At 44.4% G+C, this 59,453-nt stretch overlaps 1 protein-coding gene and 1 non-coding gene across 2 annotated transcripts; one reads left to right on the forward strand and one right to left on the reverse strand.

Moving 5' to 3' along the window:
• Window positions 1-808: 808 nt before the first annotated feature.
• On the reverse strand, window positions 809-50,296 carry LOC124551275 (poly [ADP-ribose] polymerase tankyrase-1-like). The gene is made up of 4 exons (XM_047126276.1): window positions 50,202-50,296; window positions 38,279-38,410; window positions 29,974-30,105; window positions 809-1,461 (listed from the first exon to the last, which is right to left on the reverse strand). Exons 1-4 carry the CDS (start codon window positions 50,270-50,272, stop codon window positions 882-884), a joined length of 915 nt encoding a protein of 304 aa, XP_046982232.1. The 5' UTR covers window positions 50,273-50,296; the 3' UTR covers window positions 809-881.
• A 589-nt stretch (window positions 50,297-50,885) lies between these two features.
• Trnas-cga lies at window positions 50,886-50,960 on the forward strand. Its single transcript has one exon. It is a non-coding gene; the product is annotated as a tRNA-Ser (tRNA).
• Window positions 50,961-59,453: the final 8,493 nt, after the last annotated feature.

Here is a 59,453-nt window from a genome sequence, read left to right on the forward strand (position 1 = left end):
AATGTCAAATAATTTAAGAGAGTTCATGATTTTAAAGCAGGCCAATATCCTCGTAAGGCCTTTAATTCTGAAGTTCAATATTCTAGAAATTTATTATTTAAAAATAAGCTTTACTTAAGATGATTTACTATAATGATGGTAAGAAATAGCCACAAATAGCCGGCCGGAGTGGCCGTGCCGTTCTAGGCGCTACAGTCTGAAGCCGAGCGACCGCTACGGTCGCGGGTTGGAATCCTGCCTCGGGCATGGATGTGTGTGATGTCCTTAGGTTAGTTAGGTTTAATTAGTTCTAAGTTCTAGCCGACTGATGACCTCAGAAGTTAAGTCGCAGAGTGCTCAGAGCCATTTGAACCATTTTTGAACCAGCCCCAAATATACTATTAATAGAATGAGATTTTCATTCTGCAGCGGAGTGTGCGCTGATATGAAACTTCCTGGCAGATTAAACTGTGTGCCCGACCGAGACTCGAACTCGGGACCTTTGCCTTTCGCGGGCAACTGCTCTACCATCTGAGCTACCGAAGCACGACTCACGCCCGGTCGGTAGCTCAGATGGTGGAGCACTTGCCCGCGAAAGGCAAAGGTACCGAGTTCGAGTCTCGGTTGGGCACACAGTTTTAATCTGCCAGGAAGTTTCATACTGTTAATAGTTGTCTAAAATTGACAGAAAATATTCAGAAACAAACTAAGATTCTTCACATTGGCCCTTTTAGAACCAAGAAATAGAAATCTCCTACGTCCCTTTTGTTGCCATCTTGTTACACACATGTACTATGTAAATGTGGGTGCAAATATTGAGAACAGGCTAATATTTTTGTATAATTTATTTTTAAAAAACGCAGCTGTTTATACACAACAGTCATTTTTCTGGAGTGCCAGCTTCAACTAAGCATGTTTATCAGCTGCCGGTCGTTCCATTTCCTGGCATTATCCTGAGGGGTGCGCCCAGAGCTGTTCCTGGCCCCCTTGTCGGCGCCTGCCTCCAACAGTGCAGCTGCTGCATCTGCGTGCCCATTGTACGCTGCCCAGTGCAGCGGAGTCGTCGCATTCGCATCCGTGGCGTTGGGGTCGGCACAGGACGCCACCAGAAAGCGCACGGCAGCCGTGTGTCCAGTCATTGCAGCCAGGAACAGGGGCGTGTTCTGCCAGATGTCCCTCGCCTCCAGGTCAGCCCCTGCGGAAAGCAAAGCCTTCGCCACCTCCACCTGCCCCTGTCGTGCTGCCCAGAACAGGGCGGTCCATTTCCACTGCCCCCTGGCCTCGACGTCTGCCCCTGCAGCCAGTAGACACTTGGCCATCTCCACCTGTCCGTTTCTTGCCACCCAGTGCAGGGCGGTCCAACCGTCGCTGTCCGTCGCCCCCACGTCCGCACCTGCAGCCAGCACGGCTCGCATTTCTGACATTCGTGACTGCTGAGCTGCTTCCAGCAGCCTCCTGCCCTTCTCTCTTCCCGAAAGTCTCCTGCACGAAACAAAGACATTCTCACACGTTACCATACACACATCTGATCACGGAATCACATCTACACTATTGGCCATTAAAAGTGCTACACCACGAAGATGACGTGCTACAGACGCGAAATTTAACCGACAGGAAGAAGCTGCTGTGATATACAAATGATTAGCTTTTCAGAGCATTTACACAAGGTTGGCACCGGTGGCGACACCTACAACGTGAGGGAAGTTTCCAACCGATTTCTCATACACAAACAACAGTTGACCACCATTTCCTGGTGACACGTTGTTGTGATGCCTCGTGTAAGGAGGATAAATGCGTACCATCACGTTTCCGACTTTGATAAAGGTCGGATTGTAGCATACCGCGATTGCGGTTTATCGTATCGCGACATTGCTGCTCGCGTTGGTCCAGATCCAATGTCTGTTAGCAGAATATGGAATCGGTGGGTTCAAGAGGGTAATACGGAATGCCGTGCTGGATCCCAACGGCCTCGTATCACTAGCACTCGAGATGACAGCCATCTTATCCGCATGGCGGTAACGGATCGTGCAGCCACGTCTCGATCCCCGAGTCAACAGATGGGCCGTTTGCAAGACAATAACCATCTGCACGAACAGTTCGACGACGTTTGCAGCAGCATGGACTATCAGCTAGGAGACCGTGGCTGCGGTTACCCTTGACGCTGCATCACAGACAGGAGCGCCTGCGATGATGTACTCGACGACGAACCTGGGTGCACGATTGGCAAAACGTCATTTTTTCGGATGAATCCAGGTTCTGTTTACAGCATCATGATGGTCGCATCCGTGTTTGGCGACATCGTGGTGAGCGCACATTGGAAGGATGTATTCGTCATCGCCATACTGGCGTATCACCCGGCGTGATGGTATGGGGTGCCACTGGTTACACATCTCGATCACCTCTTGTTGGCATTGACGGCACTTTGAACAGTGGACGTTACATTTCAGATGTGTTACGACCCGTGGCTCTACCCTTCATTCGATCCCTGCGAAACCCTACATTTCAGCAGGATAATGCACGACCGCATGTTGCAGGTTCTGTACGGGCCTTTCTGGATACAGAAAATGTTCGATTGCTGCCCTGGCCAGCACATTCTTCACATCTCTCACCAATTGAAAACGTCTGGTCAATGTTGGCTGAGCAACTGGCTTGTGACAATATACTAGTCACTAATCTTGATGAACTGTGGTATCGTGCTGAAGCTGCATGGGCAGCTGTAGCTGTACACACCATCCAAGCTCTGTTTGACTCAATGCCCAGGCGTATCAAGGCCGTTATTACGGCAAGAGGTGGTTGTTCTGGGTACTGATTTCTTAGGGTCTATGCACGCAAATTGCGTGAAAATGTAATCACATGTCAGTACTAGTATATTTTTCCGATGAATACCCGTTTATCATCTGCATTTCTTCTTGGTGTAGCAATTTTAATGGCCAGTAGTGTAAAAGCACACATGTGCAAACCGAACTAGGTGTCGCAGAGGTTAGCACGCTTCACTCGCATTTGGGAGGACGGCGGTTCAAACACTGACCCGGCCAATCTGATTTAGGTCTTCCGTGATTTCCCTAAGTAGCTTAAGGCAAATGCACGGACGGTTCCTTCGAAAGGGCATGGCCGACTTCCTTCCCCATCCTTCCCTAATCCGTAGAGATTGATGACCTCGATGTTTAGTCCCCTCCCCCGAATCAACCAATCAACCAACACATCTGCAGTGACAAACGATGAATCTACAATTCTCTCCCTTCAGTGATGCAGAGCACTTGGACTTCCTCTGTATATTAAGGTACAAATGTATCTCGCTCACAAAATCTTCATCCACTCTGCACTGAAAAGTCCTACATTCCATCTAATTCAGTTGTCCCACTTTTGTCATGCTGATTGCTGCCACTATGTTCCTTTGCTCTCTGGATGTCACTGTTAAGCAGTCGTTGGCCTCCAGTGAAAGAGCACGCAGCCAATACTGCCTGTAGTAATCCCTTCCGACACTTGGAAATGTGACGAAGCTAATCACATCTCCAGGTTTTTACAAAAACTATTCTGCCGTGGTAGAAAAAAATTCAGCTCCTTTATTCGCAAATATCTTGACACACCATCATCAGGGATACAAGATACCATTTAGCCAAAATGATTCACATTTAGCAACAATACTAACTCTCCTCTACTATCCCTCCGCAAACACACATGTTGCCACATGCACACATGCACTTTGCACAGATAAAAGCGTCTGCACAATAATAGGACACACACACAGACAGACTTGCAGCCTTAATTCTTGTGATGGCAATGCCTCTCAAGGTAACAGCAAAACATGTAGGTCATAAGAGTAAATGCACATTCCATGCATTTGTCTAATTTACGATATGAAAATTTGCTCGAAGTGAATCTGAGCTTCCTGAACACCTCGGAGACCTCTCACGCCGCTGTAGATACTAAAAAAAGATGGACGTCATGTCATAAGTATCTGAAGCCCCCTGTACAACGACCGTAACAGCTGAGTGTTGCTTTTCCTCAGATGTAAAATGTAACAAATTCTTTATAAGTGAATGGAGTTAACAGCAAATTTATTTTGTTACTCTGCCGAGTGAAGTGTTGCACATGAGAAACCCACCCTCTGTCAACCAATCAAATGGCCACTTTTTACTGGTATAAAATATAATGCCCAAATGAAAGTGCTGTTGCCGCTGTTTGAAGTGAAAATCGTACACTGCATACACTCAAAATGGATCATAGTGTTCTCACAGCTGTTCGTTTCTCGATTCTTCATCTTTCCTATTCACTAACGAAGCAATAAATGTAAACTCAGGATGCCTCTACAGTGGCCAACGACGAAAGGTTGCACAGTGCTTTAAAAGGTGGAGACCATGCACTTCAGCCTGCTTCTGATGTGAATTACTGTCGACACTGACCCACAGTCTGACACAGAATACTAGTAATGGTGCCACATAGCTTTAAAACACACAGAGCACTGGCAGAGGTCAAAGCCAGAACGCCGACATTCCTCCAGCCCTGCAAACATTTCCAAAGGAACTTTGCTCGTAATCAGAGAAACACGCGCACTGCAGTATCACATTTATCCGCCGATACCGGGTTAGCGACTTTATTGTACAGCGTGTGGCCCGTGCGGCAATGTAAATAACGGATGTACGAGTACAGGTCGTAGACGCGAGGTTGACGACATATGTCGGTTTGGGACTGGCCCTGGTGGTGCCAAATGGTGAACCGACCGCTCCCGATATAACGGGAAATCCGGGTTTGAGTCCCTGTCCGATGATTCCATTCTACAGCTGATGGTTGTCCATATTCGCCACTGCGAATACATGTAAAGCGTTTCATAAGGACTGTAGTCGCTGTTCCTTTGCGTCGTAATCAGAGTAACATGGGCACTGCAGTATCATACACTACTGGCCATTAAAATTGCTACACCAAGAAGAAATGCAGATGATAAACGGGCATTGATTGGACAAATATATTATACTAGAACTGACATGTGATTACATTTTCACGCAGTTTGGGTGCATAGATCCTGAGAAATCGGTACCCAGAACAGCCACCTCTGGCCGTAATAACGGCCCTTGACACGCCTGGGCATTGAGTCAAACAGAGCTTGGACAGAGAGCTTGGACAGCGTGTACAAGTACATCTGTCCGTGCAGCTTCAACACGATACCACAGTTCATCAAGAGTAGTGACTGGCGTATTGTGACGAGCCAGTTGCTCGGCCACCATTGACCAAACGTTTTCGATGGGTGAGAGATGTGGAGAATGTGCTGGCCAGGGCAGCAAGCGAACATTTTCTGTATCGCCCCCCTGAACCCACCGATTCCATATTCTACTAACAGTCATTGGATCTCGACCAAAGCGAGCAGCAATGTCGCGATACGATAAACAGCAATGGCGATAGGCTACAATCCGACCTTTATCAAAGTCGGAAACGTGATGGTACGCATTTCTCCACCTAACACGAGGCATCACAACAACGTGTCACCAAGCAATGTCGGTCAACTGTTGTTTGTGTATGAGAAATCGGATGGAAACTTTCCTGATGTCAGCACGTTGTAGGTATCGCTACCGGCGCCAGCCTTGTGTAAATGCTCTGAAAACCTAATCGTTTGCATATCGCAGCATCTTCTTCCTATCCGTTAAATTTCGCGTCTGTAGCACGTCATCTTCGTGGTGTAGCAATTTTAATGGCCAGTAGTGTATGTACCGTATAAAAATGAAAATTCTTAGATTGAGAGGTTGCTTAGCACTTTCTGTAAAAATTTTCGCAGATACCACGTGGATATCAACTTCTTTAGTAACAATGATTCAGTCCAAAATATTACATTGTAATGACCAGTATGCTTGTACCCTCGTGCGCAGAAAAGAGAGCAACGGTGACCCAGCCGTTACCGTGTTCATTCGTGTCCTTGTTAGCGAGAGTGAAGTTCAAAGCCCCACCGCAAAACACCGATGGACCATGCAAGATGACTTGGGTGTCTACGAAATCCTTGGTAGTAATAGAAATGTTGTCTATTGCTTTAAAAACTGTAAGACGCGAACGCCTGTCACCTCTGGTAATGTACGGTTTGTTACACTTTTCCACTGTCGATGCGGAGCCGAGAAGCATGCAGGTCAGTCCTGCAGTGCTACGCGAACAGAAATTTCCCGCATTGATTAGAGATGTGATATTCATAGGGCATGTACACTAGTATGTACTGCAGAAATGATTAGCATTTCAGTCGCCTCAGTTCAGCACATGTCCTGCTGCCTGGTAGCCACAGGGTCCGCCATGGGCCCTGATAACTTGTCCCATGCGTGATGGCATCGAGGCATATAAGGCGCGAATGGCGTCCTGTGGTATAGCCATCCACGCTTCATTCACCTGGTTCCAAAGTTCATCTATGGTGGTCGACACTGGGTGATGGCGGTGCGCCCGTCGCTTCACCACATCCCACACGTTTTCGATTGGCGACAAGACTGCTGATCTGGCGGGTCAGAGCAAAAGGCTGACATCCTGCGGCACCAGGAAGGCACACGTTCATGCAGCAAAATGTGGTCGTGCGTTATCTCGATGGAAAATGGTGTCTGGGGTAGTGTGTACAAAGAGTACAGCTACGGGTCGCAGAATGTCATTCACGAAGGTCATATAACGGCTCTTCTCCTTGATGATTTGGCTTGATTTGTACTTGGACTCGGCTAAAGCTCGGCTACAGTCGGTACAGTGTTGAGATCGTTATCAAGTTACGATGACGACGGTACACAAACGAAATGTCGACGTGCGTGAGATATTTACTTCACCAATAATAGTAATTAATCGTTCGTAATCGATGTTTAACTGATTAATGACGAAATATTAATGATAAAACCAATGCAGTCACATCCACAACAAATTCCCTACAAGCTGGTCGCAATTTCAAGTATCTAAGAAATCGTAACTGTGGGCTTGTTATTTGAGTCAAAGATTCTACACAAGTGCCGAGCGCTACAGTCAAATATTATCGCCGCGCGTAATTATTACTCTGGAGTTTCTTGTCAAGAATTTGATAGAATTTTAAATCACAAATGCACGACTTGGCACGAGAGGATGTTTTATTGCACAATATCAGTCACTTCCTAACCGAGCCTTGACAAGAAAACTTTCCCAGGTGTTGGGGGGATTTAAATTATATGCTTCGGACCTATCACTGAAGTTCCATAAACCACTGGCTATTATGAATGAAAATTGTCTATCAGTGTTCGTTGCCTAAATCACTGTCTAAGTAATGTTTAGTTCAATTATCTAGTTAAAAGTTCACTTTATTGTAGTGGATAAAAGTCCTCCGTTCGAATTATAATGCCGTGATATTTGAAGTCAGAAGATCGTATTACTGCGTCATAATAGATCGCAATTATTCAATTTCAAAAACATTCTAAGCGCGCCTGCATGTACGAGCATTCAGATGGTGACCTGCTTCGGCTAACTCTCGTAACGTAGTGACAATGCATTGAATTATACTTAGTCATTACTCACGATTCCCAAAGAGCACTCACACGGAGCATTCTTTGGGATCGTTGGTTCTACTTTGCGAATGTTAATTTATGCTAATTTTGCGATTTATTATGATTTTGATTTTAATTTTACTGAAATTTAATCTTTCTTTCGTAGATTGCTAAATTGTCAAGTCTTTGATTCCTGATTTAATTACTTGTTATTGTCCTAATCATAGTGATAAATGGATCTTCGTTCGCTTATTCACTTTTCTGGGAATTTGGGACTTGGGGGGAGATCTTTGGGGTATTGGGAGCTAATTTTTGATTTTTTATTTCTCGTCCGAGGAAGTGGCATTACAGTCACAGTGTGCTGGACACACACAAACTGTGATTTATGGCTGTACCCAACACCACCCCCACACCATAAGGCCTCGAGTCGGCCGTGTATGTCTCGTGCCAATGCAGTCACTGTGATGCCGCTCCCCCTCTCTGGAGCGAACCGAAATGCGGCCATTACTTTCAGACAAACAGAAACTAGATTCGTCAGAAAACACTATCGGATGCCATTCTTGTCGCCAGCGACGTCGGTCCATGCATCATTCACGTCTAGAACCTTTCTGCACATTCGTCAAAGACAGGCAGAAAAGTGGACGACGGGCACGTAACTCATGCTGTAATAAACGGTGACGGTCACCTCTGGTAGTGTACGATTTGTTACACTTTTCCACTGTTGATGCGGAGCCGAGAAGGATGCAGGTCTGTCCTGCATTGCCACACGAACAGAAATTTCCCGCATTGATGCATCACGTTCTCTCACGACAACAATGCGCCTTCTTTCGAACTCACTGATTTGACGGTACGGATCGCTCATACGTCTGCGAGTCGTCCTGCACGTCTGATCATGTTACACTGATCCCTTACGTTTATTTTACAGCGACAACGAGAGCGGCAGGCATACTTTACCGGTAGGTGGTGTTGCGACGCGATATCGATGTTGGCCTTGAACCTGCTGGCCGACATGGTTCAAATGCTAATCGTGTCTGCAGAACATAGTAACGTACATATCCTGTGAATATGAACGTCCTACTTGTAGTCGCTCAAGATGTTCTGTTTTCTCTGAAAGTGAGTGTACATATTCCAGGTGGCTCTGATATATTTGGTTTAATGTATGTAGGAACACTAATACGAGATGTGTGTATCTTAGGATTTAATCAGAAAAAGTACCAAGAACACGACATAAAAAATTGATGATACTCTGGGAACAATTTTTTTTTCATTTATAAAGTATGGCTCACATTTTCCTCTCTATGTTATTGTAGAATATTATACAGTCGTTGCTGTCATAATTACAGGCATCAAACGCTAAGATATCATTCAGTTGTGTTGAGTTGTACCGAGAAGCGGTACCTTACACAAGCAGTAATATAAGTGAACTCATTTTAATGCGTTGAAAACTGACGAATAAGTCTTTGGCGATGGAACCAGTGAATGTGCACTGAAATGAAATGATGCCAGTGCAAACGTTGCACCTGCAGCTTAATACGTAGGCTGGAACACACTGCCAACACTGCTGTGGATACACTATGCAATGGAATCTACTATTGTCGCTGATAGCACACGTTGTTGACATACCTACCTTACCTCCGAGTAAATGGACGCGCCCGACCCACGTCACCGGCGTGCGCACGGAGTTGAATGTGCTACAGTTCGTACTGCGCGACAGTGTCATCAAGGGGTGCGGGGAATCGGCATTGCCGTTCAGAACAGTGGCACGTTGGGTAAAAGCCTTCAACGAAGGTCGGCAAACTGTGGCAGACATGCATCGGACAGATAGTCCTAGCGTCTCAGAAGAAGAAGTGCATGCTGTAGCCGCGTTAGTGAGCAGTGATCGACGCCGTACGATTCGTGAGCTCGCCCATGAAGCCGGATTAGCGCATACGACGGTGCTTCGGGTGCTGAAGGAACGCCTGGGCATGCGAAAAGTTGCATCACGATGGGTTCCGCATGAATTGACGGAAATGAAGAAATGGATGCGTTTCGACGCTGCTCAGACGCACTTGGAGCGCTATGAGAGCGAAGGAGAGGCTTTCTTACACCGTATGTTAACACTAGATGAGACATGGGCCACATCGCACGAGCCAAAACTGAAACGCCAATCCAACGAATGGCGTCATTATGGATCGCCGCGAAAGTCGAAAGTGCGTCAGAGCCCCAGTATGGCGAAAGTTATGGTGATTCATGTGTACAACTGTGATGGTGTTATCCTAATGCATTATGTTCGTCCACGGCAGACCGTCAATGCACAGTATTACTGTTCGTTCTTGAAGCATCACATGCGACCAGCTTTGCAAAAGCCGTATGTTAACACTAGATGAGACATGGGCCACATCGCACGAGCCAAAACTGAAACGCCAATCCAACGAATGGCGTCATTATGGATCGCCGCGAAAGTCGAAAGTGCGTCAGAGCCCCAGTATGGCGAAAGTTATGGTGATTCATGTGTACAACTGTGATGGTGTTATCCTAATGCATTATGTTCGTCCACGGCAGACCGTCAATGCACAGTATTACTGTTCGTTCTTGAAGCATCACATGCGACCAGCTTTGCAAAAGATGCTGCGACGCTTTCTGCGCAACCCACCCATCATTTTGTACGGCAATGCGCGGTGCATACGGCGCAAGCTGTGGCTGCTCTGTTCGGTCGATGGGACTGGGAAGTACTGTACCATCCACCATACTCCCCGGACGTAAGTCCTTGTGACTTTGATTTGATTCCGAAGATGAAGGAACCACTTCGTAGCGTTCGCTTCAGAACTGTTCCAGAGATTCGACGGGCTCCATTCGCACCATCAACAGAACAGGCTCTGCTAATGGTATACTACGCCTTCCACATAACTGGGGACAGGTTCTGCACAACGCTGTTGACTAGTTTGATGGACAGTAACAAGTGCAAACATATAACTCTTTTGTATCAGTTGTGAATAATGAGTTGCCACTGTGTAAGTTCCAACCCTCGTATGATAGATATTTTTTTTTCTTTATTGAATCTCGATTCCCCCCGAAGGGGGCGGGCAGGCAGCAGCTTAGTATGCCGCTCTTCAGCCGACAGACTTTGTTTTAAAACAGTAGAAGATAATATATAATAGAAAACAGGCGACAAAATCGGAGACAAAGGGTAACATGGCGAAAAACAAAATCGTGGAACTTAAAACAGAGAACAAAGGGATGATGATGCTAATAAAATACATATGAAGCAGACAGGTAAAATAATAGACAGACAATTAAAAAACACGGCGACTGTCTGGTTTCTGTTCGCAAAAGACATAAAATTCACACCCAGCGACAGCATGGTTTCTGTTCGCAACATGGGAAAAGACGAAACAACACTGAACAATCACTGGAACACTGCACTGAAATGTGACACACCACAGTTGAGAGCAGGTGGGGGAAAACTGGTCAGATGATGGGAAAATAAAAAAGGGGGGTAGGTGAGGGAAAGCAAAGGGGGGAGGAGGGAAAGGAGCCAATGGAGGATGAGGACCCATAAGAGGGGTGGGGGTGCTGGGCAGACACAACAGGGAATAGGGAAGGCAGAGGACGGGAATACAACAGGACTCTGGAGGGAGAAGGGAGTTAGGGAAAAGTTTTTTTTTTTTTTTAGGTCATCAGTCTACTGACTGGTTTGATGCGGCCCGCCACGGATTCCTTTCCCGTGCTAACCTCTTCATCTCAGAGTAGCACTTGCAACCTACGTCCTCAATTATTTGCTTGACATATTCCAAACTCTGTCTTCCTCTACAGTTTTTGCCCTCTACAGCTCCCTCTAGTACCATGGAAGTCATTCCCTCCTGTCTTTGCAGATGTCCTATCATCCTGTTCCTTCTCCTTATCAGTGTTTTCCACATATTTCTTTCCTCTCCGATTCTGCGTAGAACCTCCTCATTCCCTACCTTATCAGTCCACCTAATTTTCAACATTCGTCTATATCACCACATCTCAAATGCTTCGATTCTCTTCTGTTCCGGTTTCCCCACAGTCCATGTTTCACTACCATACAATGCTGTACTCCAGACGTACATCCTCAGAAATTTCTTCCTCAAATTATGGCCGGTATTTGATATTAGTAGACTTCTCTTGGCCAGAAATGCCTTTTTTGCCATAGCGAGTCTGCTATTCATGTCCTCCTTGCTCCGTCCATCATTGGTTATCTTACTGCCCAGGTAGCAGAATTCCTCAACTTCATTGACTTCGTGACTATCAATCCTGATGTTAAGTTTCTCGCTGTTCTCATTTCTACTACTTCTCATTACCTTCGTCTTTCTACGGTTTACTCTCAAACCATACTGTGTACTCATTAGACTGTTCATTCCGTTCAGCAAATCATTTAATTCTTCTTCACTTTCACTCAGGATAGCAATGTCATCAGCGAATCGTATCATTGATATCCTTTCACCTTGTATTTTAATTCCACTCCTGAACCTTTCTTTTATTTCCATCATCGCTTCCTCGATGTACAGATTGAAGAGTAGGGGCGAAAGGCTACAGCCTTGTCTTACACCCTTCTTAATTCGAGCACTTCGTTCTTGATCGTCCACTCTTATTATTCCCTTTTGGTTGTTGTACACATGGTATATGACCCGTCTCTCCCTATAGCTTACCCCAACTTTTTTCAGAATATCGAACAGCTTGCACCATTTTATAGTGTCGAACGCTTTTTCCAGGTCGACAAATCCTATGAAAGTGTATTGATTTTTCTTTAGCCTTGCTTCCATTATTAGCTGTAACGTCAGAATTGCCTCTCTCGTCCCTTTACTTTTCCTAAAGCCAAACTGATCGTCACCTAGCGCATTCTCATTTTTCTTTTCCATTCTTCTGTATATTATTCTTATAAGCAGCTTCGATGCATGAGCTGTTAAGCTGATTGTGCGATAATTCTCGCACTTGTCAGCTCTTGCCGTCTTCGGAATTGTGTGGATGATGTTTTTCCGAAAGTCAGATGGTATATCGCCAGACTCATATATTCTACACACCAACGTGAATAGTCGTTTTGTTGCCACTTCCCCCAATGATTTTAGAAATTCAGATGGAACGTTATTTGTCCCTTCTGCCTTATTTGACCGTAAGTCCTCCAAAGCTCTTTTAAATTCCGATTCTAGTACTGGATCCCCTATCTTTTCTAAATCGACTCCTGTTTCTTTTTCTATCACATCAGACAAATCTTCACCCTCATAGAGGCTTTCGATGTATTCTTTCTGTGGTGTCATCGCCAGACACCACACTCGCTAGGTGGTAGCTTTAAATCGGCCGCGGTACATTAGTACATGTAGGACACGCGCGTCGCCACTGTCAGTGATAGCAGACCGAGCGCCACCACACGGCAGGTCTCGAGAGACGGACTACCACTCGCCCCAGTTGTACGGACGACTTAGCTAGCGATGCACACTGACGAAGCCTCGCTTATTTGCAGAGCAGATAGTTAGAATAGCCTTCAGCTAAGTCCATGGCTACGACCTAGCAAGGCGCCATTAGCATTACGTTGCATGAATCTACAGAGTCTCACTTGTATCGTCAAGAGCGATGTACAGCAATGATGGATTAAAGTTAAGTATTCCAGAAGCTACGTACTTTTCTTTATAGCAATCATCACGTATCCTGTTTCAGACCTCTCTAGCCTGCGTGAGTTTAAGCGCGTGCCTTTTGGTTACCCGTCACTGTGGACTGGATGTCTTGTCAGTCCACAACACTTTCCACCTATCTGCTCTCTCCTCTGCATTGAACAGTGGAATTCCCGTTGCACTCTTAATGTTACCACCGTTGCTTTTAATGTCACCAAAGGTTGTTTTGACTTTCCTGTATGCTGAGTCTGTCCTTCCGACAATCATATCTTTTTCGATGTCTTCACATTTTTCCTGCAGCCATTTCGTCTTAGCTTCCCTGCACTTCCTATTTATTTCATTCCTCAGCGACCTGTATTTCTGTATTCCTGATTTTCCCGGAACATGTTTGTACTTCCTCCTTTCATCAGTCAACTGAAGTATTTCTTCTGTTACCCATGGTTTCTTCGCAGCTACCTTCTTTGTACCTATGTTTTCCTTCCCAACTTCTGTGATGGCCCTTTTTAGAGATGTCCATTCCTCTTCAACTGTACTGCCTACTGCACTATTCCATATTGCTGTATCTATAGCGTTAGAGAACTTCAAACGTATCTCGTCATTCCTTAGTACTTCTGTATCCCATGACTATTACATTTTCGTCCCCCTTTACATACTGCATTACCCTTTCAATATCCTTATACACTTTCTCTATCTGTTCATCTTCAGCTTGCGACGTCGGCATGTATACCTGAACTATCGTTGTCGGTGGTGGTCTGCTGGGAGAAGTTAGGTGGGAAGAAAACACAGGATGGATGGGGGGAAGAGGGGGGGTGAGGATCAGAGTTGATAGGAGGGATAAATGGAGGGAGAGGGCATCATCCGGGATGGGGAGTTGATGGAAGCCACCTTGGGAAAGGAGATGAAGGGTGTAGAGATGGAGGGTAGGGGGGACACAACAGTGAAGGCGTGGCACGGGGTGGGGACGGGAGAGGAGAGGAGCAACCAGGGGGTGAGGGGGATCAAGGTGGCGGGAGGTATAGAGTATGCGGATATGTTCGAGGAATAGGAGCAGATGGGGTAAAGGAATGAGGTCATAGAGGATCCGCATGGGGGACAGGAGGCATATACGGAAGGCAAGGCGGAGTGCATGACGCTCAAGGATCTGGAGGGACGTATAGAATTTGGGGGGGGGGGGGGGGTATGATAGATCTGAGATGATGGTTTTAAATTTGTGTCAGAAGAGGACTACAATCGAAATTTTTTGTTAGCGTGAGCTGTTATCGAAACCGTTTATTTGATCTCCAGCTTTGAGAAACAGTTGAAAGGTGTTCTTTATCCCTGACCTGTAAGTGTCTTTAACCTCACTATCCCTTAAAATAATGACAGTGTCAGAATGATCGGTTGAATTCAGTTGCAGCACTTTCCCCTTCATCCAGCTCCATACGTCGTCCTCTGTAGTGCACGGCATTACAAGCACTGCAGAGGCACACTCTTTGTCGGCCCTGGAGCGGGCGCGCCGTTACCCGTATGACTGACGGGCGAGCGACGAACTTTGTACTCAAGAGTAGCGGTCTCTATGTTCCCGAAGTAACCCTGTATGAGCTCAATAACAGTACACTTTTCGTTTAATTATACAACGGAAAATGTAAAACATTCTCGGTATTCTTGCCGCGTCAGTTCTGGATAAAATCTCGAGCTTTCGACGATTACCTCCATCGTCATCGTCGGGGGGCGACTGTCTTCGCCGCTGCTGTGGTAGCCTCTTTATAGCCCGTGGACGGCTTCTGATTAGTCGGCGATTACGTACTGCTGTCGCAGACGCTGTGTGGGCCGGTGGCGCCACCGCTTCCTTTGGAACGAAAATCGTGGAAGGAACGTCTCTGATGCTTCTCCGCATCAAGCGCTCGTTTCCATGCACAGCTCAGATGGTATCCGCTGACGAGGTTAAAGTTATTTTGGCTCATTCTTATTTCTACAGCCTCCTTAATAACAGAATCCCAGTACAATGGAGGTATGGGACAGAATTTTTGTTTCATCGAACAAAATTTTATGTTTGTTCGTGAGGCTGTGCTCTGCAATTGCTGATTTCTCCAGTTCTCTATTTTTAATATGGCGTTGGTGTTCTGCACAGCGGTCAGAAACGATACGAATCGTCTGACCTATATAACTAATTCCACACTCACAGGGTATATTATAAACTCCAGGGACCCTGAGGCCGATATTGTCCGTAACAGGGCCCATCATCTTAATTTTCTTAGAAGGACGAAAAATAGGTCTTGTATCTCGTCTACGCAGGAGTCTTCTTATTTTGTTGGAAATCGCGCCACAAAAAGGAAGAACCGCAATCGGTGTTTCATCCTTTGAGCGTGCAGCATTTTCACGTTTCCCTTTTTTGGAGAACGCTGCCTTTATATCGCGTGTACCATAGCCATTCTTTCGGAACACGCACTTCAAATGGTTAATCTCGGACCTTAAGTGGTCCTCGTCAGAAACAGTTTTTGCTCTATATACCAACGTGTTCAAAACGGCTCTCTTCTGAGCTGGATGATGGAAACTCTGTGCATTCAGGTATAAACCGGTATGCGTCGGCTTACGGTACAGAGAGTGGCCAAGACGCCCGTCCGCCTGTCGTTGTACTAAAACTTCTAAGAAAGGCAGTCCCCTTCCTTCTCCATCTCGACAGTGAACTGGATGTTCGAATGTATCCTGTTCGTGTGTTCCATGAATCGTTCGAGAGCTCTGCGCCGTGTGGCCAGATCATAAATGTGTCGTCAACGTAACGATAAAATAAGGATGGACGGAGGGAGCCGAATTTAATGCACGTTCTTCAAAATTCTCCATAAAAATGTTAGCCAGTGATGGAGACAACAGAGAGGCCATCGCCATACCGTCCGTCATTTCATAAAATTTGTTACCATACAAGAAGTAGGTGGCCGTCATCACGTGCCGGAACAACTTTATAGTTACAGGAGATTTTAGTCAACCTGGATGTGGTAGCGCTGTTCACAAAAGTTCCTGTGGAGGACACTTTGAAAATGCTGGCGGATCTTTTTCCTCCTGATGAAACAAAAATTCTGTCCCATACCTCCACGTACTGTGATACTGTTATAAAGGAGGCTGTTGAAATAAGAATGAGCCAAAATAACATTAACCGCGATAGCGGATACCATCTGAGCTGTGCATGGAAACGAGCGCTTGATGCAGAGAAGCAGCAGAGACGTTCCTTCCAAGGTTTACGTTCCAACGGAAGCGGTGGCGCCACCGGCGCACACTGTGACATCGTCTGCGACAGCAGTACGTAATCGCCGACCAATGATAAGCCGACCAATCAGAAGCCGTCCACGGCCTATAAATAAGGCTACCATAGCAGCAGTGCATGTTTTTTGCATCTCCATTTTTTGCCCGCCGTTTTTTGTATTGTCTGTATCACCTCTCTGTCATTTCTTGTTCCACTTAAGGTTGAAGAGCAGCGTAATATGCTGCTGACAGCCCGCCTGTATAGGTGATTAAAATTACAGTAAAGGAAAAAAAAAAAACAGCAGTGAAGACAGTCAGTTCCTGACGATGACGCTGGAGGTAATCGTCGAGAGCTCGATATTTTATCCAGAACTGACGCGGCAAAAATACCGAGAATGTTTTATACGTAAGTACCGCCGCGAAAAACTTCGTTCCCATTGTTGTTGTTGTTGTTGTCTTCAGTCCTGAGATTGGTTTGATGCAGCTCTCCAAGCTACTCTATTCTGTGCAAGCTTCTTCCAGTAGTTACTGCAACCTATATGCCTTTGAATCTGCTTAGTGTATTCATCTCTTGGTCTCCCTCTACGATTTTTACCCTCCACGTTGCCATCAAATGCTAAATTTTTGATCCCTTGATGTCTCAGAACGTGCCCTACCAATCGGTCCCTTCTTCTTGTCAAGTTGTGCCACAAACTCCTCTTCTCCCCAATTCTATTCAATACCTCCTCATTACTTATGTGATCTACCCATCTAATATTCAGCATTCTTCTGTAGCACCACATTTCGAAAGCTTCTATTCTCTTCATGTGCAAACTATTTATCGTCCATGTTTCACTTCCATACATGGCTACACTCCATACAAATACTTTCAGAAACGACTGCGTGACACTTAAATCTATACTCGATGTTAACCAATTTCTCTTCTTCAGAAACGCTTTCCTTGCCATTGCCAGTTTACATTTTATATTTTCTCTACTTCGACCATCATCAGTTATTTTGCTCCCCAAATAGCAAAACTCCTTTACTACTATAAGCGTCTCATTTCTTAATCTAATTCCCTCAGCATCACCCGAGTTAACTCGACTACATTCCATTATCCTCGTTTTGCTTTTGTTGATGTTCATCTTATATCCTCGTTTCAAGACTCTGCCCATTCCGTTCAACTGCTCTTCCAAGTCCTTTGCTGTCTCTGACAGAATTACGATGTCATCGGCGAACCTCAAAGTCTTTTTTTTTTCTTCCCCATGGATTTTAATACCTACTCCTAATTTTTCTTTTGTTTCCTTTACTGATTGCTCAATATACAGATATCGTTCCCATATACAACGGTAAATTAAACTTACGTTACGTGAGCTGAATCGCTGTTTAATTCAACAATAAAAAATGAACTTACATTATGTCACTGTGTTGTCGCGGTCAATCTTCCCCAACTCTTTTCTTCAGCAGACAGTGCACAACGCCACTCTGTCATTGCAAAACAAAACCACATAGGGTCTCTATATTGATGCAGTATGAGTAGTCACATTTTCTTTTGATTGCACAGTTACCACTAATTTTCTTGCGCATTTTCGAGAGCTCCTTGACGCTTCCCACACGTATGCATTGTTTTCACGTTCCTTTTGGAAACAAAGCTGCGGCATGAGTGCCACCTGATGGTGATGGAGGTGTTTTCCGCTCGTCCGTGTGACACACTCCGCCTTCTTTTCTCGGTGGCACTCTCCTCAATTCTTTCAACCCACGGTTCTTTCTATTTCTCGAGGAAAATTGGTGCGTCAAAAAATGGTTCAAATGGCTCTGGGCACTATGGGTCTTAACATCTGTGGTCATCAGTCCCCTAGAACTACTTAAACCTAACTAACCTAAGGACATCACACACATCCATGCCTGAGGCAGGATTCGAACCTGAGACCGTAGCGGTCACGCGGTTCCAGACAAAAGCGCCTAGAACCGCACGGCCACACCGGCCGGCCATTGGTGCGTCAGTACGAAGTGAAAGAATCTTAGCTCTTTGCACTAGCTGAAGGTTTATAATGGAAAATCCTTCTCTTCTTTCTTGGATTTACCTCTTTCGCATGAAAAATTATTTGATTATTGATTCCTGCTATATCCATTAGAGCTGTAACAATGTAATTGAAAGCTATCCCTGGTTAACCTGTAGCTTCGTCAAAAGTTTCAGAATCTTGCAAAGCTAAAAACAATAAAACTGCCTTTTTTTTCGGTAATCGGAAACTGATATTATATCATTCCGGAAAAACAGACGGGAATGGAAATCCCTAGATTTCTTAGGCAAAAATTGTTGTGGCATCTTACGCTCATTTTTTGTCAGTGTACCGATACATGTTAGCCGCTTTTTCAACAAGGAGATGGCTAAAGGGGCAGCTGATGTACCAGTTTACCATCGTATGGTTTCTGAAGCCCCCAGAGTGAGTAATAAGCCTGCCTACATCAGAGGCAGAAATGGAAGCATCTTTTGGCCATGTAGGTCGTTTCCCACAAGAGACTTCAGTATCACTTGTGAGGAATGCTTCAGCATCTGCTGTAACAAAAACTGAGCCGTGGTAAAATTTGCTGTTTTGAAGAGCGCGCCGCAGCATGTAATGTGAAGCAGTCGCCCTCCGTTTCTGGCGGTGGCGGCGCTGTGGCAGTCGCAGCTTTGGTGTCTCCCTCTGGTGAGAAAGGGGAAAGGTTGCCTATTCACGTGCATTTAAGGGGCGCTATGAGCTCGGCAGTGTCCATCTTGACCGGTTCACCGCTTGGTGCAACCAGTGGTTGCTCAAGGTCAATCCTTCCAAAACCCAGGCGATCATTGTAGGCAAAACCACCCCTTCCTTCCGCCTCCTTGATTTCTATCTCACCGTCTATGGCCGTCCCATCGCCCTCACTCCCACCCTTAAGTACCTTGGCGTCACCCTCGACCGTCGCCTCTCCTGGACTCCCCATCTCCAGACAATCGAAGCCAAGGCACGTTCCTGCCTCCGTCTCCTCAAGCTCCTTTCCGGCCGCACGTGGGGTCTGGACCCCTCCACCATCCTCCACACCTATAAATCCCTCATCCGCCCTATCCTTTGTTATGCCCATCCAGCATGGATCTCCGCTCCCCCTACCTTTTATAAATCCCTCCAAATCCTGGAACGCCATGCTCTCTGCCTCGCCTATCGCATCCGTCTCCCCTCCCCCACACGGATCCTGTATGATCTCATCCCCTTCCCCCACCTCCTCCTTTTCCTTGAAAGGATACGGATCCTGTACACCTCCCGTAAACTTGATCCTCCTCACCCGCTCGTCTCCCCGATCCTCTCCCACCCCCGCCCGCTCCCGCGCCTGTATTCCCACGTCCCACCCGGTCTCCATCTCTCCACCCTCCTTACCCTCTCCCAAGGTGGCTTCCTCCAGCTCCCTCTCCCTGATGATGCGCTCCTCCCCTCTATCTACCCCTCCTACCAACTTTGATCCTCCTGCCCTCCTCCTGTACTTACTCCTCTGGGGACCCTCCCTCCCTTCTCTCCCTTTTCCCTCCCTCCTCCTTTTCTCCCCCCTCGTCCCCCGGGCCTCCCCTCCCCTGACCCTCTCCTCCTGTCCCCGTCTCCTAAGCCATGGCATCCTCTTTTCCTCCCCTCTCCCCCTCCTCACCCCTGTTCCCCTCTTGGCAGGTCCCCGGACTCGCACACGCTCAGTGGACATTCGCGCGCCGGAGATCACCGCCATCAGTGTATCGTGTGTGCCGTCATGTTTAGTGTTCAGTTTCGCCGTCACGCTCCATTGTTCACCAGTGCCATCGTCTTCTTCAGTGTTTGTGCGTCGGGTCTACAGTTCGTAGTGTGGGTTGTCATCAAGTGTGAACGGCTTCTTGTGCTTTTATATTCTTGTGTCTCCTGTTTTTTCCCGCCGTTTTTCTAAGTGATGTTTTTTCTTTGTTTATCGCCTTGTACTCTCTTCGGCGTATTGTGCTGCTGCCAGCCTACCTGATTGTTCAGGTGTCAAAATAACAATAAAGTAAAAAAAAAACTCGGCAGTGTGTCAGTCTCGGTGAGTCTGGTCAGTTGGTCAGCCGGGTCAGTGTGGGGCAGTCAGTATCCGCCTGTCGTCCGTAGTGCTAGTATCTGTTAGGCCGCCAGTCTGCTCGAGTTTGTTCAGGCAATGGGCATTGGCGTTTGGATCGATCGGTTGGTCGGTCGCGCACTGAGGCACAAGATGACTTGTCCGTCTTGAGCGTCGTCGCATGTGAGGTCGCCACGTCAGTCCGGTGGACCGCGCCGTATAGCGAGGGATAGTGGCTTCGCGGCCGACACGAGAGCAACAGGAGTCAACCCACGACATCGGACTGGCTGGGGCGAGCTGCGACGCCGTGAGACGGGAGATCGACGCGCCTTCCTGCGTCCGTTGAAGCGGCTGGCAGCGGACGGTTCGGGAGAGCGTTTTGGTCAGTCTCTCGTTCTCAGCTTGTTCGTCTGTCTCTCGTCCGAATTTGTTAGGCAGTTAGTGTCTGTCTGTCTGTCGGTCGGTCTGCCGTTCGTTAATAGCTGCCTCTCTCATGACTGGCTGTTAACGATTTTATAGAATTAAGGTGTAAAGGACGAGTTCCTGAAATATGATTTTATCTTGCCTATCATCTTGCGTGGCGGCATATGTATAATGTAGAGCATGTTATACATTTTATGTAATTCTGAATTTCATGGCTTTTATTTAAATAGACATTTTTATATAGTTGCCACCCTTCCACCGTCAGAGTAATTTTAAAAACAAATTGCACTTGCAATGGCAAATAATTTATTTGTACCATTTCCATCCCTCTTACGGGGTGCATAGTTAATGTGTTTATGTGAGTTGTTAAAATTTTTAGTTTAAAGTAATCTGGTGTGTCGCAGATTTGCATCAGTGTAGTCTTTCAGAGGTTGTTGTGAGCGGTCGTGACTACGGCCGTGTTGAAAGGGAGCGGTAAGATTCTCAGCCCGAAGGCTCATACTGTCAATATTACACTTTCTGCCTCTTAATAAAATGGTAACTTGATATTTCGAGGGTCCTTTTCTGCTTATAAATTTTAAATCTGTTTTTGAAAAGGCTTTTATGAATAAAATTCCCATTTGTTAAAGGTAATTTCATTTTCATCAGTTACTACTTCCACTCTCACCTAGTGTGATTAAATGTGTTAATGTTCTTGATGAATCGCTAGTAAATAAAGTAAATTCTTTAAGAAAAGATTTTGAAAGTAAATTCACGGTTCAGAAACCTGTACCCCGTTCCACACTAGATTGTCCGGGATGTTGTTGTTGTTGTGGTCTTCAGTCCTGAGACTGGTTTGATGCAGGTCTCCATGCTACTCTATCCTGTGCAAGCTTCTTCATCTCCCAGTACCTACTGCAGCCTACACCCTTCTGGATCTGCTTAGTGTATTCATCTCTTGGCCTCCCTCTACGATTTTTACCCTCCACGCTGCTCTCCAGTACTAAATTAGTGATCCCTTGATGCCTCAGAACATGTCCTACCAACCGATCCCTTCTTCTAGTCAAGTTGTGCCACAAACTCCTCTTCTCCCCAATTCTATTCACTACCTCCTCATTAGTTATGTGATCTACCCATCTAATCTTCAGCATTCTTCTGTAGCAACCCATTTCGAAAGCTTCTATTCTCTTCTTGTCTAAACTATTTATCGTTCACGTTTCACTTCCATACATGGCCACACTCCATACAAATACTTTCAGAAACGACTTCCTGACACTTAAATCAATACTCGACGTTAACACATTTATCTTCTTCAGAAACGCTTTCCTTGCCATTGCCAGTCTACATTTTATATCCTCTCTACTTCGACCATCATCAGTTATTTTGCTCCCCAAATAGCAAAACCCCTTTACTACTTTAAGTGTCTCATTTCCTAATCTTATTCCCTCAGCATCACCCGACTTAATTCGACTACATTCCATTATCCTCTTTGCTTTTGTTGATGTTCATCTTATATCCTCCTTTCAAAACACTGTCCATTCCATCCCACTGCTCTTCCAAGTCCTTTGCTGTCTCTGACAGAATTGCAATGTCATCGGCGAACCTCAAAGTTTTTATTTCTTCTCCATGGATTTTAATTCCTATTAAGAATTTTTCATTTTTTTCCTTTACTGCTTGCTCAATATACAGATTGAGTAACATCGGGGAGAGGCTACAACCCTGTCTCACTCCCTTCCCAACCATGCTTCCCTTTCATGCCCCTCGACTCTTATAACTGCCATCTGGTTTCTGCACAAATTGTAAATAGCCTTTCGCTCCCTGTATTTTACCCCTGCCACCTTCAGAATTTGAAAGAGAGTTTTCCAGTCTACATTGTCAAAAGCTTTCTCTATGTCTACTAATGCTAGAAACGCGGGTTTGCCTTTCTTAACCTTTCTTCTAAGATAAGTCGTAGGGTAGTTTTTCCATTGTCTGTAAAGAATTCGCGTTAGCAATTTGCAGCTGTGAGTTATTAAACTGATAGTTCGGTAATTTTCACATGTGTCAACACCTGCTTTCTTTGGGATTCGAATTATTACATTCTTCTTGAAGTCTGAGGGAATTTCGCGTGTCTCATACATCTTGCTCACCAGATGGTAGAGTTTTGTCAGGACTGGCTCTCCTAAGGCTGTCAGTAGTTCTAATGGAATGTTGTCTACTCCCGGGGCCTTGTTTCGACTTAGGTCTTTCAGTGCTCTGTCAAACTCTTCACGCAGTATCATATCTCCCATTTCATCTTCATCTACATCGTCTTCCATTTCCATAATATTGTCCTCAGGAACATCGACCCTGTATAGACCCTCTATATACTCCTTCCATCTTTCTGCTTTCCGTTCTTTGCTTAGAAGTGGGTTTCCATCTGAGCTCTTGATATTCATGCAAGTGGTTCTCTTTTCTCCGAAGGTCTCTTTAATTTTCCTGTAGGCAGTATCTATGTTACCGCTCGTGAGAAGCATCTACATCCTTACATTTGTCCTCTAGTCATGCCTGCTTAGCCATTTTGCACTTCCTGTCGATCTCATTTTTGAGACGTTTGTATTCCTTTTTGCCTGCTTCATTTACTGCATTTTTGTATTTTCTCCTTTCATCAATTAAATTCAGTGTCTCTTCTGTTACCGAAGGATTTCTACTAGCCCTCGTCTGTTTACCTACTTGATCCTCTGCTGCCTTCACTATTTCATTCCTCAAAGCTACCCATTCTTCTTCTACTGTATTTCTTTCCCCTATTGCTGTCCGGGATATGCTGAACAAAAGAACGATTACCCCTGAAACCTCGCTTATTTAGGTATATTAGCCGTGACTTCTCGCGATGCTCTCGGCAGGATAGTTACGTGCTTTGCGGGGTCCTGGTTGGCTAGCGCCCTCTATGTAGGACGGCCACGTCCCACGAAGTGAAGAGACTCGGTTGGCGGCAGTGACAGAGGGCAGACAAGGCACGGAGCACCGCGAGTAGTCAGTCGGCTCTCGGTGTACTGCGAGGACGCACGGGGCTGACATTCCGGCGGCCAGTGGAACTGGAGTGCGGAAGCAGTCACCCGTCAACAGAGTCACGAGTCGTGTCCATCTGGAATCCTGAGGAGAGCGCGGGAACTTACCCTGGCGTGCATGTTTACGGTGAGCACCTGGACTAGCTCTAAGTGGCGAGTCATTTTATGGTGGAACATTTGGATGTCATTGCTCCGTGTAGCCATTCTGATTTTCGCTAGTCATTCATTAAACCACAAAGTCGTATTTTCGTTACTGAAATACTGTAAGTTTGTCAGTTACTCTTCTTTCTTGTCTTGCGCTCTTGTTGTCAAAACAAGTAGAGTTTAAAAGGAACAGAAATCTTCTGTAGCACAACACAGCTCTCGTAATCTCCATACCTGTGCCATCTGCTGTCCACAGTTCTATGCCATCAGTGTAGTTTTCTTTCATAGACCTGAAGAGATACAGCTCTCTCAGCAATGTTATTATTTCGCATCTTGTAGTTCCTTTAGCATCTGTTCCACTCGAATATCGTACACTTTCTTTCTGAAACTGAATATACACTGATGACCCAAAACAAGTTATTTTTCCGTCTTTGGACCGAAGTACTACACTGATTCTGCGTATCAGGGATCCGCCACTTTGTTCGTAGGTTTTTGGACGTATGTGGCATTAGCTGTCTGCGCGCAGGTCATGAAATTCGCATAGATAACCAGCCGCTGATTTTCGTACGCGGTGATGTCGCCTGATACGATCCAGATTGTTTCCGTGGCATTTACATCAGGCGAATTTGCCCACCGAGGCATCAACGTGGCTTCACTATACTGCTCCTCAAACCACTGCAGCGCTATTCTGGCTCCGAGACACTGAAAGATGACATCGCCGTCGCGGGAGACAGCAAGCACGAAGGAATGCAGGTGGTTCCCAGCTGTCGGCGCACCTTCGATTACTACCACAGGTCCCATGCAAGTTCAGGAGAACGTCTCCCGTAGCATAATACTGCTCCCAACAGCCTGCGCCCGTAGCGCGCTGCACGTTTCGAGCCGCCGTTCACCTCGAAGACGGCGTTAATGGAGACGACCAGGGACCTCGTGTAGGAAAACTGTGATTCACCCGAAGAGCCGACTCGTTGCGATTGATCGACGGTCGAATTCCTAAGATTCTGTACCCACTGCTATCGTAATTGTCGATGTAGCTGGGTCAAAATTTGAACACGTAGGGGTGGTCTCCTGCAGAGCTCCATGTCCAACAATGTACGATGAAGGGTGTGCTCCGAAGCACTTGAGCATACACCTGCATTGTGCTCTTTCGGCACACATGCACCAGATCGCTAACTACGTTACTTTACAGAGCAGACAAGCCTCCGAACCCCACGTTCTGGGGACGGTCGTGGACATCCAACCATTTAGCGCCTAGTGGTACTTTAACCATCCATCTACCTCTTCCCGTAGATGCTCACAATAGTAGAATGTGAACATTCGACCAGCTTCACTGTTTCCGAGATACTCGTTCACAGGCTCTGTGTAATAATACACTACTCGCCATTAAAATATATTATACTAGAACTGACAAGTGATTACATTTTCACGCAATTTGGGTGCATAGATCCTGAGAAATCAGTACCCAGAACAACCACCTCTAGCCGTAATAACGGCCTTGATACGCCTGGGCATTGAGTCAAACAGAGCTTGGATGGCGTGTACAGCTGCCCATGCAGCTTCAACCCGATACCACAGAAGTGACTGGCGTATTGTGACAAGCCATTTGCTCGGCCACCATTGCCCAGACGTTTTCAATTGGTGAGACATCTGGAGGATATGCTGGCCAGGGCAACAGTCGAACATTTTATATATCCAGAAAGGCCCGTACAGGACCTACAACATGCGGTCGTGCATTATCCTGCTGAAATGTAGGGTTTCGCAGGGATCAAATGAGGGTCGTAACACATAAGAAATGTAACGTCCACTGTTCAAAGCGCCGTCAATACGAACAAGAGGCGATCGAGACGTGTAACCAATGGCACCCCATAAAATCACGCCGGATGATACGCCAGTATGGCGACGACGAATACACGCTTCCAATGTGCTTTCACCACAATGTCGCCAAACACGGATGCGACCATAATGATGCTGTAAACAGATCCTGGATTCATCCGAAAAAATGACGTTTTGCCATTCGTGCAGCCAGATTCGTCGTTGAGTACACGATCGCAGGCGCTCCTGTCTTTGATGCAGCGTCAAGGGTAACCGCAGCCATGGTCTCCGAGCTGATAATGCTGCTGCAAACGTCGTCGAACTAATCGTGCAGATGGTTGTTGTCTTGCAAACGTCCCCATCTGTTGACTCAGGGATCGAGACGTGGCTGCACGATCCGTTACAGCCATGCGGATAAGACGCCCGTCATCTCGACTGCTAGTGATACGAGGCCGTTGGTATCCAGCACGGCGTTCCGTATTACCCTCCTGAACCTACCGATTTCATATTCTGCTAACAGTCATTGTATCTCGATCAACGGGAGCAGCAATGTCGCGATACGATAAACCGTAATCGCGATAGGCTACAATCCGACGTTTATCAAAGTCGGAAACGTCATGGTACGCATTTCTCTTCCTTACATGAGGCATCGCAACAACGTTTCACCAGGCAACACCGGTGAACTGCTGTTTTTTGTATGAGAAATCGTTTGGAAACTTCGCTCATGTCAGCAGGTTGTAGGTGTCGCCACCGGCGCCAGCCTTGTGTGAACGCTCTGATAAGGTAATCATTTGCATATCACAGCATCTTCTTCCTGTCGTTAAATTTCGCGTCTGTAGCACGTCATCTTCATGGTGTAGCAATTTTAATGGCCAGTAGTGTAATCTGCTCTTTGTCAAAGTCGCTTGTCTCAATGGAATTTCCCATTTGCAACTCCTATCGTCGTTAGCGTATTTCCACTTCCACGTGTCCTCTGCTTACATACTTTTGCTACCGCATCACGAGCCCGCAACCCCACCAGGCGGTATCCAATGTCACAGTGGACCGACAAGAACCTTTAGCTGTACTTAAGTCGTACTATGATCTTTCGTCGGTGTCTGCAGCTTCTATCGAGAACCGGGCTGTAGAAGGATGCAAGAAAGACTGCGAAATAATACAAACTACGAAAAAATGGGAAATAAGAATACGAATAAGTAAATTTTACCAGTGATAGGATGTTGTGTGAGGTCGTTTCCTGACACTACTGACACCACTTGACCCAAGAAACGGCCAGCGAGACCTGCGTGCCGAGAGAGCACACAGGGACTACAGCCAGTTCTGCCCTGGAACCGAGATGACGGTAGCCCCAAACGCCACGCATTCCGGACACCGAGTTGTGATGTGGACGTGTGACAAACAACCCAGAGCCTGCACGGGTGGCGCCACTAGGCCAACCAGATGACTCAACACAAAAAGCAGGTGACGTCTATGTCCGTGCACATCGGGAGAGACTGCTTTCATGCCAAACACACTGGCGCCATCCAACGTGTCATTTCTGTCCAGCCACTTGTGACTCGTTTCCCACAACAACAAAGACTGAATTTATATATCCTAGAATACAAAAAATTGATTATCCTGCACTAGAAGCAGATATATAACACCAAACAATTATGTTTCAGTGACCTTCCATCCTTGGCCAGTTTTTCAACCTCCACGAGTTTCAGCCACTGTGAAGCAATGGCTGCCTGTAGCAAGTCTTTTTCCTTTATGTTGGTACTTTAATGACCCATGAGGACAAGGGTCAGGCAACGGATAAACACGGTCTGTTAAGACCTGATGTTGTTTACAAACGTTGCATACTATAAAACAAAAGAGGGGAGGCAATTGCCCGCATCTCGTGGTCGTGCGGTAGCGTTCTCGCTTCCGACGCCCGGGTTCCCGGGTTCGATTCCCGGCGGGGTCAGGGATTTTCTCTGCCTCGTGATGGCTGGGTGTTGTAGGCTGTCCTTAGGTTAGTTAGGTTTAAGTAGTTCTAAGTTCTAGGGGACTGATGACCATAGATGTTAAGTCCCATAGTGCTCAGAGCCATTTGAACCATTTGGGAGGCAATTTGCCACGCGGGATTAGCCGAGCGGACTAGGGCGCTGCAGTCGTGGACTGTGCGGCTGGTCCCGGTGGAGGTTCGAGTCCTCCCTCGGGCATGGGTGTGTGTGTTTGTCCTTAGGATACTTAAGCTTAGGTAGTGTGTAGGCTTAGGGACTGATGACCTTAGCAGACCTTAGCAGTTAAGTACCATAAGATTTCATACACATTTGAACATTTTTGAAGGAAATTTACACACACACATTAGGAAGATAATAAACTCTCTCAAGAATAAAAGCTCACATGCAGTTGATGGCATTTCCAGCAGGATAATAAAAGCTTGTTCCCAAGAAATAAGTGGGATTCTTAGCCACATATGTAATAGCTCTCTGAAGCAGTGTATTTCCCCAGATAGACTGACGTATGCCATTGTTAAACCACTGCATAAAAAGACGATACGTCTGATGTCAACAACTACAGCCCAATCTCTCTCCTGACTCCCCTATCCAAAATTCTTGAAAAAGTAATGCATGGTAGAGTAGCTTCACACCTTTGTAAAAATAAAGTTTTAACAACAAGTCAGTTTGGTTTCCCGAAGGGTTTTTCAACGGAAAATGCTATAGATACTTTCACTGATGAAATATTAAATGCTCTGAGTAACCGGAAGTCACCCATTGGAATTATTTGTGATCTATAAAGGGCTTTCGATTGTGTAAATCATGGAATACTTCTAGATAAGCTTAAGTACTGTGGTATGAATGGGGCAGTGCTCAAATGGTTAAAATCATACCTAACTGGAAGAGTGCAGAAAGTTGAAATAAACAGTTCACATAATATGCAAAAAACTGGTGAATTCTCAAACTGGGGAACAATCAAGAATGGGGTGCCGCAAGGTTCGGTCTTATGTCCTTTGCTGTTCTTAATATGTATTAATGACTTGCCATTCTATATTCACGATGATGCAAAGCTGATACTTTTTGCCAATGATACAAGTATAGCTACCACACCTGACAGACAAGAATTAACTGGTCAAATTGTAAATGATGTTTTTCAGAAAATCATTAAGTGGTTCTCTGCAAATGGGCTCTCATTAAACTTTGACAAAACACAGTATATACAGTTCCACGCAGTAAATGGAATGACACCATTAATAAATATAGACTTTGATCAGAAATCGGCAGCTAAGATAGAATATTCAAAATTTCTAGGTGTATGCATTGCTGAGGGGTTGAACTGGAAAAAAACACACTGAGGATCTGCTGAAACGTTTGAGGTCAGCTACTAATGCTATTAGGGTCATTGCAAATTTTGGCGATATACATCTGAGTAAATTAGCTTACCACGCCTATTTTCATTCTGTGCTTTCGTATGGCATTATATTCTGGGGTAACTTATCACTGAGTAAAAGAGTGTTCATTGCACAAAAGCGTGTAACCAGAATAATTGCTGGAGCTCATCCAAGACCATCCTGCAGACACTTATTTAAAGAGCTAGAAATCTTCAATGTAGCCTCACAATATATATATTCACTTATGAAATTTGTTATTAAAAATCCGAACGAATTCAAAAGTAATAGCAGTGTACATGGCTACAACACCAGGAGAAAGGATGATCTTCACTACTCAAGGTTAAATCTAACTTTGGCTCAGAAGGGGGTAAATTATGCTGCCACAAAAGTCTTTGGTCACTTACCTAACAGCATAAAAAGTCTGACAGATAGCCATATAGCATTTAAAAGGAAATTAAAAGAATTTCTTAATGGCAACTCCTTCTACTCATTAGATGAATTTTTGGATATACTAAGTGGGTAATTTCCCAAACCCCACAAAAAAAGGAAAATATTGAGTGTCATGTAATATTTTGTCTAATTTAAAATCTTGTGTAGACACCTTTTATTAACCTCACACGTTCCACATCATTACGAAGTGTCGTATTCATGATCTATGGAACAAGTACTAATGTAATCTAATCTAATCTAATGGTGAATTCAGAAATATACATGATTATTTAAAGCTTGACATTTAATCTTCAAGCTGAATGCTACTGACTCTGTGAACGCAAAGAAGTATGTAGAGATCGACTGAAACAAGTACTTTACTGTTAAGAGTCTCCCCTCTGCCTTATTGGAAAATGTAATAAAATGGTGTGTGATTTATTGTCTGTAACTACTGGCTGACGCCCCCGTAATTCATACTGTGAATATGAAAAACGTGGACACGTTGCGACGGAACTCACCTCATGCGAGAGACTTCAGCGTCAGCAGGTGGTGGAGTGGGGCAGGCTGGTGGTGCAGCTGCCACGGGAGTACAGCTTTGCTCGCTGGAGGTGCCGGCCGCCGTCGCCCTGCTGTCTTCAGTGGCTGGAGTGCTGGACCGAGGGAGACACCGTGTTAGTGAGGAGGCCAGGGGGCACCTCACTACAGGCACTACTGCGAAGGGATTGTCATTCTTAACAATGGAACACACGCTGCCGGCGACTGTACTGTGACCACAAAGGTGAATCCCTTACCATCGAGCTAATCAGTTCACACACCTCTTCTCCTCAGATTCTCACAACAATCCGTTGCATACCAAAAATACATGTTGTATAAAACAATATGCAAATGAGAGGTACATACAAGGGCCAACAGTTATCGTGGAGCGATATAACTACTGTACAGCACAATTTGAATGCATAAAAACAACAATAAAACAGAAACTAGAACTGGAACAAACTTTAAATAAACTGATTGGGCACTGTAGTCACTGAATGATGTTCCCAGCTCGTGTGTCACGGTCCGGCTGTAAAGCCACAGGTGCAAAACGAGGAGAGCAGCGTTTGAACTAGTGGGGAGGACGTTCAGAGAAGCAAGGGGTACAAAATTTGCGATATTATGAAGCCATTCCAGTAAACCATTTAATTGCTGTAAGAATTAATATCACAGAAATTGAAACATTTCCCAGTGCCTGTATTTGATTCATATTAGCCAACGAGTACCCTCAATGAACAGGCCAATGTTGAATATCATTTGACTGCAAAGTTTAAATGTCTGAGTAAGATCAGTAAAGAAAACAGAGACAACGCATATATACATTTACGCTTTGCAATGGGTATAGAGAGCAGATATTGTCGTCATTGGTACCATAACGTCTACCCACTCCTGTGTGCTAGTTATGTTTCCTCTGTGTCTAACAGTATTCCCAAAAATAAGTCACATAATGTACTACCTGATGTTTTCGCATGTCCACAACTGCAGCACCATTAAGTGGACTACACTTGCCAGTATAGACTCAGCATTTGCATCCACATGTCCACACTTCAGCACCTGACTTGCTGCTCTTGACACATCTACTTGGACTTGCTAACCAACCTAAAACCATATTACTCCTAATATTTGTTATTATTAGACTTCAAATGAATTAAATATGGCATAATATTGTGCACTCACTGACTTCAGTCATCAATATAAATATATGCAGTCGTACATCTACACTCTGTGTTATATACATACAACACTGTCCATTAATATGACCACCTGTCAAAACACTGAATAGGGTAAATAACCGCATGGGCAACTGCGAGATATGCAGGAAGAGAACCAATGACGTTCTGATAGGCTCCAAGAGGCATGTGCTGTCATGCCATGGTCATCTGTGCTGGGTTTCTCATTTGAAAATCCGTGGTACAGACTGTTTGATCAAAGTGGTCCCGTACATTCTCGTTTGGTTTGAAATCCGCTAGTTTCGTGGCGTGGGGATTACAGGCCACCCACCCTGATGCTCTTCACACCATGTACATGTATTGCGAGCTGTGTGACAGGTTGCATTATCCTACTGGTAGATGCAGTGATGACGAGGAAAAAAAAACTGCTTGTAGGGATGGACATGGTCTCCTAGGACAGACGCATACTTGTGCCGATCCTTTGTGCCTTCCAGAATGACGAGTTCAGCCAATGAGTGCAACGGAAACATTCTCCGAAATGGCCACCTGTCGCCATTCAGTGTACACCTAGTTCTGGTGCTCCCATGCAATTTCCATCCTTCGTCACTGAAGAAAAGCAGGACCATATGTACCAACATTCACTGAATGGTCGTTAAATAAACACTGTTGATATCCCCTTAGTTCATCTGGGCAGTCAACTGCTCAATGGCTGCATATCTGTCAGCTCATACACGTCTCTGCAGCCATCATTCACCACTCTTATCCATGGCACGCAATGCACAACAGTTGTCTTGGCACCGGTTTTGGGTGGCGCCAATATGCCACGCAGGTTGTGCTTTAACCAGGACGGTGAAATGTTTATTTTCCGTTGTAAATAAATTTCAGTCCCAAAACTGAAATAATTTATGTAAACCTACGTCAGAAACGTCGTATTTTTGTATGAATTCCGCGTATTGTCTTATAATGTGAAATTGCAATTAATTCTTAAATGGGAGAGAGCATACAGATGTCAAAACTAGCGAAAGAGAGCAATTGTATCTTATAATTCATAATAATGCAGCAAATGCAGCGCAAGCGGCGTCAACAACCAAATTTGATGCGACCGGTCGCACCGGAAAGGAGTGCAGTGAAGTCTCTTGAACATTTTCCCCCGCAAGAGACTTCTAGAGAAGTAAGAGACTGAGGAAGAGTGACAGTGGAGTTGCCTTCAGTTGTCTATTTGTATATAAACACGAGCGGAGTCTGGATCGGTCTCTCTCGATATCTCTCTCTCTCCTGAGGCCCGCTCTCTTCCGGTGTCTCCGCTCTTGTCGATCGCTCTAAATGATCGCTCTCTCGAATGGTTTTGTGGTAGGCAGCTGTTCTTGAAAGATATTTTCAAGGTGTGTAAAGTACTTATCTATGTAAAGGTATAGTCAGCATTTGAACAAATGTTTCATTTCAACAAGATTAACCTTGCTGCCAACTTGTCTATGTCTCAGTTAGGAGAACTGCGAGACTGTGGTACATATCGTTTGCTATCATATCATTCTTTTTACTTGGCTGCTTCTTTTAATTAATGGCACTCCAGTTAATTTCCTCTCATCAAAATGTATTTTTCCATTACCAGTAAAGAGTACCACTTAGAATAGAGAAAACTTTGCTTTTTGGAAATAATAACTCGACAGCACTCATGTTGTTGTTGTTGTTGTGGTCTTCAGTCCTTAGACTGGTTTGATGCAGCTCTCCATGCTACTCTATCGTGTGCAAGCTTCTTCATCTCCCAGTACCTACTGCAGCCTACATCCTTCTGAATCTGCTTAGTGTATTCATCTCTTGGTCTCCCTCTACGGTCTTTACACTCCATGCTGCCCTCCAGTACAAAATTGGTGAACCCTTGATGCCTCAGAACATGTCCTACCAACTGATTGCTTCTTCTAGTCAAGTTGTGCCACAAACTCCTCTTCTTCCCAATTCTACTCAATACCTCCTCATTAGTTATGTGATCTACCCATCTAATTGATTGGCGACTCCATGGAGTATTCTGAGCACCACAATTGGAAGGAGAAAGAGCATTGGTCGTATTTTTTGTTTATTATCCGGGTGATGCTGAGGGAATTAGATTAGGAAATGAGGCACTTAAAGTAGTAAAGGAGTTTTGCTATTTGGGGAGCAAAATAACTGATGATGGTCGAAGTAGAGAGGATATAAAATGTAGGCTGGCAATGGCAAGGAAAGCGTTTCTGAAGAAGAGAAATTTGTTAACATCCAGTATTGATTTAAGTGTCAGGAAGTCATTTCTGAAAGTATTCGTATGGAGTGTAGCCATGTATGGAAGTGAAACATGGACGATAAATAGTTTGGACAAGAAGAGAATAGAAGCTTTCGAAATGTGGTGCTACAGAAGAATGCTGAAGATTAGATGGGTAGATCACATAACTAATGAGGAAGTATTGAATAGGATTGGGGAGAAGAGAAGTTTGTGGCACAACTTGACCAGAAGAAGGGATCGGTTGGTAGGACATGTTCTGAGGCATCAAGGGCTCACCAATTTAGTATTGGAGGGCAGTGTGGAGGGTAAAAATCGTAGAGGGAGACAAGAGATGAATACACTAAGCAGATTCAGAAGGATGTAGCCTGCAGTAGGTACTGGGAGATGAAAAAGCTTGCACAGGATAGGGTAGCATGGCGAGCTGCATCAAACCAGTCTCAGGACTGAAGACCACAACAACAACAACATCCGCAAAATCGATTTTCGGTCACTTAGTGACCATCCTCAGTGCTGTAATATACAATTAAAATTGGTAGCACTGGTATCAACAAGCTTAGAGCGATCACATCTAATCTTCAGCATTCTTCTGTAGCGCCACATTTCGAAAGCTTCTATTCTCTTCTTGTCCAAACTATTTATCGTCCACGTTTCACTTCCATACATGGCCACACTCCATACAAATACTTTCAGAAACGACTTCCTGACACTTAAATCAATACTCGACGTTAACACATTTATCTTCTTCAGAAACGCTTTCCTTGCCATTGCCAGTCTACATTTTATATCCTCTCTACTTCGACCATCATCAGTTATTTTGCTCCCCAAATAGCAAACCTCCTTTACTACTTTAAGTGTCTCATTTTCTAATCTAATTCCCTCAGCAGCACCCGACTTAATTCGACTACATTCCATTATCCACGTTTTGCTTTTGTTGATATTCATCTATTATCCTCCTTTCAAGACACTGTCCATTCCGTTCAACTGCTCTTCCAAGTCCTTTTACTGTCTCTGACAGAACTACAATGTCATCGGCGAACGTCAAAATTTTTATTTCATCTCCATGGATTTTAATTCCTACTCCGAATTTTTCTTTTGTTTGCTTTACTGCTTGCTCAATATACAGATTGAACAGCATCGGGTAGAGGCCACAACAGTGTCTCACTCCCTTCCCAACCACTGCTTCCCTTTCATGTCCATCGACTCTTATAACTGCCATCTGCTTTCTGTACAAATTGTAAATAGCCTTTCGCTCCCTAGATTTTACCCCTGACACCTTCAGAATTTGAAAGAGAGTATTCCAGTCAACATTGTTAAAAACTTTCTCTATGTCTACAAATTCTAGAACCGTATGTTTGCCTTTTCTTAATCTTTCTTCTAAGATAAGTCGTAGGGTCATTATTGCCTCACGTGTTCCAACGTTTCTACGGAATCCAAACTGATCTTCCCCGAGGTCGGCTTCTACCAGTTTTTCCATTCGTCTGTAAAGAATTCGCGTTAGTATTTTGCAGCTGTGACTTATTAAACTGATAGTTCGGTAGTTTTCACATCTGTCAACATCTGCTTTCTTTGGGATTGGAATTATTATATTCTTCTTCAAGTCTGAGGGAATTTCGCCTGTCTCATACATCTTGCTCACCATATGGTAGAGTTTTGTCAGGACTGGCTCTCCCAAGGCTGTCAGTAGTTCTAATGGAATGTTGTCTACTCCCGGGGCTTTGTTTCGACTCAGGTCTTTCAGTGCTCTGTCAAACTCTTCACGCAGTATCATATCTCAAATTTCATTTTGATCTACTTACTCTACCATTTCCATAATATTGTCCTCAGGAACATCGCCCCTGTATAGACCCTCTATATACTCCTTCCACCTTTCTGCTTTCCCTTCTTTGCTTAGAACTGGGTTTCCATCTGAGCTCTTGATATTCATGAAAGTGGTTCTCTTTTCTCCGAAGGTCTCTTTAATTTTCCTGTAGGCAGTATTTATCTTACCCCTAGTGAGATAAGACTCTATATCCTTACATTTGTCCTCTAGCCATTCCTGCTTAGCCATTTTGCACTTCCTGTCGATCTCATTTTAGAGACGTTTGTATTCCTTTTTGCCTGCTTCATTTAGTGCATTTTTGTATTTTCTCCTTTAATCCTGTCCGGGATATGCTGAACAAAAGAACAAATACTCCTGAAACCTCGCTACGTTTGTTATATGAGCCGTGACTTCTCGCGATGCTCTCGGCAGGTTAGTTACGCGCTTTGCAGCGTCCTGGTTGGCTAGCGCCCTCTGTGAAGGACGGCCACTGCATAAAAAAGGGGATACGTCCGATGTCAACAACTACCGCCCAATCTCTCTTCTGACTGCCTTATCCAAAATTCTTGAAAAAGTAATGTATTGTAGAGTAGCTTCACACCTTTGTAAAATAAAGTTTTAACAACATGTCAGTTTGGTTTCCAGACGGGTTGTTCAACGGAAAATGCTATAGATACTTTCACAAATGAAATATTAAATGCTCTGAGTAACCGGAAGTCACCCATTGGGATTTTTTGTGATCTGTCAAAGGCTTTTGCTTGTGTAAATCATGGAATACTTCTAGATAAGCCCAAGTACTATGGTATGAATGGGGCAGTGCTCAAGTGTTTTAAATCATACCTAACTGGAAGAGTGCAGAAAGTTGAAATAAACAGTTCACATAATATGCAAAAAACTGGTGATTTCTCAAACTGGGGAACAATCAAGAATGGGGTGCTGCAAGGTTCGGTCTTGGGTCCTCTGCTGTTCTTAATATACAGGGTGTCCCAGCTATCTTGTCCACCCAAAATGTCTCTGGAACAATAACAGCTATTGGAAAACGACTTTCACCGGTATCAATGTAGGGCTGGGGCCCATGAATGTACATATTTGGAAACATTCTAAAACGAAAGCATATGTATTTTTCAACACAAACTTACGTTTTTTTAGTGGACCTCCTGTATTTTTTCTTCAGCGATCCATAGCATGACAAAGCACATACACAATGGCGTTGATTGCTTCGCAATATTCCCATTACATCCCGAGATATTGAGAAGCTAAGTTGGCGCTTGAAACACCCGACATGACACTGCTAGCGCACGTCCTGAGGTTCAGGCGTGAACCCCATGCTGCCCGTAATCGCGATGTGATTGACATGTGTAATCACACCTCCATACTTATCAAGAGGTCCGAAACGAATAATACGGTCTGCTGCGATTACGGGCAGAATGGGGTTCACGCCTGAGCCTCAGGACGTGGGCTAGCAGCGCATGTCGGGTGTTTCAAGTATCCGCGTCTCAATATCTCGGGATGTAATGGGAATATTGCGATGCAATCAACGCCATTGTGTATGTGTTTTGTCATGCTATGGATTGCTGAAAAAACTAGGAGGTCCATTTAAAAAAACAAAGGTTTGTGTTGAAAAACACATATGCTTTCGTTTTAGAATGTTTCCAAATATGTACATTCATTGGCCCCAGCCCTACATTGATACCGGTGAAAGTCGTTTTCCAATAGCTGTTACTGTTCCAGAGATATTTTGGGTGGACAAGACAGCTGGGACACTCTGTATATTAATGACTTGCCATTCTATATTCACGAAGATGCAAAACTGGTACTTTTTGCCGATGATACAAGTATAGCTATTACACCCGACAGACAAATATTAACTGGTGAAATTGTAAATGATGTTTTTCAGAAAATCATTAAGTGGTTCTCTGCAAATGGGCTCTCATTAAACTTTGACAAAACACAGTATATACAGTTTCATGCAGTAAATGGAATGACCCCATTAATAAATATAGACTTCGATCAGAAATTGGCAGCTAAGGTAGAATATTCTAGGTGTATGCATTGATGAGGGGTTGAACTGGAAAAAAACACACTGAGGATCTGCTGAAACGTTTGAGTTCAGCTACTTATGCTATTAGGGTCATTGCAAATTTTGGCGATATACATCTGAGTAAATTAGCTTACCACGCCTATTTTCATTCTGTGCTTTCGTATAGCATCATGTACTGGGGTAACTTATCACTGAGTAAAAGAGTGTTCAGTGCAAAAAAGCGTGTAATCAGAATAATTGCTGGAGCTCATCCAAGATCATCCTGAAGACACTTATTTAAAGAGCTAGAAATCTTCACTGTAACCTCACAATATGTATATATTCACTTATGAAATTTGTTATTAACGATCCGAATGAATTCAAAAGTAATAGCAGTGTACATGGCTTCAACACTAGGAGAAAGGATGATCTTCACTACTCAAGGTTAAATCTAACTTTGGCTCAGAAGGGGGTAAATTATGCTGCCACAAAAGTCTTTGGTCACTTACTTAATAGCATAAAAAGTCTGACAGATAGCCATATAGCATTTAAAAGGAAATTAAAAGAATTTCTTAATGGCAACTCCTTCTACTCATTAGATGAATTTTTGGATATACTAAGTGGGTAATTTCCCAAACCCCACAAAAAAGGAAAATATTGAGTGTCATGTAATATTTTGTCTAATTTAAAATCTTGTGTAGACACCTTTTATTAACCTCACACGTTCCACATCATTACGAAGTGTCGTATTCATGATCTATGGAACAAGTACTAATGTAATCTAATCTAATCTAATGGTGAATTCAGAAATATACATGATTATTTAAAGCTTGACATTTAATCTTCAAGCTGAATGCTACTGACTCTGTGAACGCAAAGAAGTATGTAGAGATCGACTGAAACAAGTACTTTACTGTTAAGAGTCTCCCCTCTGCCTTATTGGAAAATGTAATAAAATGGTGTGTGATTTATTGTCTGTAACTACTGGCTGACGCCCCCGTAATTCATACTGTGAATATGAAAAACGTGGACACGTTGCGACGGAACTCACCTCATGCGAGAGACTTCAGCGTCAGCAGGTGGTGGAGTGGGGCAGGCTGGTGGTGCAGCTGCCACGGGAGTACAGCTTTGCTCGCTGGAGGTGCCGGCCGCCGTCGCCCTGCTGTCTTCAGTGGCTGGAGTGCTGGACCGAGGGAGACACCGTGTTAGTGAGGAGGCCAGGGGGCACCTCACTACAGGCACTACTGCTAAGGGATTGTCATTCTTAACAATGGAACACACGCTGCCGGCGACTGTACTGTGACCACAAAGGTGAATCCCTTACCATCGAGCTAATCAGTTCATACACCTCTTCTCCTCAGATTCTCACAACAATCCGTTGCATACCAAAAATACATGTTGTATAAAACAATATGCAAATGAGAGGTACATACAAGGGCCAACAGTTATCGTGGAGCGATATAACTACTGTACAGCACAATTTGAATGCATAAAAACAACAATAAAACAGAAACTAGAACTGGAACAAACTTTAAATAAACTGATTGGGCACTGTAGTCACTGAATGATGTTCCCAGCTCGTGTGTCACGGTCGGGCTGTAAAGCCACAGGTGCAAAACGAGGAGAGCATCGTTTGAACTAGTGGGGAGGACGTTCAGAGAAGCAAGGGGTACAAAATTTGCGATATTATGAAGCCATTCCAGTAAACCATTTAATTGCTGTAAGAATTAATATCACAGAAATTGAAACATTTCCCAGTGCCTGTATTTGATTCATATTAGCCAACGAGTACCCTCAATGAACAGGCCAATGTTGAATATCATTTGACTGCAAAGTTTAAGTGTCTGAGTAAGATCAGTAAAGAAAACAGAGACAACGCATATATACATTTACGCTTTGCAATGGGTATAGAGAGCAGATATTGTCGTCATTGGTACCATAACGTCTACCCACTCCTGTGTGCTAGTTATGTTTCCTCTGTGTCTAACAGTATTCCCAAAAATAAGTCACATAATGTACTACCTGATGTTTTCGCATGTCCACAACTGCAGCACCATTAAGTGGACTACACTTGCCAGTATAGACTCAACATTTGCATCCACATGTCCACACTTCAGCACCTGACTTGCTGCTCTTGACACATCTACTTGGACGTGCTAACCAACCTAATACCATATTGCTCCTAATATTTGTTATTATTAGACTGCAAATGATTTAAATATGGCATAATATTGTGCATTCACTGACTTCAGTTATCAATATAAATATATGCAGTCGTACATCTACACTCAGATGGTTTCCGTGGCATTTACATCAGGCGAATTTGCCCACCGAGGCATCAACGTGGTTTCACTATACTGTTCCTCAAACCACTGCAGCGCTAATCTGGCTCCGAGACACGGACGATTATACTACTGAAAGATGAAGTCGCCGTCGCGGGAGACAGCAAGCACGAAGGGATGCAGGTGGTTCGCAGCTGTCGGCGCACCCTCGAGTACTACCACAGTTTCCATGCAAGTTCAGGAGAACGTCTCCCGTAGCATAATTTTTTTTTTTTTTGGTCGTCAGTCTACTGACTGGCTTGATACGGCCCGCCACGAATTCCTTTCCTGCGCTAACCTCTTCATCTCAGAGTAGCACTTGCAACCTACGTCCTCAATTATTTGCTTGACGTATTCCAATCTCTCTCTTCCTCTACAGTTTTTGCCCTCTACAGCTCCCTCTACTACCATGGAAGTCATTCCCTCATGTCTTAGCAGACGTCCTATCATCCTGTCCCTTCTCCTTATCAGTGTTTTCCACATATTCCTTTCCTCTCCGATTCTGCGTAGAGCCTCCTTATTCCTTACCTTATCAGTCCACCTAATTTTCAACATTCGTCTATAGCACCACATCTCAAATGCTTCGATTCTCTTCTGTTCCGGTTTTCCCATAGTCCATGTTTCACTACCATGCAATGCTATACTCAAGATGTACATCCTCAGAAATTTCTTCCTCAAATTAAGGCCGGTATTTGATATTAGTAGACTTCTCTTGGCCACAAATGCCTTTTTTGCCATAACGAGTCTGCTTTTGATGTTCTCCTTGTTCCGTCCGTCATTGGTTATTTTACTGCGTAGGTAGCAGAAATCCTTAACTTCATTGACTTCGTGACCATCAATCCTGATGTTAAGTTTCTCGCTGTTTTCATTTCTACTACTTCGCATTACCTTCGTCTTTCTCCGATTTACTCTCAAGCCATACTGTGTACTCATTAGACTGTTCATTCCGTTCAGCAGATCATTTAATTCTTCTTCACTTTCACTCAGGATAGCAATGTCATCAGCGAATCGTATCATTGATATCCTTTCACGTTGTATTTTAATTGCACTCCTGAACCTTTCTTTTATTTCCATCATTGCTTCCTCGATGTACAGATTGAAGAGTAGGGGCGAAAGGCTGCAGCCTTGTCTTACACCCTTCTTAATACGAGCACTTCGTTCTCGATCGTCCACTCTTATTATTCCCTCTTGGTTGTTGTACATATTGTATATGACCCGTCTCTCCCTATAGCTTACCCCTACTTTTTTCAGAATCTCGAACAGCTTGCACCATTTTATATTGTCGAACGCTTTTTCCAGGTCGACAAATCCTATGAAAGTGTCTTGATTTTTCTTTAGCCTTGCTTCCATTATTAGCCGTAACGTCAGAATTGCCTCTCTCGTCCCTTTACTTTTCCTAAAGCCAAACTGATCGTCACCTAGCGCATTCTCAATTTTCTTGTCCATTCTTCTGTATATTATTCTTGTAAGCAGCTTCGATGCATGAGCTGTTAAGCTGATTGTGCGATAATTCTCGCACTTATCAGCTCTTGCCGTCTTCGGAATTGTGTGGATGATGCTTTTCCGAAAGTCAGATGGTATGTCGCCAGACTCATATATTCTACACACCAACGTGAATAGTTGTTTTGTTGCCACTTCCCCCAATGATTTTAGAAATTCTGATGGAATGTTATCTATCCCTTCTGCCTTATTTGACCTTAAGCTCTTTTAAATTCCGATTCAAATACTGGATCCCCTATCTCTTCTAAATCGAGTTCTGTTTCTTCTTCTATCACATCAGACAAATCTTCAGCCTCATAGAGTCTTTCAATGTATTCTTTCCACCTATCTTCTCTCTCCTCTGCATTTAACAGTGGAATTACCGTTGCACTCTTAATGTTACCACCGCTGCTTTTAATGTCACCAAAGGTTGTTTTGACTTTCCTGTATGCTGAGTCTGTCCTTCCGACAGTCATATCTTTTTCGATGTCTTCACATTTTTCCTGCAGCCATTTCGTCTTAGCTTCCCTGCACTTCTTATTTATTTCATTCCTCAGCGACTTGTATTTCTGTATTCCTGATTTTCCTGGAACATGTTTGTACTTCCTCCTTTCATCAATCAACTGAAGTATTTCTCCTGTTACCCATGGTTTCTTCGCAGCTACCTTCTTTGTACCCATGTTTTCCTTCCCAATTTCTGTGATGGCCCTTTTTAGAGATGTCCATTCCTCTTCAACTGTACCTCCTACTGCGCTATTCCTTATTGCTGTATCTATAGCGTTAGAGAACTTCAAACGTATCTCGTCACTCCTTAGTACTTCCGTATCCCACTTCTTTGCGTATTGATTCTTCCTGACTAATGTCTTGAACTTCAGCCTACTCTTCATCACTACTTTATTGTGATCTGAGTCTTTATCTGCTCCTGGGTACGCCTTACAATCCAGTATCTGATTTCGGAATCTCTGTCTGACCATGATGTAATCTAATTGAAATCTTCCCGTATCTCCCGGCCTTTTCCAAGTATACCTCCTCCTCTTGTGATTCTTGAACAGGGTATTCGCTATTACTAGCTGAAACTTGTTACAGAACTGAATTAGTCTTTATCCTCTTTCATTCCTCGTCCCAAGCCAATATTCTCCTGTAACCTTTTCTTCTACTCCTTCCCCTACAACTGCATTCCAGTCGCCCATGACTATTAGAAAAAGTGGTTCAAATGGCTCTGAGCACTATGGGACTTAACATCGGAGGTCATCAGTCCCCTAGAACTTAGAACTACTTAAACCTAACTAACCTAAGGACATCACACACATCCATGCCCGAGGCAGGATTCGAACCTGCGACCGTAGAGGTCGTGCGGTTCCAGACTGTAGCGCCTTTAACCGCTCGGCCACTCCAGCCGGCTGACTATTAGATTTTCGTCCCCCTTTACATACTGCATTACCCTTTCAATATACTCATACACTTTCTCTATCTGTTCATCTTCAGCTTGCGACGTCGGCATGTATACCTGAACTATCGTCGTCGGAGTTGATCTGCTGTTGATTCTGATTAGAACAACCCGGTCACTGAACTGTTCACAGTAACACACCCTCTGCCCTACCTTCCTAATCATAACGAATCCTAAACCTGTTATACAATTTTCTGCTGCTGTTGATATTACCCGATACTCATCTGACCAGAAATCCTTGTCTTCCTTCCACTTCACATCACTGACACCTACTATATCTAGATTGAGCCTTTGCATTTCCCTTTCCAGATTTTCTAGTTTCCCTACCACTTTCAAGCTTCTGACATTCCACGCCCCGACTCGTAGAACGTTATCTTTTCGTTGATTATTCAATCTTTTTCTCATGGTAACCTCCCCCTTGGCAGTCCCCTCCCGGAGATCCGAATGGGGGACTTTTGCCAATGGAGAGATCATTATGACACTTCTTCAATTACAGGCCACACGTCCTGCGGATACACGTTACGTGTCCTTAATGCAGTGGTTTCCATTGCCTTCTGCATCCTCATGTCGTTGATCATTGCTGATTCTTCCGTCTTTAGGGGCAATTTCCCACCCCTAGGACAAGAGAGTTCCCTGAACCTCTATCCGCTCCTCCGCCCTCTTTGACAAGGCCGTTGGCAGAATGAGGCTGACTTCATATGCCGGAAGTCTTCGGCCGCCAGTGCTGATTATTTATCAACATTTAGCCAGTGGCGGGGATCGAACCCGGGACCGAAGACGTTTTTATTATGAATCAAAGACGCTACTCCTAGACCAGGTAATACTGCTGCCAATAGCCTGCGCCCGTAGCGCGCTGCACGTTTCTTCCGCCGTTCACCTCGAAGACGGCGTTAATGGAGACGACCAGGGACCCAGTGTAAGAAAACTGTGATTCACCCGAAGAGCCGACTCGTTTCGATTGATTGACGGTCGAATTCCTAAGATTGTGTGCCCACTGCTATCGTAATTGACTATGTAGCTGGGTCAAAATTTGAACATGTAGGGGTGGTCTCCTGCAGAGCTGCATGTCCAACAATGTATCATGAATGGTGTACTCCGAAGCACATCAGCATACGCCTGCATTGTGCTCTTTCGGCACAGATGCCACAGATCGCTATCTACGTTACTTTACAGAGCAGACAGGCCTCCGAGCCCCACGTTCTGGGGCGTGACTGCGTAATGTGAAGAGCCAGTTGCTCGGCCACCATTGCCCAGACGGTTTCAATTGGTGAGACATCTGGAGAATGTGCTGGCCAGAGCAGCAGTCGAACATTTTCTATATCCAGAAAGGCCCGTACAGGACCTGCAGCATGCGGTCGTGCATTATCCTGCTGAAATGTAGGGTTTCGCAGGGATCAAATGAGGAATAGAGCCACGGGTCGTAACACATCTGAAGTGTAACGTCCACTGTTCAAAGCGCCGTCAATACGAACAAGAGGCGATCGAGACGTGTAACCAATGGCACCCCATACCATCACGCCGGATGATATGCCAGTACGGCGATGACGAATACACGCTTCCAATGTGCGTTCACCACAATGTCGCCAAACACGGATGTGACCATCATGATGCTGTAAACAGAACCTGGATTCATCCGAAAAAATGACGTTTTGCCATTCGTGCACCCAGATTCGTCGTTGAGTACACCATCGCAAACGCTCCTGTCTGTGATGCAGTGTCAAGGGTAACCGCAGCCATGGTCTCCGAGCTGATAATGCTGCTGCAAACGTCGTCGAACTAATCGTGCAGATGGTTGTTGTCTTGCAAACGTCCCCATCTGTTGACTCAGGGATCGAGACGTGCCTGCACGATCAGTTACAGCCATGCGGATAAGACGCCTGTCATCTCGACTGATAGTGATACGAGGCCGTTGGTATCCAGCACGGCGTTCCGTATTACCCTCCTGATCCCACCGATTTCATATTCTGCTAACAGTCATTGTATCTCGATCAACGGGAGCAGCAATGTCGCGATACGATAAACCGTAATCGCGATAGGCTACAATCCGACGTATATCAAAGTCGGAAACGTGATGGTACGCATTTCTCTTCCTTACACGAGGCATCACAACAACGTTTCACCAAGCAACGCCGATCAACTGTTGTTTGTGTATGAGAAATCGTTTGGAAACTTCCCTCATGTCGACACGTTGTAGGTGTCGCCACCGGCGCCAGCCTTGTGTGAATGCTCTGAAAAGCTAATCATTTGCATATCACAGCATCTTCTTCCCGTCGGTTAAATTTCGCGTCTCTAGCACGTCATCTTCGTGGTGTAGCAATTTAAATGGCCAGTAGTTTAATCTGCTCTTTGTCAAAGTCGCTTGTCTCAATGGACTTTCCCATTTGCAGCCCCTATCGTCGCTGGTGTGTTCCCCCTTCCGCGTCTGCTCTGCTTACATACTTTTGCTACCGCATCATGTGCTCGCAACCCCACCAGGCGGCATTCAATGTCACGGTGGACCGGCAAGAACCTTTAGAGGTACTTAAGTGGTACTATGATCCTCCGATGGTGTCTGCAGCTTCTATCGAGAACCGGGCTGTAGAAGGATGCAAGAAAGACTGCGAAATAATACAAACTACGAAAAAATGGGAAATAAGAATACGAATGGGCAAATTGTACCAGTGATAGGATGTTGTGTGAGGTCGCTTCCTGACACTACTGGTGACCCAAGAAACGGCCAGCGATAGCTGCGTGCCGAGAGAGCACACTGGGATTGCAGCCAGTTCTCCCCTGGAACCGAGATGGCGTCAGCGTAAAAACGCCACGCATTCCGGACACCGAGTTGTGATGTGGATGTGTGACAAACAACCCAGGGGCTGCACAGGTGGCGTCAGTAGGCCAGCCAGATGACTCAACACAAAAAGCAGGTGACGTCTATGTCCGTGCACAGCGGGAGCCATTGCTTTCGTGCCAAACACACTGGCGCCATCCAACGTGTCATTTCTGTCCAGCCACTTGTGCCTCATTTCCCACAACAACAAAGACTCAATTTACATATCCTAGAATACAAAAAATCTATTGTCCTGCTCTAGAAGCAGATATATTGTAAGTAGGCTGTTTAGGTTTTTTTATGTTGGTAACGTCACCTAGCGCTCTGTATGAAAATCACTGGTTGTGCTTTGTGCAATCTGTGTCTGGTTGGCATCGTTGTAATATTCGCTATTGGGCAGTTGGCTGTTAACAGCCCGTAGCGTTGCGCAGTTGGAGGTGAGCCGCTAGCAGTGGTGGATGTGGGGGGGGGGGGGGGGCTGAGGTGGCGGAGCAGATGATCTGGACGTGTGTCCATCAGAGAGAGCATATAATGACTTTTGAACACTATTAAGGTAAATACATTGTTTGTTCTCTATCAAAATCTTTCATTTGCTGAGTGTGCCTATCAGTAGTTAGTGCCTTCATTAGTTAGAATCTTTTGTTTAGCTGGCAGTAGTGGCGCTCGCTGTATTGCAGTAGTTCGAGTAACTAAGATTTTTGTGAGGTAAGTGATTCGTGAAAGATATAGGTTAATGTTAGTCAGGGCCATTCTTTTGTAGGGATTATTGAAAGTCAGACTGCGTTGCGCTAAAAATATTGTGTCAGTTTAGTGTTGATCAGAATAAGTGAAGAGAGAAATGTCTGAGTACTTTCAGTTCTGCTCAGCTGTTTGAAAATCAAATAACGTAAGAGGTTTATCAGCACAGTCATTCATAAATTTTTCTAAGGGGACGTTTCAATATAACACCAAACAATTATGTTTCAGTGACCTTCCATCCATGGCCAGTTTTTCAGCCTCCACCAGTTTCAGCCACTGAAGCAATAGCTGGCTGTAGCAAGCCTTTTTCCTTCGTGTTGGTACTTTAATGACCCACGAGGATAAGGGCCAGGCAACGGATAAACATGGTCTGTCAAGACCTGATGTTGTTTACAAACGTTGCATACTATAAAACAACAGAGGGGAGGCAATTTGCCGCGCAGAATCAGCCGAGTGGTCTAGGACGCTGCAGTCGTGGACTGTGCGGCCTGTCCCGGCGGAGGTTCGAGTCTTCCCTCGGGCATGGGTGTGTGTTTGTCCTTGGGATAATTTAGCTTAAGTAGTGCGTAAGCTTAGGGACTGATGACCTTAGCAGTTAAGTCCCATAAGATTTCACACACATTTGAACATTTTTGGAGGCAATTTACACACCCACATTAGGAAGATAATAAACTCTCTCAAGACTAAAAGCTCACATGGAATTGATGGCATTTCCAGCAGGATAATAAAAGCTTGTTCCCAATAAATAAGTGGGATTCTTAGCCACATATGTAATATCTCTCTGAAGCAGTGTATTTTCCCAGATAGACTGAAGTATGCCATTGTTAAACCACTGTATAAAAAAGGGGATACGTCTGATGTCAACAACCACTGCCCAATCTCTCTTCTGACTGCCTTATCCAAAATTCTTGAAAAAGTAATGTATTGTAGAGTAGCTTCACACCTTTGTAAAAATAAAGTTTTAACAACATGTCAGTTTAGTTTCCAGAAGGGTTGTTCAACGGAAAATGCTATAGATACTTTCACAAATGAAATATTAAATGCTCTGAGTAACCTGAAGTCACCCATTGGGATTTTCTGTGATCTATCAAAGACTTTTGATTGTGTAAATCATGGAATACTTCCATATAAGCCCAAGTACTGTGGTATGAATGGGGCAGTGCTCAAATGGTTTAAATCATACCTAACTGGAAGAGTGCAGAAAGTTGAAATAAACGGTTCACATAATATGCAAAAAACTGGTGAATTCTCAAACTGGGGAACAATCAAGAATGGGGTGCTGGAAGGTTCGGTCTTGGGTCCTCTGCTGTTTTTAATATATTTTAAAGACTTGCCATTCTATATTCACGAAGATTCAAAGCTGGTACTTTTTGCCAATGATACGAGTATAGCTATCACACCCGACAGACAAGAATTAACTGGTGAAATTGTAAATGATGTTTTTCAGAAAATCATTAAGTGGTTCTCTGCAAATGGGCTCTCATTAAACTTTGACAAAACACAGTATATACAGTTCCACGCAGTAAATGGAATGACCCCATTAATAAATATAGACTTCGATCAGAAATTGGCAGCTAAGGTAGAATATTCTAGGTGTATGCATTGATGAGGGGTTGAACTGGAAAAAAACACACTGAGGATCTGCTGAAACGTTTGAGTTCAGCTACTTATGCTATTAGGGTCACTGCAAATTTTGGCGATATACATCTGAGTAAATTAGCTTACCACGCCTATTTTCATTCTGTGCTTTCGTATGGCATCATATTCTGGGGTAACTTATCACTGAGTAAAAGAGTGTTCATTGCACAAAGGCGTGTAATCAGAATAACTGCTGGAGCTCATCCAAGACCATCCTGCAGACACTTATTTAAAGAGCTAGAAATCTTCACTGTAACCTCACATTATATAAATATATATTCACTTATGAAATTTGTTATTAACGATCCGAATGAATTCAAAAGTAATAGCAGTGTACATGGCTTCAACACTAGGAGAAAGGATGATCTTCACTACTCAAGGTTAAATCTAACTTTGGCTCAGAAGGGGGTAAATTATGCTGCCACAAAAGTCTTTGGTCACTTACCTAATAGCATAAAAAGTCTGACAGATAGCCATATAGCATTTAAAAGGAAATTAAAAGAATTTCTTAATGGCAACTCCTTCTACTCATTAGATGAATTTTTGGATATAGTAAGTGGGTAATTTCCCAAACCCCATAACAAAAAATAATTACAAATATTGAGTGTCATGCAATATTTTGTCTAATGTAAAATCTTGTATAGACACCTTTTATTAACCTGACACGTTCCACATCATTGCGAAGTGTCGTAGTCATGATCTATGGAACAAGTACTAATCTAATGTAATCAAAATATCCACGGGCGTACTGACGGTCTAGTGTCCAACGGGCACAATATTTCGGCGATCATACATGTCTCCATCATCAGGTGAACTGACGGACTGAGCTCCTGTGAACGTGCCGGCACGGAGATCCGTACGCTATGACTCCTCGGAGGGAACTGGGTTCGGTCGCGGCGGCGGCAGATTTAAATACCCTCCTCCCGCGGGTCGCTCCCTCCGCTGTCCGCGCCCCGCGCCACGTTCGCGCGGTGGAACAGATTGCGACGGCGTCTGAGATGACGTCGGAGTAATGGCTCTGTCCACCGTGGTCGTCACAACTATACGTTTGCTCGAATTACTCTTGATTAACCCAATCGCTGGTTCCCAAGCCTTGCTAAGATTATAGCCACAGTCACGGTTTATGAGGTCGTCATTGGTGCGAATTTCGATGGCCTCTCTAACAACGCTGTACCAGTATCTCGACGTCTGTACCAGAATCCTCGAGCGTTCATACTCCATAGCGTGATTTTCCGACAAACAATGTTCAGCGACCGCCGACTTGCTCGGATACATCAGTCGAGTGTGCCTCTGGTGATCACGGCATCGATCCTCGACGGTACGCATCGTCTGACCAATATACGACTTGCCACATTGACACGGAATCTGGTACACGCCGGCCTTCCTCAAATCGAGGTTATCTTTGGCGATCCCCACCAATGCACGAGTTTTATTCGTAGGACAAAACACAGTTCCGACCGGGTGTTTCTTCAAAATGCGAGCGATTTTCCCCGAGAGTGCGCCTGTATATGGAATATACATGATTTCATCCATCTCCACAGGTTGTGCTGTGGTGGTTGGGCGGAGAGCACGTTGAATCTGCCACTCTGAGTACCCATTTTTTCGAAATACAGTTCTCAGATGTTCAATTCCTGGGGTAGACTCTCTGCGTCGGAGATAGTGCGCGCCCTATGTACAAGCGTTTTAAGTGCCCCATTCCTCTGTGAAGGGTGGTGGCAGCTGTCTGTATGCAAATACGGATCAGTGTGCGTTGTCTTCCGATACACCCCATGACCTAGGGTGCCGTCAGCCCTTCTCTTGACCAAGATGTCAAGGAAAGGTAATTTACCCTCCGTTTCAGTCTCCATAGTGAATTTGATGTTGGGGTGTATGGAGTTTAGATGTGTAAGGAAGTCAAGGAGCTTATCCATACCATGTGGCCAGTTGACGAACGTGTCGTCCACGTAACGGAAAAAGCAAGTAGGTTTCCATTCGGATGACGACAGGACTTCCTCCTCGAAGTTCTCCATGTACAAATTCGCTACCACCGGTGAGAGTGGGCTACCCATGACAACTCCCTCCGTTTGTTCGCAGTATTCTCCATTAAAAAGAAAATACGTGGAAGTCAAGACATGCCTAAAAAGTGCAGTGGTCTTTTCGTCAAACGTCTGACTAATCAATTCTTGTGACTCTCGCAGGGGTACCCTCGTAAACAAGGAAACGACGTCAAAACTCACCATGATATCTGACTCATCCAACCTGAAGCTATCAAGGCGTTTAACAGAATCCACGGAATTACGGATGTAATCTAATCTAATCTAATGGTGAATTGGGAAATATACATGGTTATTCAAAGGTTGACATTTAATCTTCAAGCTGGATGCTACTGACTCTGTGAACGCAAAGAAGTATGTAGAGATCGACTGAAACAAGTACTGTTAAGAGTCTCCCCTCTCCCTTATTAAAAAATGCAATAAAATGGTGTGTGATTTTTTTGTCTGTAACTACTGGCTGACGCCCCCTGTTAAAGTGGAAAACGTACAGACGTCGCGACGGAACTCACCTCATGCGAGAGACTTCAGCGTCACCAGGAGGTGGAGTGGTGTAGGCTTCCACTGGTGGCGCGGTTGCCATGGGAGTGCTGCTGCTCTCGCTGGAGCTGGTAGCCGCGGTGGCCCTGCTGTCTCCAGTGACTGGAGAGCTGGACCGAGGGAGACACCGTGTTAGCGAGGAGGCCGGGGGGCACCTCACTACAAGAACTACTGCTAACGGATTGTCATTCTTAACAATGGAACAACGACTGTAGTGTGACCACAAAGGTGAATGCCTTGCCATCGAGCTAATCACTTCAGACACTGAAACTTTTTGGCAGGTCAAAACTGTGTGCCGGACCGAGACTCGAACTCGGGACCTTTGCCTTTCGCAGGCAGGTGCTCTACCAACTGAGTTCCCCAAGCACGACTCACGCCCCGTCCTCAAAGCTTTACTTCTGCCAGTACATCGTCTCCAACCTTCCAAACTTTACAGAAGCTCTCCTGCGAAACCTGCAGAACTAGCACTCCTGAAAGAAAGGATATTGCGGAGACATGGCTTAACCACAGCCTGGCGGATGTTTCCAGAATGAGGTTTTCACTCTGCATCGGAGTGTGTGCTCATACGAAACTTTCTGGCAGATCAAAACTGTGTGCCGGAAGGTAGGAGACGAGGTACTGGCAGAAGTAAAGCTGTGAGGACGGGGCGTGAGTCGTGCTTGGGTAGCTCAGTTGGTAGAGCACTTGCCCTCGAAAGGCAAAGGTCCCGAGTTCGAGTCTCGGTCCGGCACACAGATTTGATCTGCCAGAAAGTTTCATATCATCGCACACTCCGCTGCAGAGTGAAAATATCGTTCTACTTCACACACTGCTTCTCCTCAGATTCTCACAACAATTCCGTTGCATACCAAAATACATGTTGTACAAAATAATATGCAAATGAGAGGTATATACAAGGGTCAACAGTTATCGTGGAGTGATATAACTATTGTACAGCACAGTTTGAATACATAAAAACAACAATAAAACAGAAACTAGAACTGGAACAACTTTAAATAAACTGACTGGACACTGTAGTCACTGAATGACGTTCCCAGCACATGTGTCACGGACGGGCTGTAAAGCCACAGGTGCAAAACGAGGAGAGCAGCTTTTGAACTAGTGGGGAGGGCGTCCAGGGAAGCAAGGGGTACAAAATTAGCGATATTATGAAGCCATACCAGTAAACCATTTAATTGTTGCAAGAATTATTATCACAGAAATTGAAACATTTCCCACTGCCTGTGTGGTGTGCGTACTGTAATACCTTCAGTACACACACCATCAAATTATTTGACTAGTAGCTCGAACGAAGCAGGCGAGTGTCAGCGATATGTCTCGTTGTCTTATCGTGGCGTGTTTATCTTCTGCCGTTAGGTTCGACGATGTAATGCCACTTGTACGCTTGGAGTAGCAGATTGACAGTGACCAACTTTAAACAGAACTTGATTAATTTTCACACACATTTATTAAAATAATAACAAGCATAAAAATTACTTAACTTGGTTCTGGATGCTATTTACAATTGACAATCTGAAGTTCCTTTGGTATTGGTATGTTAATCTTATTCTCACATATATCTCTGATACTTAACAAGTGTCTATACATTTATCGTCATTGCTATGTACACTAATATGGTAATCTTATTAGGTGCAGACTGAAACTTGACTATAGACTGGTACAGACAAACGTAGAACTCGTACAGACTGGTACAGACTAATGCAGACTGGTACAGACTGGTGCAGACAAAGGCAGACTGGTACAGACTAATGCAGACTGACTAACTGGAGGTCTGTACACTCGTTGTAATACCTCGCGCGTTCATGTACCACTGCGCGAGTGTGATCCACGAGGAGAAAAGGTTCTACGTAAGCAGCAATCTCATTGGCTGCGTTACATATTAATACGACGATCGGCGGAAGCAGAATTTGGTCCATGTCTGTGGCAGCGCCATCTTGTAGTGCGGAGACGGACGAGCGCTGCGCCTGCGCTGTTGTGCTTAGCGGGGCGCGCTCTAGTGGGAAAGTTGTGTACGCGCTGACTACACGGAACTATGTACACAACAGCCTGTATTTGATTAATATTAGCCAACGAGCACCCTCAATGAGCAGGCGAATGTTGAATATCATTTGACTGCAAAGTGTCTGAGTAAGGTCAGTAAAGAAAACAGAGACAACGCATATATACATTTACGCTTGGAAATGGGTATAAAGAGCAGATATTGTGATCATTGATACCTTAACGTCTACCCACTCCTGTGTGCTAGTTATTTTTCCTCTGTGTCTAACAGTATTCCCAAAAATAAGTCACATAATGTACTTCCTGATGTTTTCGCATGGCCACAACTGCTGCACCATTAAGTGGACTACACTTGCCAGTACAGACTAAACATTTTGCATCCACATGACCACACTTCAGCACCTGACTTGCTGCTCTTGACACATCTACTTGGACATACTAACCAACCTAAAACCATATTATTCCTAATATTTGTTATTATTAGACTGCAAATGAATTAAATACCGCATAATATTGTGCATTCACTAACCTCAGTCATCAATAAAAATGTTTGCAGTCGTACCCCTAAACTCTTTGTTATATACATGCAACACTGTCCAGTTACATTAATATGATCACCTGTCAAAACACTGAATAGGCTAAATAACCGCATGGGCAACTGCGAGACATGCAGGAAGAGAACCAATGACGTTCCAAAAGGCTCCAAGAGACACTTGCTGTCATGCCGTGGCCGTCTGTGCTTAGTTTCTCAGTTGACAATCCGTGGCACAGACTGTCTGATGAAAGTGGTCCCGTACATTCTCGTTTGGTTTGAAATCCGCTAGTTTCATGGCGAGGGGATTACAGGCCACTCACCCTGATGCTCTTCACACCATGTACATATACTGCGAGCTGTGTGACAAGTTGCATTGTCCTACTGGTAGATGCAATCATGATGAGGAAAAAAAAAACAGCTTGTAGGGGTGGACATGATCCCCAAGGGTAGATGCATACTTGTGCCGATCCTTTGTGCCTTCCAGAATGACGAGTTCATCCAATGAGTGCAACGGAAACATTCTCCGAAATAGCCACCTGTCGCCATTCAGTGTACACCTAGTTCTGGTGCTCCCATGCAACTTCCATCCTTTGTCACTGATGAACAGCAGGACCATATGCACCAACATTCGCTGAGTGATCACTGAATAAGCACTTTTGATATCCCCTTAGTTCATCTGGGCAGTCAACTGCTCAATGGCTGCATATCTGTCAGCACATACACGTCTCTGCAGCCATCATTCACCACTCTTATCCATGACACGCAATGCACCACAGTTCCCTTGGCACCTGTTTTGGAAATGGTTCAAATGGCGCTGAGCACTATGGGACTTAATATCTATGGTCATCAGTCACCTAGAACTTAGAACTACTTAAACCTAACTAACCTAAGGACAGCACACAACACCCAGTCATCACGAGGCAGAGAAAATCCCCGATCCCGCCGGGAATCGAACCCGGACCTGTTTTTGATTGCGCCATTATGCCACGCAGGTTGTGCTTTAACCAGGACGGTGAAATGTTTCTTTTCATTTGTAAATAAATTTCAGTCCCAAAACTGAATAATTTATGAAAACCTACGTCAGAAAGGTCGTATTTTTGTATGAATTCCGCGTATTATTTCTAAGTTGTTTTATAATGTAAAATTGCAATTAATTCTTAAATGTGAGAGAGCATACAGATGTCAAAACTAGCGAAAGAGAGCAACTGTATTTTTTAATTGATAATAATGCATCAAATGCAACGCAAGCGGCGTCAACAACCAAATTTGATGCGATCGGTCGCACCAGAAAGGTGCGCAGCGAAGTCTCTCGAACATTTTCCCCCGCAAGAGACTTCCAGAGCAGTAAGAGACTGAGTAAGAATGACAGTGGAGTTGCCTTCAGTTGTCTATTTGTATATAAACACGATCGGAGTCTGGATCGGTCTCTCTCGATATCTCTCTCTCTCCTGAGGCCCGCTCTCTTCCGGTGTCTCCGCTCTTGTCGATCGCTCTTAATGGTCGCTCTCTCGAATGATTTTGTGGTAGGCAGTTGAACTTGAAAGATATTTTCAAGGTGTGTAAAGTACTTATCTATGTAAAGGTATCGTCAGTATATGAACAAATGTTTCATTTCAACAACATTAGCCTTGCCTGCCAACTTGTCTATGTCTCAGTTAGGAGAACTGCGAGACTGTCGGACATATCGTTTGCTGTCATATCATTCTTTTTACTTGGCTGCTTCTTTTAATTAATGGCACTCCAGTTAATTTCCTCTTATCAAAATGTATTTTTCCATTACCACTAAAGAGCACTACCCACAATAGAGAAAACTTTCCTTTTTGGAAATAATAACTCGATAGCACACATACAGTTTACAAACTTGGCAGTTTCGAAAATGTTTCTTGGCCGGAAAGCCAATGTTCGTGCATGTTTGGACGTCAGATAAATCGCTCCCTTTCTACACTGTGGTAGCGACTGTACTGTTTCCTCGTTCATTCAACACGTTTCATTTGCCCTCCACAGCTTATGCCGCAGCGTGGGTGTTGCACGTTGACGTCGAAAATAGGCGATTTCCTTTTAGTCGTGTAGTCGCCTCTGTGGGTTGTCTGCAGACGTGAATTGCTGCAGCTTCGAGTTCCACTTTGAAGGTCAGCATTTCACCCGTGTCATTTGAATGTGGCTATTGTAAGGGTATATAAAAATAAGTTTATGCATATTGTGTGCTCAGTCACGTGACTACTGTAGGTTTGTCAGTAGACCACATATATTGTACCAGTAGTTACTAAATTAATGCTACTAATGCGTTCGAGGTAAGACGTTACGAAGTATGGGACTGGCAGTTATTCTCTCAGTGCAGTGCAAAAGCACAGTAGGAATTTTTGACACGGGAGCTATACTAAGTAAGCCACTTGACGGAAGTTTGTATGTAATGTTGTGACAAGTAGAAACAACTGTGAGAGGAGTGTGGATGATAGTATAATTAAACATATAATTCATTAATGAGCTAATAATGAAGCAGTATAGTAATGGCAAAAGAAAGTAAACAGTTAAAAGTTGTGTGAATACTATAGAAGCAATATTTAATGACACTAACCAATTGAGACATTCGCATATGGTATTGAAGGTGTGGGACGTTATTGTGCTATGAATTTACGATTGACTCAAAATGAAGCCTATCACGTAGATTCTGAAGATGGGAACAGAAGCTGTATGAGAAATTGTTTTTACAATAAGCTGACCATTCAAAAATTTGTGAAGCCTGAGGCAATGAAGTAGATGACGATCAGGAATTACTGAAGGGACTCTATTTAATTTAGGTAGTGTATTATCTTCCCCATGAACCATATATTTTGGCATTGGTGGGGATCCTTGTGTGCCTCAGCAATACAGATAGCCATACCAGAGGTGCAACCACAAATGAGTGGTATCTGTTGAGAGGTCAGATAAACGTGTGGCTCCTGAAGAGGGGCAGCAGCCTCTTCAGTAGTTGCAGGGGCAATAATCCGGATTACTGACTGATCTAGCCTTGTTAAAACCACCAATATGGCCTCGCTGTGCTGGTACTGCGAATAGCTGAAAGAAAAGGGAAACTACAGCTGTAATTTTTCCCGAGGGGATGTAGCTCTACTGTGTGGTTAAATGATGATGACATCCTCTTGGGTAAAATGTTACGGAGGTAAAATGAACCCCCATTCGGATCTCTTGAGGGGGGGGGGGGGGGAACTACCGGGGGGATGTCGTTATCAGGAGAAACAAAACTGGCGTTCTATTCATCAGAGCATGGAATGTCAGATCCCTTAATTGGCCAGGTAGGTTAGAAAATTTAAAAAAGGAAATCGATGGGTTAAAGTTAGATATAGTGGGAATTAGTGAAGTTCTGAGGCAGGAAGAACAGGACTTCTGGTCAGCCGGTGTTACAAATACAAAATCAAATGGGGGTAATTCAGTAGTACGATTCATAATGAATAAGGAATGCAGATAAGCTACTATGAACAGCACGGTGAATGCATTATTGTAGCCAAGATTGACACATAGCCACACTCACCACAATAGTACAACTTTATATGACAACTAGCTCCGCTGATAAGGAGAAGATTGAGGAAACATACTATTAGCTAAAAGAAATTATTCAGATAGTTAAGGGAGACAAAAATTTAATTATGCTAGGGGACTGGAATTCGATAGTTGGAAAAAGAAGAGAAGGAGAAGTAGTAGGTGAATATGGGCTGAGGGAAAGGAATAAATAAATATATATGTCGTGTGACTAGGGCCTCCGCAAGGTTCGCAGGAGAGCTTCTGTAAAATTTGGAAGGTAGGAGACGAGGTACTGACAGAAGGAAAGCTGTAAGGACGGGCCGTGTGTCGTGATCCGGTAGCTCAGTTGGTAGAGCACTTGCCCGCAAAAGGCAAAGGTCCCGAGTTCGAGTCTCGGTCCGGTACACAGTTTTAATCTACCAGGAAGTTTCACAGCAATTGAGAGATTCATACCTCATAAATTGGTAAGAGATGGACCTGATCCCCCATGGTACACAAAACAGGTCCGAACGCTGTTGCAGATGCAACGGCCGGCCGCGGTGGTCTAGCGGTTCAGGCGCCCAGTCCGGAACCGCGCGGCTGCTACGGTCGCAGGTTCGAATCCTGCCTCGGGCATGGATGTGTGTGATGTCCTTAGGTTGGGTAGGTTTAAGTAGTTCTAAGTTCTAGGGGACTGATGACCACAGATGTTAAGTCCCATAGTGCTCAGAGCCATTTGAACCAGCCAGAGGCAACGGAAAAAGCATGTAAAGTTCAGAAGAACGCGAAATCCCGAAGATTGGCTAAAATTTACAGACGCGCGAAATTTGTCACGGACTTCAATGCGAGATGCCTTTAATAGGTTCCACAACGAAACATTGTCTCGAAATTTGGTAGAAAATCCGAAGAAATTCTGGTCGTATGTAAAGTACACAAGCGGCAAAACGCAGTCAATACCTTTGCTGCGCAGTGCCGATGGTACTGTTACCGACGACTGTGCCACTAAAGCAGAGTTATTGAACGCAGTTTTCCGAAATTCCTTCACCAGGGAAGACGAATGGAATATTCCAGAATTTGAAACACGATCAGCTGCTAGCATGAGTTTCTTAGAAGTAGATACCTTAGGGGTTGCGAAGCAACTCAAATCGCTTGATACGGGCAAGTCTTCAGGTCCAGACTGTATACCGATTAGGTTCCTTTCAGATTACGCTGATACAATAGCTCCCTTCTTAGCAATCATATACAACCGCTCGCTCACCGATATATCTGTACCTACAGATTGGAAAATTGCGCAGGTCGCACCAGTGTTTAAGAAGGGTAATAGGAGCAATCCATCGAACTACAGACCTATATCATTGACGTCGGTTTGCAGTAGGGTTTTGGAGCATATACTGTATTCAAACATTATGAATCACCTTGAAGGGAACGATCTATTGATACGTAATCAGCATGGTTTCAGAAAACATCGTTATTGTGCAACGCAGCTAGCTCTTTATTCGCACGAAGTAATGGCCGCTATCGACAGTGGATCTCAAGTTGATTCCGTATTTCTAGATTTCCGGAAAGCTTTTGACACCGTTCCTCACAAGCGACTTCTAATAAAGCTGCGGGCCTATGGGGTAATGTCTCAGTTGCGGGACTGGATTCGTGATTTCCTGTCAGGAAGGTCGCAGTTCATAGTAATAGACGGCAAATCATCGAGTAAAACTGAAGTGATATCAGGTGTTCCCCAGGGAAGCGTCCTGGGACCTCTGCTGTTCCTGATCTATATAAATGACCTGGGTGAGAATCTGAGCAGATCTCTTAGGTTGTTCGCAGATGATGCTGTAATTTACCATCTAGTAAGGTCATCCGAAGACCAGTATCAGTTGCAAAGCGATTTAGAAAAGATTGCTGTATGGTGTGGCAGGTGGCAGTTGACACTAAATAACGAAAAGTGTGAGGTGATCCACATGAGTTCCAAAAGAAATCCGTTGGAATTCGATTACTCGATAAATAAGGAGATAATTCAGAGGCTTCCTTTACCAGGATACAGGTTGGCTGGCAGCTTTTCTAGGAGCTCTTTGCGGTGTGGGGGAGTAGCCATGTATGTGAAAAACGGTATCCCATTTGAGTCAATTGATGTTTCAAAGTACTGCACTGAAAAGGTGTTTGAATGTTGTGCAGGTGTGGTTAAATTTAGTGGAGCTAAACTTCTTACTGTTGTTATTTATAGATCCCCAGACTCCGATTTCACAACATTTTTGCTAAAGCTAGAGGAGGTTCTTGGTTCACTTTATAGGAAATACAAAAAGTTAGTTATATGTGGTGACTTCAATATTAATTGTATAAGTGATTGTGCAAGGAAAAGGATGCTGGTAGACCTCCTTAATTCATATAATCTTATGCAAACCGTATTCTTTCCAACGAGAGTGCAAGGGAACAGTAGAACAACCATAGACAATATTTTTGTTCATTCGTCATTATTAGAAGGGCATTCTGTTAGCAAAAAGGTGAATGGCCTTTCAGATCATGATGCACAAATTTTAAGTCTAAAAGATTTTTGTGCTTCAACACATGTTAAATATAGTTACCAACTTTTTAGGAAAGCTGATCCAGTTGCTGTACAGACTTTTGTAAACCTTATCAAAGAACAAGATTGGCAAGATGTTTATAGTGCTGATACAGTAGACGATAAATATAATGCTTTCCTCAAGACTTTTCTCGTGCTCTTTGAAAGTTGCTTTCCGTTAGAACGTTTAAAACAGGGTACTAGCACAAACAGGCAGCCTGGGTGGCTGACTAAAGGGATAAGAATATCTTGTAGAACAAAGTGGCAATTATATCAAAACGTTAGAAACAGTCAAAATCTAAATGCAGCAGCCCATTACAAACAGTATTGTAAGGTGCTTAAAAAAGTTATTAGGAAGGCAAAAAGTATGTGGTATGCAGATAGAATAGCTAAGTCTCAGGATAAAATTAAAACCATATGGTCAGTCGTAAAGGAAGTGGCTGGTCTGCAGAGACAGGTCGAGGATATAGAATCAGTGCGTAGTGGGGATGTCCGTGTTGCTGATAAGTCGCATATATGTACAGTACTTAATAATCACTTTCTGAATATAGCAGGTGAACTAAATAGAAACCTAGTCCCAACAGGGAATCATATAGCGCTCTTAGAAAAAAGTGTTCCGAGACTGTTACCTGAAATGCTCCTCCA

Source organism: Schistocerca americana, chromosome 9 (assembly GCF_021461395.2).
Source record: "Schistocerca americana isolate TAMUIC-IGC-003095 chromosome 9, iqSchAmer2.1, whole genome shotgun sequence".
In the NCBI taxonomy this organism is placed as follows: Eukaryota; Metazoa; Arthropoda; class Insecta; order Orthoptera; family Acrididae; genus Schistocerca; species Schistocerca americana.

What these genes read in the sequence shown, in the direction of transcription:
- LOC124551275 (XM_047126276.1), bottom strand. Translation starts at nt 50,272, where the DNA reads ATGGCAACCGCGCCACCAGTGGAAGCCTACACCACTCCACCTCCTGGT. An exon ending in GCTGAAGTCTCTCGCATGAG is followed by an intron (nt 38,411 to 50,201) that starts GTGAGTTCCGTC and finishes CCCTCGGTCCAG; the next exon opens with CACTCCAGCCACTGAAGACA. An exon ending in GCTGAAGTCTCTCGCATGAG is followed by an intron (nt 1,462 to 29,973) that starts GTGAGTTCCGTC and finishes TGTTTCGTGCAG; the next exon opens with GAGACTTTCGGGAAGAGAGA.